Genomic DNA, 50,835 nt, shown 5'->3' with positions numbered 1-50,835 from the left:
TGTCTTTGGTGCCTCCATCCATCACATCTGGTGGGAGCGTAACTTTAGGAGATGGACTTCCAAATCTCAATCATTAGACCTGATTTGGAAAGCTATCTATTCAGATGTATCTTCTAGATTGCTATCTCTCCCCCACCCCCTGTTGCCGACAGGCTCAGAAATAGGTTAATTGTTAGTTTATGGGGCCTCAACTGTTCCTTCATCTCCCCTTGAGCTTGTGCTCCCTCCCCCCTCCCCTCCTTCTCAGCCCTTTTTTCTGGATTGTTCTCTTGTTGTTTGTTTGCTAGCTTTTAATATATTATTTATTTATCCAAAAAAAATAATAATAACATATTAAGATAATTTATACTTTATGCTAAATATACATATGAAAGAACCACAAATGTAAGTTTCCATCTCTTAGAAGTGTCTGATTCAAGTAGGGGTGTCAAAACCTAACCCGAACCGTTAAAACCGAACCGAACCGGACCGTTATAGCCCAAACCGGCCTGCACCGAAGCTTAATGGGCTGTATTTGAGCTGAACAACCTCAGCCCGCAATGGTTCGGGCTGGGCCGGGCTAGCCCGTGTGTGGCCCGCTAGCCCGAACCGTTTGGCCCGGCCCGAACTCGAACCAACCCATTAAACCCGTTATAAATAAATAAAATTAAATGTAAAAGACAAGAAAACCCCTAAGTTTCCATTTGTTTTCTTAATTGTTTAACTTTGAAATATGCAAACAACAAGTCTATCAAAGCCTTCACCATTTGGAAGATGAGCTTAGTAAATATTTAGCAAGTGTGTTTTCATTTGAAAATCTTTTAATGTTTTATTTTGATCTATTTTTACAAGCGTCAAGAAGGGAAAGGAGAATAAACAAATATAACCCACTAAAATTCATCAAGATGCTAGCTTTCTTTTGTATATTAGTTCTATAATTTTTACTTCTTTGTAGAAAAAAAAATTTGGTTTTGAACACCCAACACAAGAGATTTGAAGAGAACTTAATGCTTATATGCATTTACATGCTCTTGATAAATTCCACACATTAACAAGGTACTCAAAACATAGTGCTAGTAAACCTGAACCCAAACAGTTAGTAAACCAATTCTAAACCGTTAGCCCAAATCGTTAGTCAACCCGAACCCAAACCGCACCGGCCCGAAACCGTTATTTTCTTAATGGGCCGTGTTTGGGCTGAGTGCTTTTCAGCCCGAAACCGGCCCAACCCGAACCGTTGACACCCGTAGATTCAAGTGATTTTATCTTTCCTCGAGACTTAATAGAGCCCCCCCCCAAAAAAAAAAAAATAAAGCTTTTTGATAAATCCTAGATTGCTTGGATCTGATTTATGTTGAAGGAGCTATGTTCCAGTCAACCTTATTTGTTATGTGAATATTGTTGAAATCTCTCTAAGTGAAAATGTTTTTTAGATATCAATTTGAGTTTTTTGCGGAATTTTTTTAAGCAATGCTTTAACATATAAAGATTTATGGAGCTTTTTGGTTTGGGAAAAACCCCAGGCATTAGAAACTTGAAAGTTTCACCCACCACTTAAATCCAGTTTTTGTTCTTGAATTGGGCAGCTGACTTTATTCTTATGGGAATTGATTTTGTTAACTAGGGCTATGTCTATTTATGAATTATACATTTATACTTGAGATACTTAATTGATATTCGTGCACACACTCATGCAGCAGTCACCCAGGCCCCAATAGAACTGCCTGGATGCCAAGACGACACACTAAAGTACTTTTTCTTTGAAGAGTGAGTTTCTTGATTTCTCTATCAATGATCTGCTCTTTCTTGTCTCTTTTTGTTTTCTTCCGTTCGTTGCCCATTACAGCAAAATGCATTCTCTGTGCTGCATTATCTCATGATCTCCGCTTTACAAAAAGTGAATTAATAACTTACCTCTTATGTTACTCGCTTTACAAAAGCTTAAATCAAACTTCCTACTTTATTTCAGATTTTTTTTTTTTTTTGAGTAATTTTCATCTAGACCTCGTTTGGTCCAAGTCATTAATAACTTTGAATCTACCTCCCATATCCTAAGGGACCATATGGGTCATCCTATTTGGGCCATTTCAAATGTCGGCCCTTGTGGTTCAGCGCTAGAGGGTGAAGCTCAAGCCTTGCTATTGGGCCTTCTCGAGTTAAACAGGATTCAAGATGTCCAGATCACTATGGAATTGGACTGTGCGGAGTTGGTGGACTTAATCTCCAAGACTCATATTCCCCCTCCCCTCTTGACTTTCGTAGTGTTATTGAGGATGTGAGAACCATGTGGTCTATCTCAAATTTACAGATTCACCTTATTTCTAGAACAGCTAATTTTGTAGCTGATGCTCTAGCCCAGCGGGCCCTGCCTTTGGCAAGGAGGATAGTTTGGCCCTTAACTACTCAGTGGCTTCTTGATCTTTGTAATCTAGATGCTTCTTGGTTCTCTTGCCCTTTGGCTCAATAAATTAATTTTTAACCAAAAAAAAATATCGGACAAATTGTCATTTTCATGACTAAAATACTTTTACATTTATTCTACCATTAGATTTGAATAATGTCATAACGATCCAACAGTGAAAATTAAAAAAGCAAGTATATGTATAAATACATATATTCAAATTTAATAAATTATAATAGAATTCCTGAGTTTCCTCCTCCGGCCTCCACCAGCACAGCACTTCCCCTTTTGTTTGTTGGGCACAAAGACTCGATTAATCAAAACACCTGCTGCTGCTTCTGATTATGCAATTTGGCAAAGTGAGTTAAAGCACCTGGAACAACCAGCAAGACTTAAAAACCTAGATTGTTGCTCAAGCAATCCTCAAGGCGTTTCGCATTCTCACCTCCAAACAATTTCCCTTCTTGCAGCACCAAGAATGCTTCAGGGATTGAAGCCTTATACCACAATAGCAATAGACAAGATCGCAGGTCTCAGTTGGTCACAAAAGCTGGATTCCTTTCTCCTGCAATGCATTCTCCAGATTATTAACGCGAGTCTCGGAATATTGTCAAGTAGCGCAGGCATGTCATATGATTGGGCCGTGTTAGAACCAAGAGACCAGAGGCACAGTACAGACAGACCAATTACAGAATCAAGAAGAAACAAATATATAAAATATTCTTTACGAATCACTTACCCGAATGTAGGAGGGGGGGGGGAGGGAGGGGGGGCGGGGGGCGCGGTGCGGCCAAATAATCAAGAAGAAACAAATATATAAAATATTCTTTATATCAGAATCACTTACCCGAATGTAGTAGAATGAACGAAAGGAAAACAGCACGAACTTTCACAGGGTGAGTTGAGGTGTAGGAACTGTACTTTTCCTTAAGGTATTTGAACGCCCCCTTTATGCTGCTGGGTTTGACCTTGACGTTCTTACCTCCAAGATACAACAACTCTTAGATCCGAAGGCAGCACTCCAACGGAGTCTACTTGCAAAGGAGATCCGAAGGTAATACACAGCACCGAATGAAGAAAACAAAAGGAATTTTCTAACACTAGATTTTCGAAATTCTGTTTTTCACCAAAAACGGAATGGCCTCTTGTTCAGAGCTTAACTCTATTTACTAACTCGTATGGACACCTTCAGAGGGCTGCATATGTACGTAAGGTCATCTACAGAGAGTTGTGACTGTATGATCAGTCACCTCTCTCCTGCAAAACCCAAAGCCGCATGGGTCTATTATTTATATAATATTAAGGTGCCCCATGGCTTGGTTAGACTAGGGTCTACGGACCACTACCGCAACCACGCCCAACTTGGTCCAGCTCGTTGCATACGCGTGATCCACACATAGCTCTCTACCAGCATACACCCCACTTAGGAGCTATATACGATTATATAATCATATAATCATTAGCTCCATCCGATGTGGGACTAAACGCATATGGTAATCTAAATCACCTAATATACATGCAGAAGAGTCCTATAGAAACAAGAGTCCTAAAACAAAACTAGAGAGATAGAGTTTTAATGATTTTTAAACTTATCTAAATAGTATATTATATTATATTTTTTTTTTTTTTTTAAAACAAAATCCAACAGGCCGTGGCAAAGTAAGCCGAGTAAAGCCACGCGGCCAAGCTGGGCAGCAGCGATTCTGTTTCAACTCTGCTCTTGCATTTGTGTTATCGGCCTTGGAAGCGCTGCAAGCGAGGCTGATCAATTGGAAGAGCCGGCGAGGAAGATGAGTTCGGAAGTAATGGTCAGTGAGGTCAGACTACGGGTCTCATTGCCACCAGTGGAGTGGAGTGGAGCGGAAGGAAGAAATGAAGGGATTCTATCTTGTAAATTTATGAATTATTAAATCTTTAAATGTAAATTTAGAAATATGTATAGTAATTGATGCTTTTTTATAATTCAGGAGAGGTAAATGCGAAATTTGAATTTATTTGGATTAAAAGTGACTTGAACAATTTAGAGGTCCATATGAAAATTACCACAATCAGATTACACATACAAGCATTTCTCGGAATCCTTGCTCATGCAGTGCATTCCTTTCCCAATTTTTACATACCAAAAGAAGTTTAAAAAACTTAGCATCAATGCAAAGTCTGAGTATGACTCTCCTTATTGTTGCTTGATGTCCTCATGATCATTGTTGCATTTATTCCAATTTATTTTACTATTTCCATCTCTAATCTAAATGAGACATTCCCTATCCACACATTTAAAGAAGAGTTTATTCTTCTTCTTTTTTTTTTAATAAATTCGAGTCAGGTTTTTATAATTTATGGGTTAATTTTTTCCTTTTTGTGTGTAAACAACCTAAACCTATGTTTCTGAGGTCAGGATTAAGTCTAATATAATAACATCTCTTAAAACAATTTGACATGGATATCATTCTAGGAATCAATTTTGAGACTTTACGTTCATATGCATGACTTGGAAGGAAAACTTTGAGAGGAGGGAAAAATTCAGAACTTTAATTATAGGAGTTGAGTTGGCTAGAAATAAACAATTTAAGGTATATGATTGTTAGCCCCCGAAAATTGGTAGCTATGTGCTGAAATCGTGTCGAGGAATCTGCAAATACACTTGAACGCTTGTTCTCGCAATACTTCTTCAGAGCTGAAACATACCAGAGGTAATTTCTTTAATGTATTTGGACACCCAGATTTGTGCAATACGGGTTCTAAAAGTGTCTTCACCCTAAGATCAGTCAGCCCAAACATTTAAGGTCCACCCCATAAAGGTTACTTAAGTTGTAATCAGGTTATGTTCATTGCTTAACAGAATAACAGGGAGAGAGAGAGAGAGAGAGGAGGAGGAAATTCAGTGTCAAGAATGAACACGAAAATGGGTTTATATAGAGCCCCAAAGGCTGTGGGTGAAAGGGTAAGGACACCTCTCTTTGTAAGGGTACCTTTCAGCTCAACTCTCTTCAGGAAAGTACCTCCAGCTGACCTCCCTACAAGAGAGTGTCTCTCAAATGGCATCTCCACATTTTCACCCTACAATGGGCTTTCCGGAATAGGGCCCATGACAAAATGGGCCTTCCGGATCAAGGCCTATGACCCAAGTCCCAAGTCATATATATTTATTAATTATTAATATATATATCTATATAATCATGGCACGGTCACAATAGGGTTCAGGTTCGGTTCGTGTTGCACAAATTAATATTACATAGGACCTTATTATATATAAACTATATAATCAGCTCCCCTCAACCCGATGTGGGACTAAATAAAACCATGGATAAAAGACATGATTAAAACAAATATTTATATAAAATAATATTAATAAGTTTTAAACATATTTACAACACTATGATAAATCCGGTTCTATAATGAACCGGACTAGGGGCCAACCAAGTCAATGCTAGCCCAGGACACAAGCAGGTTTATCCAAGTCAAGACAAAAGGCCCAATCCAATCGCGTTGATTATCCGTAGTTTGTGGATTTTGAATTGTAAATGTTCTCATCTCTCCCAGACGATGGGAGATTATCCTAGGAGTAGTTATAGGAAGTTTCTATGGGTAGTTTACTCTCTCTGTCTATAAATAGCAGTGTAAATTAATTAGAAAGGGCAATCATTGACAACTTACACTTATCACTTTTATTTTAGTTATCATAGAGAAGATTTTGTTCTTCTATTTTTATAGCCTTAGGGTAGAATGGTAAAGGTTCGCCGAGAAGGAACCCCTTGAGTTTGAGTTGCCTTCTCTTAAAAGGCATCAAAGTCCTCAATACAACGGGGCAGGTAGAATCCACAACAGGCTAATAATCTCTCCTTCCCTTGGGTCAATTACAGACCCTAGCACGCCAAGGCAATCTAAGAAGAAATTGCACCAACATTTTTTTGGCACACTCGGTGGGACTCAGTCGTAACTCTAACCACATGAATGGCGAGAATTGCAAAAGAACAAAATCACAAGTTTTCTCTTGTAAGGAATGAATCAGGCGAAGAGAGTAATGTTGATTCAAGTCATTGCCCTAATGGCGTTTCTCTAGAAGACATGTTCAAAACACTATATCAAGGCTTGGCAGACTCACAATGTGACAACCAGCGGGCAATGCAATTGTTTGAGAACAAACTCCAGCAGATAGAGGAGTCTCTGCCACAATTGTGTCAAGTGGAAAGCTTCCGGCATTGAATAGAGTAGAAGCTTCCGGCATCGAGGCCTTCCCTTGGCCGGAGTTCCCCTCCACGTACAATAATCCAATGGCCCTCCTCGAGTGGCCTCGGGGGGAAATGTTGTGCCTTTAGGGGCAAGTCAAATTCCTGATGTGCAAAATGCAAGAAGCTATCACAACATTTATCCTTCTTTTAACCCATTTCAGAATAGGTGGCAAACCCACCAAGACTCCCAGAAAGAGCCCCCTTGCCAACAAATGTGGACCCTTTTCCTCATAGGAGAGTCGAGATAGTCCTAAGTTTCGGCTTCAATAGGGACAACAAGGTGGTCCTATTAACCAAGAGGGTGTCATTCGGTTGATACAAGATCAGATCAATCCTACATACTGGCCTATGATGTGGCATGTTTATAAGAAGCCTTACCTAGAAGAGTATGACCAATGACCAAATAGACTTGGGACAGAACATTAAAGTCTCTTAGTTTGCCAAGTTTTCTAGGGAGAACAATATATCTAGTAGAGCACGTTGCACAGATCCTCATGTAATGTGACCTTGCAAGTGGGGATGACATTGTTCCCTAACTCACTCATTTGGACCGGCCTTCACTTGGTATTATAACCTTCTTGCCAATTCGATCTTCAACTGCCAAGACATGGAGGATAAATTTCACACCCAATTCTATGTGGCAGAACCTCCGGTTCACATAACTAACTTGACTGACCTTCAACAAGCATTTGAAGGCCATGACGTGTAGGTGCACATTAGCGCTTCCAAAGAGTGAGTTTGTGGCAATCGCCTTGGATGGTATATAACCTTGGACCTTAGGAAGAGGTTCGCTAGCCAGAGGTTTACAAACTTGGGGCAATTATGTCCTAGTTTTTCTATGAGATATGAGTACCTATTAATGGAAGAGGAACAAAAGAAGGCCTTGTCATTAGGTACCTATTACCATAGCGAGAGGCCTAGTGACTTGTTGGGGTCCCAGGCTTAGAATCCCTTGTATTATGGTAACTACCACAACTAGTAGGTCAGTCTTACCAGCATTATGAGTAAAACACCCTTCACTTGCAAGTACTTGATGCCCACTGCAAACAAAGGAAACGATGCTGATACTGTTAAGGTTGCAGATCAACATTATTCCTTTGATACCTCCAAGATAGAGATGATCTTTGATTATTTATTGAAGGAGGGATAGATCAAGCTAAGTGTGGGGCATACGATTCCCCTAGCCCCTGAATTGAAGGAGAAACAGTACTACAAGTGGCATAATTCGTTTGTGCATATTACTAATCAGTCCTAGTAATTTCCATTAAGTTAAAGATTACATGTAGAGGCCAAAAAGTAGCTACAGGCTTGGGTAAGAGATTTGGTAATGCTGGATGAGTACTCCAAATTTCTCCTAGTTCTATCATTTGATCCTTTGCTGCTACAATTCCTGCTTGTAGACCAAACAGTGTTACCTCCAACTCATCTTCTGTTTTTAGCTTGCCAAAATTGATGAACCTTATATGTCCATCTACTGCGATCTCCATGCTCCATCCTACAACTTTCGTCCGCTTGTTAAAAATCCCTACACACATTAACACAATATTAATATTATATGGTATAAATGGACAAATATGCTCTTCTACACAAGTGGATAACATAGTATCATTATGTCTGGCATTTTGTAGTGTATAAGGGTCCTCATTCATATTTTCTTGTAGTTGCAGTGCTACAGTCCATCGGTTTACTCAAGAGAGTCCCATCAATGGGTTGGGCCTCTTTTGGGTTAATACCCGAGAGTTCCTTTCTTGCCATACGAAATAACAAGTGATTTTAAAAATTGAGAATAGCCAGGTAGCCTTTAACTTATCCATTTGAGAACGGAAGTTCTGATACATTCTCAGAAGAGAATGTATCATTCCAATTTTCCATCCGCAAGCCTAATGGTCCAGCAGCATGAATTATTTTTGTCCAATCACATGAGATAAAAATATGCCATATGGTTTCAATTCCCTTCCCACATAATACACATTCAGGTTGGATATTTGTCCAATCAGTGTTTTATGTTGCAGAATGCTTTGTAGAAAGATATTAAGGACGAAAAGTTGAAGTTTCCTGAAAAAGGAAAAGGATTCATGCTAGATGACGAAGACCCATTCACTGAAGTAAATACAATGAGCGCCCGCTACAGAAAGAGTGAGATCACAGAACCAAAACAGGTTGATGGCTTCGAAGCCAGCAGGGCCAAGTGAAGGAGGGTAGAATGAGAGGGACTACAGGGAAATCAAGAAAGGAGACTTCCGGGGTTTCAGTTTCATAACAGATGGGCACGAGTTGGGCGGGAAGTTGTGAAATATGTGAGAGGAGGTTTTCCACAAGAAGGAGGTTTCAATGGGGAGTTTGTTCAAATTATGAGCACGTGAATAAGGAGCTTCCGTTACTACTGTCCAAATTTTGTGCTTAGCAAAGGATGCAAAACAACCTTACATGGCAAGTAGCACAAGGGGGAAAGCAGGACCAAAAGACATTTGGTGAAAGGGCAAACTTTAAAAAAATCCTCCTGGAAGAAAAGCTCCTTGCCAAAAGACCAATTAGGAAAATGATGGAAGTTTTTGGCTACTCCTTGCCAAAAGACCACTTAGGGAAAGGATGGAATTTTCTAGTTTGGACGACAAGACCCCGAACTTTGACAATGGATGGATTGAGGCCCCGAAAAGAAACTGAGATCAATGTTTAAAGTATCTGCACTTATCGGTTTGTATCGGTCAATAAGTATTGGTATTATAGGTTTGGGATACAATACAAGCCGATACGTCTCTAGAAATTTATTATTTCTTATCGTTTCCCATGCCTCTCTATGTATCAGCCAATAGATGTAAAACTATACGAAATGGTAATATACGAACCGATACTATTGATACGAACTACCTCAAAAGGGGGGGAAATGGGTTTTTTCATGTCTCGTAATGAGTTGCATAAGTGGAAAGAAAGGGGTGCAGTATTGATATGTTGGCCTTTCTTCTTGGAGCAAAGAACTAATTTAATGAAATAGATTGTGAAGGAGTTTATGGAAGGGAAGAAGTCTAAGACCTTGCGATTGAAGCCATGGAGTGGAAAAGAAAAACTCATGAAACTACTAAACATCATATGCCTTGTGGGTGTTCGTGTATCAACTTTATCAAAGATTGATTCCAAAAGTTCTTCAAACTAGGACAAATCGACTTGGATAAATTGGATTTGTTTTGGATGTGGATAATTTCAATACAGACTCTAAACCGTTAAACTTTAGTTTTGCAGCCTTCTAGGACTTTAACACCCAAAAGAAAAAAGAGGGTTTCATTGAGATCAGTACACCAAAAATTTCAAACAAATGTAAAAATTAACCTCTGAAATTCTGAATTGATTTCACTAATGGGCCCAAACCCAGAAATTCCTTGATAAATGAAGCCTCCCACCCACCTTTAATATTAAGGCATATATATCCTTCTTCTGTATAAGGTATATTTTGTTAATTATAGAGTTAATTCACAGTACAAATTTCCTTCATGAATAAAATTCAATCTTAAGAGGTGTCATGTTTGGTGGTTATGAAGTACACATGTTTAAGCAGGTGTATAATATACGTGTTTTGATCATTTCTATTCAATTTTCTACCTATCGACATGTATTTACAATAAGATGCAATACGATACAATCCGAAATGTCTCTTAAAATCACTCAACCGATATACAATACTGTAAACCTCGACTGAGATAGAAAATGGCATATGGTAAAGCTTGATGTGCATGATTAGGATTGGCAACGATTGCATCATGAAAAGTTCCTCTATGATGGTGAAAAAATGACCAAAGCTAAGAAGTGAATGATGCGTAACAAGAAAAGGGTTACACATTTCAAGCTGAACAAGGAAAAAATGGTCATAGTCAACAATACAATGGGAGGCAAAAACCCATGACATGTGCTGAAGTAGCAAGGTCTCCCCCCCCCCCAACAGTGACCATTCAAGACCTCTAGAAGTCAAGAGGCCGAATGGTGATCTTGGGTAACAAACCTAAGGTCTCTTAGTCTAAGTCCAACAATACTCAACCTATGCATGACTCCAAAGCCGAGGCACGATGCGCAAGGATAATAGAGAACTTGAGGAGAATAGAGCATCACACATTGGGAATAAGCAGGATAATGTTTTCAGTATGGCTAACAGCAAAGCATTCAAGGATGGGGAATCCAAAGTTGGGGATACGGATTCAAGGTATAGACACAACAAGAATGAGCTAGCATCACCAGAAGGTTCACAAAGCCTAGGATTGTCCAACACTGAGTACAACAACAACTTCTATGAGTTCTTACAAGAGATTTTGGGACTCAAGGAAAGTGCTACAATCAATACAGTATACATCTTGCCCTCATATTTTCAGTCACAAATTGATTGGGAGGTAGAAATTAGCAATGTAGATGAAGAGTTCCAAGAGCCAACGATTTTGGGACCTTCACCCCTAAAGCAGTCAAAGGAAGAAAAGCAAATATTGGTAGTGGCCATTGTAAGTCAGGTGGTTGTGGCCTTTCCAACTCCCTCGAAGAAATGACTAGGCACCTACGACCTCTATACAATAAGGTTGGTTTAATGGGAAGCTTGTTGTATGGGTTCTTATTGACAATGGCATAATAGTTAACATCTTGCTAGCATGCATGCTCCCCAAGTTAGGTAAGAACTTAGAGGATCTAGTGCCAAGAAACGTGGAAGTTACAGACTTCCTAGGAAATTCTTCCACCCCTGGCGGTGTCCTTCCAGTAGATGTCAGCGATAGAGAGAGGAGAAGCATGACGGCCTTCTTTGTGATGACTGCCAATACGACCTACAACACTTTGCTAGGGAGAGATTGGATCCATGCCAACAAGTGTATTCCATCCACCTTGCATCAAAGACTAATCATGTGGATGGACGATGGGAAGGTTCAAGAGGGTAAGGCAAATTCGCATCATTTCCTCATGAATGCAAGCCACGTGGATGCACGTTTGTATGATAAGGATGTGGGACCAATTCTATTTGGGGATCTTGATCACTTTGGACAACCAACAACAATGGTGGCTGAGGCAACTATGCTAGCAGGTAGCAACACCTTTCCTCTAGTTGGACATTTAAATATGGGTGTGTCCAATGAAAATTCATAGGATGTTGAGTCATGAGACTGAATCGGTCAAGGGAAGCTCTAGAGAGTATCTTTAGAAGACTTTTCATTTCTCACATATAGAAGAAGTTGGCCCAAGCTACCATCTTACAGGTGGGAAAGACAAAGGACACACAAACCAAGATTTAGATAACGGATTTAGTGGCAGTGCTGCCCACGTTGGAAGATAGCCTAGCCAAAGTCCAAGACCCTTTGGTTGAGGTAAATCTAGGCACGCAAGACTAGTAAAAACTCATTTATGTCAGTGGACTTCTGGAAGAGACATTCAAAATAGACTCTTGTGTGTCCTAGAACAAAACAAGAACTGCTTCATGACCTGGGATTGCTCAGAGATGCACGGTCTCATCAGAAACATAGTCAAGCATCGCTTGCCCACTAAAGAGGGGTTCCGGCCTTACAAGCAACTATCACGACGAATATCTGTTAACATGATCTTGAAAGTCAAAGACGAAATTAAACATCTACAGATCTACTAGATGTTGGCTCCATCCAAATGTCACGGTAGGTGGGATGGTTATCCAATATTGTGTCTATCATAAAGAAGAATGGAAGTTCCATGTATGCATTGAGAGGAAAAGTTAGGTGCACTATGCACCCTGGTGCAAGGATCTAGATGCCCTTAGAGATGGGTCTCAAACTTCTATTAAAGGTACATGGAGATCTGTCCCACCTGTACCCATGTGAGTAACCGAACTGGACTTCATATTAGAGAGGATTTTGAGAAGAAACCTACATTCACACTTGCTAGCTAGGAGCTGACAATCTTCTAGGGCTGCAATGGTTGTTAAGGAAGACTAGTTTTTAAGATACAAGTCGACCATGTTCAAGAACTGCTTTGCTGCAGAAAGGGACTTGCTGACTGAAACTCGAGTGTAATCTTGTAGAGTGAAGGATTCAGTAGATGATAGCACTGATGCACATTAGTCAAGATATAGGGTGGAGTCACAGGTTGTCTCAAGATTAACGGTAGTTGAATTGGCGACAAATGCATGAGATGTGAAGAAGAAAAGTATGAGAATTAGGAGGAGAGAAAAGATGTAGAGAGAAGACAAGAACTTTGAAGCCATGGCTGTCAGAATGGCTTATGGATTGATTGGAAGGATCTGAAATAAGGGGAAAATTTTTCATATCTTCTACTTGATAACATATTTTGAAATTTTAGTTAAATGGATCTTTTTTTTTTTTAAATGATTACTAATTCCTAAATTTTTAGATAATTTTTTTTCCGTCCAACTAATATTTTACCATGAACTATTCAAATTACCCTTAAGTCCTACACCATCTTGGCATGATTGTTGCCACTTACTCCGACGTGGATTGGGCCCGATGCCTCGATGATCGTCATTCTTTGACTAGCTATTGTGTATTTTTTAGTCATCATCTCATTGTGTATTTCTATGAAGTGTATTTCTTAGTCATCATCTTATTGTCTGGACTTCACGTACATGGACCATCTCTTGTCTGCAGTAACCCGTCAAGATACAGATAAGGTTCCGATCGTCTTACCCCCATAAGTACAAATACAACCAAGGACATGCAGCTGGATGCACCAATAAAGAGAACCTTCACTTCATTATCATCACTAATCATGTTAATGAAATATGCGTAAGCGATAATCATTTTGATACTCTGATTCAATCAATGTTTGGAACATGGGTTGATGATTCAATAGTCAATTGATAAAAACCAATTGCTCAAATGTTCATCTGTATCATAATTTAGATTTTGTACACTTACAAAATTTAGATTAGCTAAACCATTTAAAGTAGCCTATGTAGGAAATTGCAATTGAACAGTGCAACAAAATTTACACCCATAACGGCAGCTCAATACAGCATCTTTGATGCAAGCTCTCTGAGAACAAGTCATACAGGTAAAAGAGAAGCAGTATAAGATCCATCACTATACTTGAGGCCACGTAACATGCCAGAGTGCAAACGAGGATCAATCACTGCTTCTGGGACACTGAAGGCATCGGTGCATTCTAGCAGGCCTTGACCTTCTGTTTGAGGATCTGATTTGCAGGAAACAGATTCAAGAGCAACATTTAAGCCAATTGAGAGAGGTTCAGTTGTAAAGCTGCACATTCACAAGAAGCAATATATAAGCCTCTGCAATTAAAGCAGGTGAGACACCAATATGAATGCATAGAGAAGCTTATCAGATTAAATTACATGTGGAGCCAACTGGAAAATTACATGTCAAAGCACCTCTCATCACACAATCCAACATACACGCAGCCATAAATATCATAGTTTCTGGCTATTAAAGTATGAACCCACTGGATTTCTGTAGTCTGGAAGCGATGAGGACTATGCATGCTTTCCAGTGATTATCCTAGAAAGAATTCAAACCTCCTTTCGCATAAATCTTTAAGGAATTTTCGTCCTTGTCGTATGACTACATACCAACTGAAGGAACTACCCAATTTCCAAATATTTATCTATCAAATCCTACAATACTAGTAGTTAAAGAATCTATGTACCTTGCCTCAAATCGTCTTCCTTCAGAACCCATAGCCGCACATACTCCACTGATAACCCATGGGGGAATGAATGAGTCTTTGATTTCAATACTATAGCAGATTCCAGCTGATGAATCTTGAGAGGATTTACCACCATCAGTATGGGAAGCTCTTTCAGGGAAAGTGACAGTATCAGCTCTCTTCGTCTCCCAGCATTTCACCTACAAGAAAATGGTAATGATAGGCTATCCAAGCAAGGATATATCAACGGAAATAAGAAGTAAAGAGTTCCCCATTCATAAATTTACAATTTGAACTATACTAAATCTCTAGCTAATTGCTCGGTCAGTGGCACAACTTCATGAACTAGGGGCACTTACAACTTTTTTCGCATGTGAATAAATAATTCATTACCAAAGAAGGGAAAAAAGGGGGGGGGGGGGCTCTTAAGGAGGGGAATCTACACCCAGAAAGCAAAGCTAGATCACCATGATGGATTGACCTGCGAATTGGGTAAAAGTTCCAACAGAGAACAGTAAACCTGTCCCTTCGGGTATCAAAACAGAAGAAAACAGAATTTGTCCCTAAAAACAAAAGTATGGTGTCCAAAATCTGCTACAAGGATCTAGAGGTGAGAAACTATTTAACGATATTTCAGTTCATCCAAATCAGATCAGAACTTTAAAATTAAATATACGTTAAGAAGGGAAGAAAAGAAATCAATGTTTTGTTCAGCCTGCAGCAATTTCTAACAAAAGTTTGTACTGCCATTTGCACAGCACTTTATTTGAAGGAACAAACAGGACAAAGGTAGAGTATCCATTGAGATTGAGTGTAAAAGAATGCCTAGACTATATATTGCCCTTTTGTATATTTCTGAAGCCTTGCAGTTTCTTGTTCTTATGATCTTTAAATCAGTTCCAACCTAGTAACACAACATTTCAGATGAATTAATAAGATCAATGAATAAACTTTTTCCGTTTATGGGTAAAAATAGATTAAATGATTCATCAAGGTTGGTCCAATACTTGCAACATCATTCAAACAACCAAGTAGGAACCCAAAAAATTGCGCAACTTTCGGCATACTGGAGGCTTCTACTTTTAGGGGGAAAAAAGGAAGAGGAAAACCAGTTCATCACTTTACTTTAGCCACATAAAAACATACTAACCTCTGGAGCACAAAGTGATGCATTTTGGAATGACACTGGTCCATACAGCTGGGGTACATCAATTCCAGTCAAAGAACTGACAGTAGACCTGATAACAGCCACAGGTTCAGTAGAGTGATATCAACTGGGCATATCAAAGGCATACACATCATGCTTGGATAAATGGCATTTTCTCTAGTCAATTATTGACAGTGGAACCAATAACTGAGGTCCATGTTGCTTTTATCAACTCTCATTACCTATAATTTAGAAGAAAGTCATATAGTTGATGTACATTCTCATTTCCCCTGAAAGCCAAAAGAGACTGAGGACTATTATCTACATCAGACACAGAAACCGAGCGACGTATCTGCATCAAATGATTGGAGAAAAAGTTAATGAATAGAGAAAATCATTAGAACGATTGGATGAATAATTCCCAATACATCCATCATTCAGATGAACAAACAAGCAAGGAGCAAGGAATTCCAAAATCAGGTTTGGAGCTTGACCCTGGCTATCCCAGAAATATGGCATGCATCTAAAGGTAGCAGAAAAATTGCGACGATGGAGAACCCAAAAGGGTTATTCTATGCGAAAATATTGGTAAAATCTTACTGAAACACCTTTATGCTTATCTTCCCACACCCCTCACCCCACCAACCCCCCCCCCCCAAATTCCCAATCTCAATGCACATTTGACCATGAACAGTTCCATGATTAGAATGAGCAAAATGGACAACCACTAGATGACAGGGCCTCCTAGTGGGAACAAGGATGACGGATACCAGGAAAATCTGGATACCCCACATATACAGGCATACAGCAGTCATGCGGGGAGGTTGGAACCATCCAGTAACACTGTCTTCGCATTATAAAATGTCAAATGAACTACATCGACATCTCATGCAACTCCCCTAGAGCCAATCAGAAACTTATGTAAGATTCAAGAGAAGAGTTAAACCTGGCCCAAGCTGTGTTTCCCAATCTCAGAAAGCTCAACTAGGTCTTCGGCATCAACTTGTTCCATTTCAGAATGCCACAGAGGCATGGTAAAACAAACATCCTGTTTTCATAATTAACATAAGAAAAGCGTCATTACAAAAAGGTGTAGAAAGAGAATAGAGCTACCAGACGTGATGCAGTAGAACAGAATATATCATCTTTAAGAAAGAAAAAGATTAATACTTGCAACAGTGTAAAGCAAGCCTATAATTATGGGAACTGCATGCACAAGAAATATTTAATCAACCCAATTCATATTTTTTTGAATTTTTTACTACTACAGAAACCTGTCTAAACATAAAAGAAGTAAGTCATTCAATAAATAAAACATGAGGATACTTGCCACATCATATCAAATGAATCAAGCCATAAGGAACATGGTGGGAGATCTCGCGAGATATCTCGTTTTTTCACCTTGGCGAGACGAGATGGAGGTCGAGATCTACGAGTTGGGATATCTCGCTCGAGATCTCGCCATATCTCGCCCTGGATCTTGCTGGAACTCTCAATTTTTGCCCATTTTTTTGTGGATTTTGGCTGAATTTTCACTTGCAACTACTCTTAGCACATCTACAACAAGGAAGATCAATCATTCTCTACTTGTCTTATGAATTTATGATTTAATGACTTATATAGAACTTCTAATGGTTGTATAATTAATTTTATTCTTGAAAATTGAGATTGTGATACTCATATGGATGGAATTTTGATAACATTTAAGTTAATTGATGCATTTGATATACTTGCTTTTCATTTATATGCTTTAAAGGTTCTATATTACATGTTGTTTAACATTGCATTCCCTAATCCTACTACATTTCGGTTTCACACAATGGGTAGACTTAGAAATCATACAGAGGGTTGTTTCGACAAATCCAAGGCCACCAACGTGTTCAAAAGGCCTTAAATAAGCTAAATACCAAGTTTCAACCCAATTGGGACCCTAAAACCCACCGAGATGGGCCACCGAGTTGACGCCAAAAAATTGTATATCTCGACCGAGATCTCACCGAGATGGTCGAGATCTCTCTTTTTCAAGGTGGCGAGATCTCTCTCGAAAGCGAGATCTTCTACCATGATAAGGAACATACTAGAAACTATTCATATATTATTATGATAGCAACCAATCTAAGAACCTAATCAAAGAACCTAACAAATCTACCTTCAATAATAAAGTAAATCTCCTACTATTATTGCCTTATAACACCAATAATGCCCAATTGTTTGAAATGCTACATCACCCATCCAGGCACAACTAGGTATGCGGGCAATTGATTTCATGGTAAATGCTTAGATAGATACAGACCAAGCCCTAACTGCTTTTACAATTTGAAGGTGTAGATATCAACATGATTGACAAAAACCACATCCTAGATGACAAGGATCCAGTTAGAGCCTCCATGGAGGACAATGATTATGGTATTGGTAATGGATCAATCGACTGAAGACCGCAAAATGAATGTACCTAATTCAATAGTCCAAAATTTCATTAGACAGATGGATGAAGATGAAACACAACCACCATCAAAAACACAAGTGCTAGACCTAAATGACATAGCACTGATGATGATGCTAGGAGGATGTGGTCTAGTGCTCAACATAGAGGAACCAAAGTGAACAGTGATAATTATAATGGACATTAATGGTGGTCACAATGATGATGACAGCAATGGTGGTGGTGGTGGTGGTGGTGGTGGTGGTGGTGCTACTGCTGGCTTTAATCTTATGTGGGGTATCAATTCACATGTAGGAAAGATAAGTTCATAAAGGCCAAAATGAGGACCATGATGCAGCTCAAAGCCACAGGCTTACATTCGTAATGAAAATGCAGCCTCTAACCACATGACAAGAATTTGTTTATTCAATGCATGAATTCAATGAACTTGAGTTCAGACCAATTGGTGTTTCTTCAGGTCATGGAGAGGATGCTGCTTCCTCCCATGGACATGGAGCTTCTATGAGGTACAAAAGTTACGGATATGGCAAGGCACAACAACCACAATTGAGTATTGCACTGATGGCCAATCCGGAGCAGTAAATGCAATTCTACCATGAGTGGAAGTCACATTACTATCACAATTTGACTGGGATCAGTATTGCAGGCTTGTTCAGTTTGTTCGTATCGTCTTACTTACTCCTTTACCTAGAAACACTTCCACCTCAGGAACTGAACTAGCATGACACACTACAGAATCAGACTACCGGTATAAAAAACCCTCATATATAATACATAATCAGGTGAATCCAATTATCTCATTGTACTCAGCCATCCTGTTAGTTTTATATACATGATATACTTTGTAAGTTGCTTATTTATATTGCTGTATGCTTTAAAAGAATATTTTACATGTGTCCTTAGCATTTTAGTGTATCTTCCACCGCATTAATATGAAACAATGTGTCTCCCAAAATCAGCCCTTCGATATGATACCTTATACCGATATCCAAAACCTTGTTATGGTCAATATAGCGGAAAAAGCACATGCAAAAGAAACATCCAACAAATACTACTTAAAACAGAACATAACCAGCTGCAATTAAAGTACAAGTACCAGATATGATGCTCTAAAGAAAGAGAAAGCATTATCTTACATGCTCTCTCAGTAATGACCGCAAGCCTGTTGTTGACTGGGAGACAAAAGCATTGCACAAGCGAGTTTTCTTTTGCAAACACTTCCCACCAATGAACACCACAATAAACTGTGAAGTACAAACTAGACAATTGACAAGGAAAACCAAATATGAGTGTTGCAGATAGTATATACAAATCATACAAGAATAAATGCAAGGAAAATTTTACAAATCCATGCTGCAGACCTAACCCCATTTGTTCCCTCATCCATTACAACCAGCAATTCAACAGAATATTTATTCATGCCATACAGTAGATTAATACCATACAGCACAAGAGCAACAATGTCATTATCTAATTGCAGACCCCTGAACCACCTTATGGTCCATTATTACTAACTGCATGACAAGGAATGGCCTATAACACCCTGAAAAAAGGTATAATATGTGAAGACACAGTTTTTGTGGGTCCAGAAATTAGACAGGAAAAACTATCATTAAGGCAGGAAGTTTCATAAACACATCAAATCAGCTTATCCTAATCAATACATAATACCTTGTTGCATAGGAAGCTGCATAGGGTTTTCAATTTGGTATTGTATCTGAGATAGGAGGGTTCTACTCTTTATCCTTATGCTGCACAGTTGCCCCAGCACCAAAAATTCAGTACCAGACAACAGTATAGCACAATTAAGAGAATCAATTTTTCCACACACCCCCCCCCCCCCCCCCCCAAAAAAAAAAAAAAAAAAGAAAACTAATCCCAGCCATCTTTTTTCTTTTTTTACCTTTATAAGAAGGCCTTAACTACTTCAACTAACAAGGCATCCTTTTTTTACAATGAAGAAACATTTTTCTGCTCAAAGCTCTGAACTTGATAGCCATAGTTCCAGGACCTTTAAACATACAGCTCTCTTGTCAGTTTCACCCTTCCTAGGTTAATGCCATTCCAATTAGTAATTACAATACATAAAGACCAAAACCCAAAGGTCACACATTGTTTTCCAAAAGTGTTTGTTATTTTAAGAGACTTCCTGACTAGAGATACAGGTCCTTATCTGTTTCTTCCTTATATCAATAAATTAAGAGAAATTCAAGCAACCAACAACAAATAAATGCAGCAGTAGTTTCCTAACTTGAGACACAAGTTTCCAGTCTTAACAATGGATTACAACCCAAATAGAAGCAGCAGTAACTGCGGCACACCATAAGCAACCATCCTAAAAATCATCAAGAGAGAGAGAGAGAGAGAAGGAGAAAAAAGGGGAAAATTCTGAGATCTACTGATTTTTAAAAAAAAAAATTACTAAATAAGATGTTCTTTATAAAAATTGGATTCTAATTTTGAAAGAATTACCAAATCTTTTATCCTTATTTTTTCCACCCAACCAATATTCCATTATGAACTACCCAAATTGCAGTCACAATAAAGTCATTTATATATATTTTAATTTAGTTAGTATTCTTTTTACCATTTTAGACAACTTCCTTTTTTCCTAATGTCCAAATTCAATTCCTGAAAAATAGTTACAATATCTCACGTTTAAGATTTTTTTAGTAACATACTTGTAAGGGTTAGTTACTAGCATTCAAAATTAATTTTTTAATAATAAACTCTTAAATAATCGTCTTTAATAATTTATCACTAACTCCTCTCTTTTTCTTTCTTTCTTTCTTTCTTTTTTGTTTGTTTGTTTGTTTTGGGGGAGGGGGGAGGTAATTCTCACAACTCTAAAAAAAAAAAAAAAATTGGGAGCTTCATATTAGGTGGGGATTCCTCTAGTTTCATTTTTTATTTAAAATAACAAAGAATATATGGTTTCCATCGATATAATATGATGTTGACAACAAAATATAATTTGATGTAATTGTTAATCAAATGAAAAATTAGGAAAATAGAAACATTAAAGATATTTAATTATTTTTCAGGAATTGAATTATAAAAATTAGGAAAAAAGAAAGTTGTCTAAAACAGTACAAAATACTAACTAAATTAAAATATATGTAAAAGACTTTAAGATGAGGGCAATTTGGGTAATTCATAGTAGAATATTGGTTGGGCGGGAAAAATTAGGACACAATTTGGGATTTGGTAATTCTTTTCAAAATTAGAACTCATTTGAATAAAACTTTTTTTTTTAAACATCTTATTAGGTAAAAAAATTTAAATCAGTAGATCTTGGAAATTTTCCCAAGAAAAAGGGTTCAGTGACTATTTAATGGTGTCGTGGTACCATGTGACAACAGATAATACAGTAATCCAGTGCCTTCATAGGAAGAAAAAGAAAGAAAAGAGAGGAGAGAAATGAACAAAAACAAATTAATTTATAGGGATAATTATTGTTTCCCCCCTGTATTATAGCTTTATTACTAAAAGAACCCTACTCTTTATGATATTACCGTTGCCCCCTTCATTTCTAACAATGTTAGACGACCGTTAAGGTTGAATGTTTAATGTCTTTTTTGACATTTTATAATTAAGAAGGCCAGAAGGCTAAAGATAATATTATCCTCATTTAGAAAAAAAAAATCATAAAACTCATAAAAATAATTCTACAATTGTATTTTTTTTATTTTGGAATAAAAAAATTAAAAAATAAAAACACCCTACTGTTAGTAGGAACTTCCTAAAATTGTTAATGTCAAATTAGATAATATATAAATAACAATCTATTAAAAGTACAAAATTCTTAAAATTGATAACATTAGGGATAATTACTGTTGCCCCCTTGTACTCTGATTTTATTACTACTTTATCCCCTTTACTTTTTAAAATTGCTAATCCAATCTTTAACTTTGTCTAAAATTACTAATGCCCCCTTCCGTTAAGTTCAATTAGTTTACTGATGATGTGGCATCTATATATTTTTTCAAAAACCCAAAAATAACCCTACAATTATCTCTTTACTTATTTGCTGTTTGCAAGTTATAATACTATCCTTAATTAACTATGGAAAAAATTAACTTTAAATTAATTTTTCTTTTCTAAAAAGAAACTACCGATTAAAGAAAAGACTTGATTTTTCTTCTCTAAAAAGAAATCGCCGAATAAAGGAAATATGTGATTAAATAAAACTTAAAATAGAAACTAAAATATTAGGAAATATCAAATGTAATTCAAAGTTGAAAATTTAAAATCTCCTAATATATGCTAACCATTGTACAAAGTGTGTGGTCCCACCAAAGCCAAAATTTATTATAAAATATAAGATTTTAAAGATATAATTGACATTCAATATAGTTTCTAAAAATGAGGGTAATGTTATATTTTTTAACTTCTTAATTTTAATGAAGGGCAAAATAGACATTACATATTTGATGTTAACAACCACTTAACACCGTTAGAAGTGAGGGGAGCAACAGTAATTTCATAAAGAAAAAGAGGTTTGATTAGTAATAAAACTAAAGTACAAGGGGGCAATAGTAATTATCCCATAATATTAAAGTGGAAAGTAAATAACAAAATTAAAAATAACACCAAAAATTAGGACTTACTATTTTTTTATAACCAAATTAAAAAGTACATACACAAATTTGAAATGAGTTTCCTTTTATTTTCTCTCTTTCTTTTGACTAGAAAAAATATTGTTTAATTAGGTTTAAGTTTCCTTAATTATGGAGGATAGTAATGTAATTTCATATAAAGTGTAGATAAGTAATATAAAACCGTAGGGTTAAGTTGGGTTTTTTAAATAAATAAAATATGTCATATCATCATTTAACTAAAGGAGTTTAACGGTAGGGGCAATAGAAATTACAAACAATGTTGAAGGTTGAATTAGTAATTTCAAAAAGTCTAGGGGATAAAGTAGTAATTAAGCTATAGTATAGGGGGGCAATAGTAATTATCCATATTTTATAACATAATAAATATCAAAAACTACAAGTATCCCATAGGCATATGAGTAAATAAATTATTACTCATAAACCTTAGTAAACATTGTTACAAAAGCTCATGGCAATTAATTAGCAATAATATTAACCCAAATAATGAGCTAACGCAATTCATAGAAAGACTTACATGCTTTAGAAAATACATTATATCCAGAAATCAAATATGAACTGAGAAAGCATGTGATCTAATATAAGCATGGAATAGATTATCATAATCAGTTGACATAAATGGTCCACTACTTTAATTGTTTTGTTTAAAAAAAATGCCAAGCATTAAGTAACGACAAGTACCGTAGAAAATATCACAAACATTCTTTCTGAGCATGTAATAAAGGTTCTGAAATGAAACCTCCCAAGCGAGCTGCCTTTTTAATAAGAAATCAGTATCTGCTTAAAAAGAAAGCGAGTCAGTAACATAATGTGTAACTGACTAGGAAAAATACATAATTCTGCACTATTATTGAGCAAGATATAAAACAAACCTCCCTGTGCAGCAGCCAAGGTCAATGCTGATATGACAGAAGGTGGCAGAGAAGACTGAGGATATACCCATGAACATAAGGCTTTTGCATACATGGCATCAAATGTGGAACTACAGCCTAACAGGTGAGAAACATTTTCAGCCCTGGAACCACGCACTTGTAAAGTGAATTGGGCCATAGTGCTGGGGGTACAACTCACAGCTAACCTATGACACCTAGAAATTGCAAATAATAAGTGATTAATTGTCTAATCCTATCAAAAAACCACATAACTAAAAAGAAAATAGAATTCAAACATTGAATCACAGCAGCTAACATAAAATACACCCAGGTTATGTGAAGGCCCAACTGCCATCATTACCGTTAAATAGTTATCACAATTCACAAGGCCATCAAAAGGGGATTTGGACGGAAAAAGAAATCTCCTAACCAATGACTTCATGGAGCTGCATTTCATCTACTGTTTTTCAAAAAAAAAAAAAAAAAAACAACAACAATTCTAATAAAATTTGGTTTTCTTGCAACAATGCTTCATGGAGCTGTAACTATATCCGTTAGTTCTTCTAGTTTCCTCTTTCTCTTCTTTGTTCCATTTCTCTTTTTTTCTTTCTTCTGCTCTACCTTCATCTGTCGCTACCTTCTGCAAGTGGTGACCAGTGCCAAAGCTGCTGCAATTTTTCCTTTTATGATTCAGATTTCTTTTTCCTTTTTTTTGTTTGTTTTCTTTTTTTTTTCTTTTCTTCTTATTAAGTACTCTAACCCAACTCAAACACTCAACTTAGCTACTAATCCCTTGCACTAATGGGAACAACAAGTACATGAACCAAGAGAAATAATAAGAGAGGTTCAGTTTTGTGGCAAAAGCTAATGGGAATGGTCACAAAGTATATACTTGATAGCTAAGGGTATCCATAACATAGAAGAAAATTCGATCGAAATTGTCAAAATTTCGGTGGCAATGTTTGCGTTTTTCAAAAACAAAACAAAATTCCAATTATTTCGGAAAAATGTCAAATTTCGATGGAAATTTTGGAAATTTTGACCATTTCAGAGGTTTTGACCGAAATTTCAACCATTTCAATGTTCCAACTTGTTTTTCCTTAGTTTTTGTTGATTTCTATCCTATTTTCACCTAATTTCCACTACTCATTTGCCTTCAAACACCTCTTTTGCTCATTTTTGCCTCCAAACACCTCCTAAGCCACAATAGCTACAAAGGAAACTCCGGCAACAATAGAATGTGAAGCATGAGCCATACCCAACAGTTCCAAACTTCCCCTTTTTCATTTTTGTTCTGTTCATGCCTTAAATGATCTTGTATTGCCTTGAAATTAATATATGTTTAGCCTAGGACTATGATCTATGATTGTGTTTTGTTAAACTTATCTTTTTATTATTTGCTACCATTTTTTCATTTTCTGATTTTAATAATTATTTTCTAAAAGTATGTATTTTTTTTATGTATATATGATATATAGGCTTCAAATTAATATATGTGAGACATCATCACTTGATCTAATCGGTCATGTTATTTTGTTGACTTGTTGTATATTTTAACCATTCTACCAAACAATTCATGTATGTTGATGATTCTATGCTTGTATGCAATACAGTTTGCACTTGTCGGAACCAGTCATTTGTTAGTATACTTGAATGATAAATTTTCACTGGTTTTTTTTGGCAAAATACTCATTCCATTGTGTTTATTATGCTTGAAATGGGTAGTATGCAAGAATCCAAATCATTTTGAGTCCATATGAGGCCCGAAATTGAAGTTTCAATTTCCAGGAAAAAAAAGTGACCACTTTCGATAGAAATTTCGACCGAAACATCCAAATTTCGGCCTTTTGCAAGGTCGAAATTCCTATTTCGGTCGAATTTTCTTCCTTGATCCATAGTAACACTTCTATTTATGAGGTATCTTCCTATCCCAAATTGACTTTTTGTTATTTTGTTTATTAGAACAACATCGTCTTGAATGTCTTTAGTTAATTCATTTATTATAAGTGCAAATAAATATGGGCTTAAAGCTAATTTGACGTATCCTAACTATATTTGGGAATTCACCACCTCCCCTACCGTTCTTACGATTATCACTGAACCATCACACATATCCTTAACTATGTTGACATATTTACTTACAACATTTCTTTTCTCTAATACTTACCAAATTAACACTCTAGGAACTCTAGCATAAGCTTTTTTCTAGGTTAATAAAGACCAATATATATATATATATATATATATATATATATATATATATATATATATATATATTTTCATACAATCTCTATACCTTTCCATAAGTCCCCTAATAAGGTAAATACCTTACATTGTAGATCTTTCAAATTGGTTCTCCGTAATTGTGGTTACTTGTATCAAACGGGTTTCAATTACTCTCTCCATAACTCCATAGTATGACTCATCATTTGGATGCCTCTATAGTTATTGCAGCTTTGGATATAACCTTTATTTTTGTTAATTGGAAACATGATGCTTCTCCTCCATTCATCGGGTGTTTTCCTCATGCTCATAATCTTATCAAACAGCTTGGTTAACCAAGCTAGCCCACCTTTTGTATTTTTGTTTCTAGGACAGATTTTTCTAGGCAAATAGAATGTGTACTGACACGTAATAAGTTACATTTCTAGGCCGGAAAAGAAACAAAATCATGTTCATCATGCATTACTATTTATGTATTTAGGACTTCTAAAAATTTTCAAAAAACCACTAGATACCCATACATTTGGTGAAAGTGGAAGTAGTGCAGGTGTTGTTGATATTGGTACTGGTGGCAGTGGTGGTGGTGGTGGTGGTGGTGGCAGTGGTTGCATTATAAGTGGTGGACATGGTGGCACCAAGGCAGTGTCGGACTGATGGTCTTGGTGTGAAGGTGGTGGTGGCGGTGATGGAGTTGCGATGGCAAAGAGTTGGTGGGGTTGTGGTGGTTATGGACCAATGGTAGTGGCAGCTACTACAATTGGAGGTAGTGGAGACGGAGGTAGTGGTGGTGGTTGAAAATGCATTGGAGTTGGTTTCTTATTGTGGAAATGAAATTAATGCTCTGCCTATCAAACTAACCATGCATCCATTAAAAAGTTATTCTCTTTTATGTTTTATTTCTAGGATAAATATGCTATGAATTGGATCTCCTTTTTCTATTTTCAATTTTCCAGCAACATTTCGTCCCAATTAATTTCCAAAACCAAAAAAATTAACCATATTAACAAAAAGATTCTTAATTTTTTTCTTCTAAGCAAGATACAAGTAAAAACAGAAGAATTATCATGCAGTAAACTATTATAGACATAAAAGAGTAGGCTATGTTTGTGCAACCAAAGGGCACTTCAACCATAGTTGTCAAGGCAATGCTCTGGCTCTTTTCTATGGCAAGGCAACCTAGCGTTGCCTTGGCACCTTGCTTGGTGTCACTTTGATTTTTGTTGTCACTCTATCGCCTCACCTCACTTTGTCGCCTTGACAACTATGACTCAAACCCTACAATGGTTAAACCAATAAAGGCTAAGGTTCTATTACAATTATAGCAGTCAAAGGTAAAATCATAAAAGGCACACATCTTTGTAGTGGGTAACAAGTGATGAGATGCTAGGAATGGACCTCATGCATAAGGAGCAAGGTTGACACCTATGGAGCTTGCCAAAATAAATTGTTATAGCTAGTAGTCTTTTCAACCTTTCAAGCAAAGAGAGCATTCTCAACCATGAAATATGAGAAACAGACTATACTAGAACTAGAAGTAATTCTTAAAGTTTGTGTTCAATACACTCACCGATTGACTGAGGAAGACGAGACCAACCGCATTGAAGTTTTCAATGTAAAATCAAGAGGTGCCTTCTGACCAGGAATGTGGAATTCAGAAACAAAAGTCCCAGATTGGATGGATGGAACGTCACCAAACTTTCTCTTAGAATCATCGGTTCGATGTGAAACAGCAGAGGTTTCACGAGAAACCAGTCCTTTAAATGCTTTATCCTACAAATAGCATTAAAATACCATTATCTTGCTGTACGCAGTGCACAATACAAGGCTCTCGCGTTAAGAAAGGCCTAGGGATTGATTCCAGAGAGGCTGTTTCCAAAACTTCAAACCGTAAACCAAGCATTCAACAAGTGGGCACTTGACTGAAACACAAAGGATGATCTTCTCAGAAAGCGCATACACACTACCCAGTCGCAAGGCTCCCACAACTCCAGTGGCTGGGGAGGTTCATAATGTACAAAGCCTCAGCCCCACTTTGGGGAAAGGCTGTTCCCAAAGAGACTCAAACCCACGAGTCACAATGGAGCAACCTTCCAAATTGCACCAAAGGTCCTCATACTAAAATGCTATAATCTAAGATTGAAATAGTAATTAATTGTTGACTGAAGTGAAGATATATATGTGTGTGTGTACGTTTTTTTTTTCTTTTTTTTTTTTTTTTTTTTGTGCGTGTGGGAGGGAGGGTGGAGAGGAGGGTAAAATACCATATCAACAGTAGCCATGCCTGATAAGCTTTCATTGCCAGAAGAGAGCTCTGCAACAGTGCGAAATGTGTTGTGTCTATACATTTCAGTTGTCTGATGGGCTTGAGTGCTGCTATCCTTGGCAGACACACCTGAACCTTCAAAACTGCTAGAGCTGTCATGGTTGATGAAGAAAAGAATCAGAAGTATAAACACCAGTCTAAAACTTATCACCACTTCAATCCTTTTGGATCACAAAAGAATACCATGTGAGTTGTGGTTTGCTAGAGGCAGCCACACTTGAAGGAAGCTTCTCCAAGCTGGTAGGCTTATCGCTTGAAAAGTTATCCTGCAGGCAGTGAGAAATACATATTTTCATTGACTCATTAATGATGGGACAATTCCAAACTGTGATAAAGGACCAGAAATGGAAAAACTGCAGTAAGATATTAGAAGAATAAGCAATACAAACATATGGGAGGGACCACAACTGACCTTAGGCTTTTCTTTTCCATAGGGAACTCTGAATCTGTCACTAGATTTTCTGACAGGAAATACATCATTAACACGTGTATCAATGTATCTTGGAATCTTTACAGAATCTGTTTTCCTGAGCCCACAAGCTGTTTTATCACTGTTCCTAAAAGCGCAGGTCAATAAAAAGTAAATTAACAACAAAAGCATGATAAAAGAGAAGGTTTACAGCTTACCTTTCATGCCCAAACAAAGGAACTGCAGATTCATCTACATGCTCTGAGGAATTTCTTCGATTCAACTGCTCACCCTGTTAGCGTATAAACACATGAAAGAACAATGAGGAAAGTCCCTTTGATGCATATTAGAAGTGAAACATGCTAAAACAACTCTCAGTTACAAAACAAAAACTTCCTCACTTCAACATTTTTTGTGCAAGAAAGAAACTGAGAAGAGTGACAAGAAAATTAACAGAAGAATGACCAGAAAATCCCTAATCTGATATCTGTTTAAATCAAAGCTTCTTGTAGATTTCAATCTAAAAAATTAGCACAGGAAAAACCAAAATTGTAGGAAAAAAAAATTTATATATATATATATAATTGACAACCTAGCAGTAGACTTCAGGACCCAACAAATTCACGCTAAACACAATTTTTTGACAGAGATGATAAAAAAAAAATTAACTGTCAAATAGATAAAACTCATCTGTTAATCACAAAATTCCTTCAGTAATTGCATTAGATTAGAATGGAAAATGGGCAGCTAGTGTGGAGACCGGAGGAGCCACCGACTGAGCTCCTAGACCAGATCCAGAAGAATGCAGACTCATATGTGTTTTACAGGGTGCAATTGGGTTCTTTTACCTGCTTGGGACAATGGTTAAGAGGGAATGACCTCCTAGTTTGGAGTTTCCACCCTCCTTGTGGGATTCTAGGGGGCTGCATGTAATTCTTCTCTTTCTAATACAAGCTTACTTATGAAAAAAATATGATCAAAACTTTAAATCAGTAGGCAAATTTTCAAATAGTAATTCACAGCTTCTACAATCAGGTCAACTGAAGCTGACAGGAATCCTTTGCAACTGCTAGTTCCCACCCCTCAGAAATATTACAAAAGCTGTACTTCCAGTTTGCAATATACCCATTAATATAAAGATATCCTGTTAGCAGTTATTTCAGCATACTGCCAGCATAGACGAGAAACTTTCAACTGAAAAACAACAGAGAAAATCTTGGGGCAAAACCATGATTATTTGAAATGAAGATTTAAATATATAACCAAAAATGCTTGTACACGGAGCATCAGTAATTGGGTGGCAAGTGTTCGCAAACATCACATAAGCATGCACCAATATATTAGCTTGATAATAAGAATGACAATTAACAGATTAGATGAGAAGAACCAGTGGTGGTAGCATAAAAGTAATTGCCAAGTACAATTTCAGGGTACAGTCCAACCATGACTACTACTTCTCTAAATCAAACTATTAAATGGACGAGCCATACTTGCAAGCTGCAGGAATGAACCAACTCCTGACCAGGTCACCAACAACCTCATCCACCCCCCTCCCCAAATTAAAGGGTAGAGCGGAGGGGAGAGAGAATCAAGAGCAAGAATTCCATCAAGAGATCAAATTGTCTACAGGTCCATCCTTCAAACAATAGGTAAGACAAGCCAAAGACCCGACACTCTCTAGAGAAAAATAAAGGCAGGAAAGAGAATATGGATTAGAAAATTACTCTTAATTCCAAGGGTGTCTTCCTTTTCATTGTGGTACCAGTTTGAAGCTTTGAAGCATCTCTTTCAAAAGATAGAGAATTAGATGACAAAGAACCAGGAACTGCAACCTTCGCCATACTTGTAATCTAAAACTGTATTCTACTTGTATGCACCATACTTGTAATCTAAAACTGCATTCTCCTTGTATGTTCAATCACTTTCCTGAAATCATTGGAAGCACAGTAATAATCCAATAAATTGGCGGTTCTACAAAAACCAGTAGTGACAAAACAGCTAGTTATTTATGGTACATCTGGGGAAAGATTTGATCCACATGAATGGTTCCATTTTGAAGAACCCGTCAAATTATTAATCAATTATGAATCATATCTGGAAGTGGTAAGTGGGGTTAAAACTCTACCCTGCTTAAAAAATATTAGCATCTATCATTTCTAACCATCTGAAACAAATTAAGCAACAAGTGAATTGAATTCGCTATGATGTTCACCTTCACTTTTTGTGAATTACCTTAAATTTCAAAATGAATACAAATCACCTTTGAGCCCCCTAACTAAACAAGTCCCCTCATTATTAATAAGGAATAGAAAGCAATTTTTCCTCAATTTCTCTTAGCTGTCCATTCCTCTTTCTAGTAGAAACCTTATAGTTAAATTATACTAATGCAACCCTTCAGTTCCCCTGCTTACTGAGTGGAGCCGAGCCTCATTCTCATCCAATGGTTAAGAGAGGAATGTAGGAATAACTCTTGCCACAGCGTAAAGAAGCCACCTTTTCAAAAATAATACCAAAAAGGAATGAATAAAGAATAAGCCAGTTGGGTACAAGCTAAGAAACATCAAAAGACTCGAACTAATAAGCTATAGAAGTATTGGAGGAAAATAAAAATGAAAGAGCAGAGACAGGGAGAAATTCAAAACAGCGTTAAGTAAACGTATGTATGTCAGAATGATTAAAACAATTCAGATTGAAAATCGACAGCTATGCACACAAACACGACAATGAAGAAAGTCTGATGTTCAAGTTCTATATTGATGTAAAAGTCACAAAAATGATGAATCCACAGTTACACATACTGGTCTTCAAGGAGAAAACAATGATGAACTTTTGGAATTGTAGGCTTAGACAGATTTTTTATTATCAGAATCATGTCCTGAAACCGTTTTCCCCTAATTTAGACCAAACACTGCCTGAAAAATTGAAGGCTTGCCGTTCACAATCCAGTCCTCACCTAGATGACATCTGAAGAACCCTAAAAAATTGATCCATATGTACAATGCAATAGACGGAGGGAGAGATAGGTGAAGGTTGCAGAGAGCGAGAGAAAGAGGGCGCAAAAGAACAAGATCGAGATCGGGATAGAGAGATATACGTTACCTAGAGTTGCAGCGATGTAGTCGCAGAGATCGATGGAAAGACCTTACGCATGGACGGAGGTTTCAGTCGTGAACGAGGGTTTTGCTTGAAAGAAAGAAATGTAATCTGGGTCTTGGTGCCAAATTATTTGAACGACAACATTTCCCTCCCATCTTTTTTCAGTCCCCAATTTAACGTTGGGTTTACCCCAAAAAAAAAAATTAACGTTGGGTTCGGCTCCTATTCGTGGAGGGCATCTCCTAGGGTGTGGCGTGAATAACCAGAATTTTACACGTGTTATATGCCAATCTAACGACTAGAGTGAAATATTCATTTTTCACCTAACTCAATTCCGTCCTATTCAGCCAATGATGGGTTAGTAAAGCGGTTAAAGGCCCAATCTCCCACGGGGAGGTCTTGGGTTCGCACTCATTCTGCGGCATTAATTATATAAAAGCTCCTTGAGGATGTAATCGTGGTGCGCGCAAGCTGGCGCAGATGAACCTCATATCCAAAACAAAAACAAAAAAATCCACCCTATTCCATGTGAAAGCCGAAGTTCAAACCCGACTGGAATTCCATCATTCCCCTTTCTTTCACATCTCCATCTATCTTCTTCTTCCTCATTGCAAAGACTGCCAGAAATTGAAGAAAACCATAATGCAGATTATAGCAAATCTGAAAATCGAAGTGCTCAATGTGAATTTGAAATAGAAACAACATCATCTTAAAGCAAGAATGGGTGGGTTGAACCTGAGGAAGTTCTAATGTAAATAGAGGGTGAGGCCACATTCAATTGAAAATCTCCCATAGATAAATTTCCTTAAATATCTATGAGACTAAAATGTTTACTCTTATTTACGAAGGGTTTATCGAGAAGGTCGACCAGCTGGATATAAATGGTGGAGTAGCCAGGTACACTGAAGATGATAGGTTCAAGAAGTTAAGACTTCACTGGTACCCTATAGCGTGCTTCATCAAGTCTAATGTAGATTCAAGTCTGAAAGACATCTACAAAGAAATGTCCTATTGTGTCTAATTTGTTCGCTACTGCTTAAGTCATCATTCTTTGTATTTGAAGTTTTAACAATTGTGGGGGATTGTTGAAAAATGTTTAAAACTTAGGTATATTATTTTAATTCAAATATATGTTTTATTGAATTGACAAGGTCAATTTGGATTAAACTCATCTATAGAATTAGAATCGGTCCAGAGCTTATTCTTGTATTATAAGCCCTTGCCCTTCTTCTTGCAACAGAGCATTCCATTCACAACCTTTATTTATGTCACTTTATATTATGATTTCTATAACGGGAACTGTAGTCCCACATCGGGCAAAAAAGAGCTAGTTACTTGGTTTATATATATATAGTACGAACTTATGTAATACAATCTTTGGGGTTAAGGATCGCACCCACGCAATACAATGTGAACCAATGTGCGACAAAAACCAAGCATGAACCATAGTGTGATCCAACCATGGTTATATTTTGGGGAGAGGTGGGTCGTGGGTCATAGGCCTTAATCCGAAAAGCTCATTGCTAAGTGAAAGTGTGAAGATGCTATTAGAGAGACTTTCTCTTAGGGAGGTAAATAGGTAGGAAGTTGAGATAAATAAGTACCCTCATAAAGAGAAGTGACATTAACCTTTCACCCACGACTTTTAGGGTTCTATATAAACTCACTTCGAGCTCATTTTTTACAATGAATTTTCTTCTCCTCCTCCTCCTCCTATCTCCTCCTATCTCCTCCTCTCTCCTTGTTGTATTTCTATTAAGCAACAAATGCAAAATTATTACACCTGAAGTAAACTTTATGGGGTGCAACCTTAAAGGTTTGGGCTAACTTATCTTGGGGGTGAAGATACATTTGGTATCCATGTTGCACAAATAGGGGTGTCTAAATACTTTAAAGAAAATATCTCTGGTACATTTTAGCTCTAACAAAATTTGTGATTACAACAACAATCTTACAAGTGTTTGTGCAGATTCGTCTAAAAATTCTCTAAACACTTTTTCCACTTTTGATGCCTCAACCATGAAAAATATCACCAATGGCAATAAAACCCAAGTTAACACTCACTATTAAAAAGAAAAATTAAAGAACTAAAGAAAAAATCCAGGTTAGAAGACAAAACTATAAGCACCGACTTTCAATAGACTGATAATTTTATTTTATGCATAATATTTTGAGTAATTAATTGGATATGTTTTCAAGAAGTCATGAAGAGTTAGTCGTCATTACACAACTGATGGTTTAAACCAAGATTCGGCCCCGACCATGCTATGGCCGTTGCTAACTGGGATCTGTGACTCGACTGTGGTTGAGCCGTATTCGACCGTAGTCGAAGATTGAACTGAAAGTAGACCCGGTTTGGTACAAATTTTCCTGATCGTGGTTCAACTGGGTTCAGTAATATTTTATCCATATCAACCATTAAAGAAAATACATTTCCAAGGAAACCCACATAGAGAAAGAGGCGATGGATAGAGAATTTTGTTTGAGGAAGCTGTGAAATCCCCCGGATTTCTACCCCTTTACCACGTGGTTTTAAGACCGAGAACCTGGGCCTCGAGTCGGTGACAACTAAGGGCCCTTCAATTCGAGCCTGAAGGATTGGAAATGGAACCAATATTGGTGGATGACCCTTGTGGTGACTCAACAACTCTCCTAGAGTTTAAGTGAAGAGAGCAGATTAATCACGATGGTGTAAAAAAGGTGATTTTGGAATGTCTATAGATCAGCGATGGAGAATTCAATTGACGCGAATAATGTATCAAATTGAAGATCATCGAAAAACCTTTCCAACGAGCCAAAAGTGACCAAAATCGGAGTCCGTTTGGGGGTCCAACCATGGGCTGAAGGTTGGCCCGGTTGGGTGAACCAATCCCCCACCTAGTTTTCTGTTTAGGGGCAAAAACGAAATTTCGGGTTTTTAAGCCCTATTTTATGTTTTAACTCATTCGTGACCGCATTTCTTTATGCAATAATGAGTTTGTGGCTGCGGGAAGAGGAGAAACTAAGGAGAAGAGTGGTTTCCATCCTTTCAAAGGTGCTCTACGACTCGGATCATTGCGGGAACGTTGAAGGAAGTGAGAATTCTTAAACCTTTCTCTTTAATTATAGTTGGTGGGAGTTTTATCTTCTTAAATTTCGTGGAGATCTTGAAAGGGAAGGTTGTTAGGTATCTTGGATGCTTTTGTTTTCTTGTATTAATGTGTCCCTTTCTAGTATAAAAATTATTGGTGGAATCCTTTGCTTTGATTGATGCATTTTGATTCTTCGGGTCACCCATGGGTGATTTAGGAGAGCCAAATTTGGGGATTTTTTATCTAGGTCAAATTGGATCAAATTGAAGGTACCCGAAGGATCCTTTTGTTGCCAATTAGACATTCCCAGAGTTTCATTTCGATTAGACTTCAATTGATGGCGAAATAGAGGCCACTCACAAGTAAAGTTGAGAACTACCCTTTTGTAAACTAGTGGTAAGGATTCGGTTTTCGTGGAAGATTTTGGGATATCCTTTGAAACAAAAAAAAATTAACTCCTATTTTTATTTGTTAATCCTCTTGCATGAATAGGTTTATATATCTTTAGTCACCAACTTGTGGGAATGAATTACTGAACTTTGGAGAAAGGAATGAGGAATATACTTAACCTTATATTACATGTATAATTATGTTAGTTAATTTTCATTGTTGATGCCTTGCATTGCTTTAGCATTATCTTGTGGTTATGTATGTGGTTGTTGAAAAGTAAAGAAATAAATTTGCTTCTAATTGTTAATATTTATTAAATGGTGATATGAGAATGTATGAGATGGATGAGATTGAATGGATTGAGTTTTTCTTTTACTTAAATTGTTGATATGAAAATATATAGATGATATTGAATTAAATTTATCCTTTTAATTTTATGTTGCAAACTAGGGTTGTAGGTTCACCCATTGCCCATTGCCCTAGTGACATTACGTGTTTGCCTAGATTGTGATTGGGGAATGGGGAATGCCCTTTTGGCGTTTCTGTCGTTGGACACCAGTAGATGTGGTATGTGACGCATTCCTATGGTGCCCTTGGCGCTTTCCCTGATTACTGATTGACATACCTAGGACATATCTAGAAGTGTTGGTTTATGTGATCTCATGAGTACTACTACTCTTTCAACAGGGGTATTGAAGCTGGTTAACCCGTGATGTTAGTGGGTGGGTCATGTGTGTCAAGTAGGCCCACTATCATCATAGAGAGATAGGGTTGCATATAATATATAATGGCTCATGGACGCTTAAGACTGGTAACCAACCCGTGAGAGGAAATGGAGAGCATCATGTCCATTATATGTGATGATTAATGGGTTAAGGAATGAGGTCCGACAGATGCCTTCGGTTGAGGATTCCATTCATAGGTGGGAAAGTATCAAACCAATAGGGTATTAGGTATGAGGGGAGATATTGGATACTGAACCGAGTTGGTTGGTGTCCATAGGGGAGGTATCTATTCCACATGTAGTACGAGACCATATGACTTTACATTGGGCCTAGGATTGTTCTTGACACGCGCCAGATCTTATACCAATAGTGATGTGAAAGAGTGGTGACCTAATCCCCAACCAAGGCTTGACAGGACTTTACCCAACAATTGCGGAGAACCCAACAGACGTGCTTGAGTGCCGTGAGGGAAGTGTGATGAGATCACCCAAAGAAGACTGATGTATGACTTAATGATAGAGTTAGGAGCATAATATCATAATCATTCATATATCATATTATTATCATTATTTACATTATCAATATTCATGTTATATGTGCGGTGTGGAATCTTGTTAATAAATGCATGATATGATGTTGAGTTGACCTCACTGAGTTTTGTTGAACTCATTCCTTTTATATGTCTTTTTCTATTAGAATATACTGCAGCTTATGATGACTCTTTCGAAATGGAGGATTCATTGCCGACATATATTCTTGAAAGAGTGACCGAAGAAGAAGTGGATGCACATGGAGCTTAATGTCAGTGTGGATTCCATTAAAGAATTAGTCTAGTTTATTTTTCGCTGAGAAGAAAACCATCCTTTTTTCTTTTCAAAACACTGATGTTATACATTTTTATTTGAAGTAATGGATAATTGTAACCTTTATTTCGGTTTTGATAATATATTACTTGAACTTGATTTATTCTTGTCCATTTAATTATGCTATATTATGTTTTTGTATGGATTTGTCATTGAACTTAGATCTTGTGGTGTATCACCCCCACGGGCATTCGGGTAATGACCGGATCTGGTTGGATGGGGTGTGACAAAAGAAGCATGGAACACAGAGCTGAGTAGCCCTGCTTCTCCTAAGACGTTCATTCATCATGTGATGATAACTACAATCATTCTCAACCTCTGTGTTTCCATTCTTCACTGTTGGATATTTGGTTGATGCAGCAACGTAGTTGGTGGTGGTTAAACAACGGAGTCGTAGAGGGAGAGGCAGAGGAGAGAGAAAATATTAGAGAAATGATATGGTTAAGAGAGGAAGAATATTAACATAGGATTAGAATATGACATGTATTTATCATCTGATGACACACTAGATGAAACTAGAGTTTGTATTAATCATCTGATGGCACAGGAGCTAATAAAAATCCAATTTGAACTTGGGTTTTCACACAGAGCTTATTTGAGTTAGGATAAAAATGAATACTTCACTTTAGTCATTGCATTAGTCATATTCTGATGATTCACTGGGCACTCCGTGGGAGATCTTCTCTACGAAAAGAAGCCGAACCCTTTAACGTTCATTTTCCAATGTAAACAAATTGGACAGTCTCCTTCCCTTTTAACTTAGTGAAATGATACTTACAACCTTCTTAATCTTAATTGGATAAATTATACCCTTCTTACTAGCCAAAGGTGACGATTTCCCCCTTTTACCTCCGTTAAGTTGTATGTTTAGTATCAATTAATTTTTAAAATCCAAAATACCCTTTACTATCAAAATACCCTTAATTAATAGATGTAGAAGAAACAATTTCTCTGTTCACCTATTATATATTTGACAATCTCTTCTGTGGAGATCGTAAGTCCAATGATATTTTAGTTTTGAATCTTCATCTTTCCACACCTTCAAGCCCCTCAATCCCTAGGCCTATGGGGCCCTAGTCTTTGTGACTATTTAATAATGAAAAAAGAAAAAGAAAAAGAAAAAATAATGGCACAACCCCTTCACCATTGACGACTTGAACCTTAATGGAGATGTCCTTCTCAAGGATTTGAACTTTTGCATCTCTTCCTAAGCATTGGATGTCTTTCAATGTTGCGTGGAGACGCATATCCGCTCTATCCTCAAATCTTGAATATCGAGTGCTAATCAAGTTAGGGCGATGGAGGTTGAACTTAAGGAAATTGGATTTTGTTGTATGACGAGGACTAAGTTGGTGTGCCCAATTGGAACTACCACCAGCGACGAGGGTGGTATGAACAACAGAAGGAGCATTTGCAAAGTGGAGAAACAAATGGGGAGTAATTATCATTATACAATTAAGAGGGGTCTAAGTGTCATCTCATCAGTTTAGAGGGAAAATAACTATCATTTATCCTAAAAAAGATTGTTAATTTTTTTTTTTGTGTGGAGAATAAGTGATTCTTTATATACTGAGGATAGGATAATGGTATTACATAATATACTATTAAGTAAAATCAACCCACAACCTCTTCACTAAAAATAATTGATATTATCAATTTACCTATGACTTTTATCATTTATTCTTTTTGGAATAAAACAGCTTTTTTTGTTAATAAAACTTAAAAAATAATCGAAAGTACATTCAATGGGTGTATCTCCCTTGGTGAGACTTTTTTTTTGGAAAGGTAGCTTGTTACTATGGGGTGACCGCCCCGAGTGGATGTGAACCTAGGACCTCCCCGTGGGAGGGCGGGTCTTAATCGCTTGACTAACCCATCATTGGCATAGCGTTGGTGAGACTTGGGAAGGTGCCATGTGTTAAGAGATCTAATAGTGTAAAACAGGAATGCGAGGTATGGGTATAAATATAATTTTTTTTTTCTTTTTTACTTTACATTTTGGATTAATATTTTTTAAATTTATATTATAGACCAAAGCTAAAATCAATCAATTGAGAAAGTGCAATCAGTTCTGGCATCGCATATGAGTAAAAAAAGAACTGCCACTAACCCTGCTTTACATCTCCAACGAGAAATTAGAACTGCAATTAAGAAGAACAAGGTGCAGTGCCTCTGAGGTGTTTTTTTTCCAAAGGGTTTTATGATTCTTCACTAGACATGTTTTGTATAACACGTATGTGTTATCTTTATTATACATTTTTTTTTTTTTTTTTTTTTTCTTTCTCTTATCTCTTTTTTTTGCTAGGGTTTCGAGAACGGAAAGCACGCAATGGTGAAAAGTGCATTCCGCCATTGCGAGAGAGTGGAGCGATGTCCGCCCCACGGGTGAACTGCAATGTCAGGAACGAGGCTATGAATACCTTCCATATTTCGTGTATACAAGCTGAAGGCTTGTATCTCCGATTTTGTTCCGCCGTCCGATCCTCCCGGTGCAAGTGTTGTTTTGATTCGGTCGTCCCAAACTCACTCAAATTGACAACAAGCCCCCTCCTCATGGAGCCTTCTTGTTGGTTCTCCCTTCACTTCCAAAATCGCCTTGAACTCCATAGTTCGAGTGTTCTGTCTCGTGGAATAAGAAGAAGAACCTTCGGTATTTAAAGGAGAACGCGTGGCCCTGTCTATCAAAGTCGCCCGACTTACATGGCGCTTGAACAGGGGACTGTCGCTAGGTGACTTCCGCCATGCCGAACCTTGGTTTTACCTACACAAAAACATGACATTTATGGAAGAAGGGCGGGGGGGAGGGGGGTAATTGGTCTAATCAACTTTCCCTCAATATGTACTGTGAGAGTTTTTGAAGAACAACCAGCTAGATTTTGTTTTAGGATTCCGTCTTCTTCCGGCGACCCTGTGGCTGGGCCCCCCCGCCGCCTTTGAGGTGGAGGCCCTCCACCTCCACCCCTCCCGGGTCCCTCCCTCCTCTCCCCCTCGTTTTTCTCGTTTTTCTTTATTTTTCCTCCGCTCGCTCCCTCCCTCCTCTCCCCTCGGCGCGTTCTCCATCTCCACCCCTCTTTCCGCCTCTCGTGCGCCTCCTCCACACCCTTCTCTCTGCCTCTCGGGAAGATCTCTTGTTGCTCCCTCTGGTTCTTTCTTCTTTTCTTCCCTCCGAGTCGCGTCCGCCCCCCCCTATTCTTTCCGCCTTCTTCTCCTCCTCTCGCAGTAGATGTGAGTTTTTGCTTCTTCTCATCTTTTGTTTCCTTCCTCGCCTCGCATACTTTTCCCCCCCCCCCCTTTCTCCTCTTTTCTCACACACTTCATTCGGAAAAAAAATAAAAATATAATAATCTCGGTTCGCGACCTTTGGTCCCCCTCTTCTATCTCTGGGTGCCTTCCTTTTCCCCTTTCTTCGGAAAAAAAAATTTTTTTGGGGGGCGTCGTTGGTGCCTCCGCGATAAACTCCAAATCGGGATACAGTTTTTGCGACAAGCGAACGCCCGGCGGGGGGCGGGTCTAATCCTTCTCCACACTTTTGTGTTACCCTACATCAACCAAATGCTTTGTGCCTCCCTGAGGGTGTTGTGTGTTTGTACCACCTGAGGGTTGGTTTGAGGAGCTAACAAGGGGATTGTTCCCCTATGTGGGTCAGCTGGGCACCTGTTGCCTTTTTCTCGGGTTTTTGGGCTTGGTCCCCAGATGACACGCATGTATGCACCTTTCCGCTCCTTGGTTCGGTGTCCTGTGTCGCGCTTCGTCTTTGTGGCTCTTTACCAAACCAAAAAAAAAAGCTTTTTTTACTTTTATGAAGCTCAAAAGTTCAATACAAAAGTAAAATTTGAGCAGTGTGAGCAAAGACTCTGAACACTTGAGGACGCTATAAAATTCGCCAGGTGCTTCCTTTCCAAAGATAAGATGATCAAAGAACAACTAAGCCCCACTTGACAAAAATTGTGGCAGCATCATTACGTTTCAGAAAATAAAATAGTCACTGTGTCTATAGGAAAACTAATTGCACAAACCAGCTACCAACTCATTTATATGTTATCAATTACTATTCATAAGCATCCCCACACACTTCCTCCAAGTTCTCTGGCATTCCATTTGTCTGAGACATAGGATCATCTGATCATAATCAACTGATCATACTCCCAAAAGAGCCATGTGGTTTTAAAGGAAATCTGGAGCAGAGTTTTTGGACACAAGGCTTGCTATAAGTTAACCATACCCAGTCTCCTCTGATGTATTCAATCAGGCATGATCATGGATTTTTCTTTCTGACAACTTCTGAATTTATGCATCAATCATAAGTGAAATCCAGGGCAAGAACAAGGACGTGACTGAAATATATTTTGTTCTATCCTCAATCAGATAGTAAGATGATGTTGGCTGTTACTGGACAGGTAACATATATACTTTGAGGAGCATTCTCAGCCGTGTGATTGCCCCTCCTGTTCAAATTTGACAACTCTGCTGCATTGGTAAAATTTGTTTCATAACAGATCCTGCAACAACATTTTCAAATAAGGGAAGCAGGTTACCACTGTGAAGCTGACCTGTAACCATGGAATAACCACCTAAACCATAATTTGCAATTGCTGAATTTGGGCCATCAACATTCTGATAGTGAGAAGGAGAACCTCCTGCACCATTATGCATGGGTATAGAGGGACCTTTTGGTTTGTATAAGTTACCAGAGGATACATCAGGTTTATAGATTTCAGCTTGGGGATCAACTATCATCAAAGATTAGTTCAGGTGCATCCCAGCCCCATTATTTTTACCCAAATTAGACTTACCATTCAATACATCACCCAATTCAATGGTCAAAAAAAAGAAACACATTTAAACCTCTCAGAGGAAACTAATACACAATAACTTATCAAAAGAAGAAAATAATTAGCCTTCCATTTGATAACCATGAGACTTCAGTAGATGTATTTGAAGCAAGACCCGCAAAATATAGTACAATATAAATAAACATAAAGCTTTAGTCGAAGTATTTAAGGCCCAGTGGATACAAACCACCATATTCTGGGTTTTTTCAGGTACTGTACCAGTTTGAGCAAAGGACTCAACCTGCCAAAAAAAATTAACTGTCAATTCCTCTCGTTTCAGCATCAGTTCAAAGGGGTCAATTTTTTTTTTGAGAAATAACATCCACAATTTCACATTCAGTTAAAATTATGATAATCAACATATAGAGAAAATCAGAAGCACTACTTCAAAACATATAAACATCTAATTAGGTCATCAGGACATATAAACATCTAATTAGGTCATCAGGTGCAAGAAGCACAAAGACCCTTGTAGTTATCAAAAACAAAAATACTGTTTTCAATTAGGATTACGATAACCAATGCAAAATCCAGAATAAAGCACAAATCTAATTAATATGTTCTTTGAGCAGCTGCTAATATGCATTGAGAATGATATCAATAGCAACAGGCATCACTCAGAAGTTATCTGCATATAAGCAACAAATAAAGAAATATCAGAATTACTACTTCACATTTAGAATTACAATAAACAAATTGGCAATTGTTAGACACATTCATGTACCTGCAGCAGAGAAACAGTGTCCGCTACTCCCCTGGTTAGTAGGCTGAGAGCAAAAAACATTGACCAACAAAAAGTGATGGATCAGATATTGGGCCATTCATGTCATTCGATACAATCACACTTTTAATAATGTATACCTGAGATGCGGAGGCTTGAGAGGATTGGATGGTTGGCATGAAAGAATAAGGTGTCCCATGTGCCTATAATATGACAAAATATTAAAAGAAAAAGAAAAACACGAATTCTTAGAGTCAAATGCAACCAACCACTTGAAATTTTATAATTTACCATAACAAGACCCTTTGGATGGTTGACCAAATTTGAGGGAGTATGGCTCGATGGGCCTTGGTTCTTCCTCTTTCTCTTTTCCAACTCACTTATAGTTTTTCTATTGACTTTGCTATTAGACTCCTCATTCTTCTTCCTTATTTTTTCTTTAAGGCGTTTACCAACATTCAAATCAGAATTCTCATTTGAGTGGTCATCTTCATTTGGATTAGGGGTAGATAGAACAAGATTGTCCAAATGTTGACACATATCATAAGCTACTCTCTTCACATATTCAAACCCCTCTACTGATCTGGATGCTTGTGATGCAATCTTTATCAGGGTATGACAAAGAAAAGTATAACACTTTGACTGATCCAAGGTCATGTCTTCTTCAACTTGGTTTTTTTTGTCATATTCTTGTGACATACTTCTTGCAGTACGTGTCCATCGACTCAAAATGTATGCTTCAGGAATCAACTTAATGTCCAATATATCTAACACCTTCAACACATGACAACATAGGATGCCCATTGATTCAAACTTTCTACAACTACATTCAACAGTAAAAATATGTGGATTACACTTAACTTGGTATTCCTTCTCGGACTTCCATATACCAATAACATATTCACGCACTTCCATATATTCATTTCGATGCTTTATATGGCACATAGGCATCCAGTCATACTCATCTTGAAAGAGATCAAAGATTTTAGGAGTGTACAACATTGCTGCCTGACACATAATAGGAGCATGATTATGCTTATTGTTTGGTCTCTCACTTTGTGCATCAAATTCAGCCTTTAATTCATTTTCACGCTTTGACTCAACTATTCTTGCAAAATGCTTTAGAAAGCATACAATGTGCGTAGTATGCTTAATGTGATCCTTCATTTCAGCATTTAAGCTTTCACTCAACTGTGTATTCTGCATTCCTCCTATGAATGTACATTTCATATAACTCCTCGCCCACTTATCTTTTATTTTATAAGCACAATCCAACCATGAATTATCTCCAACCACATAGTACGAGCTAAAGGAATTTCTCCATTCAGCCTCAAAATCTACTTCCTCCTCGTACTCATACATACACTTCTGCAATATTGATAGAAAACTTGTTTCCTCCTTCCTTAAGTTCCGCAAATACTTGATTGCATGTTGCATTAATTGCCAAGAACATAAGTAGTGATTTGTTCCAATAAAAACCTCAGAGACTGCCAACGACAGGGCAACATCTTGATCAGTGAAAATTGTTTTAGGCTTTTTCTGTCCATGAGTTTCCAAAAAGGTTTTGAATAACCATTTATATGATTCTACTGTCTCATCATACAAAAGTGCTGCTCCAAATACAACTACTCCTTTGTGATGATTAAAACCATAGAAGATACCAAAAGGCCTATTTTCCTTATTAGTGCAAAATGTTGTATCAAATGTAACAACATCACCAAAAAGTGCATAATCAATTATCATCTTTGCATCAGCCCAAAATATATTTGTAACCAACTCATCGACATCCAATTGCACTGCATAAGTAAATAATGGATTACGCCTAACTTGATCTTCAAAATATTGAAGCATGCTCCCAACTTCACCATAACATAATCCCCCTTTACGTCGTCTAGTTTGTAGGTAATTGCAATTATCTACACCAACATTATGACTTCCACCAACCTGTGCACCCATGTATTGAATGTCCTTGGTTTCATCACCCAATTCAATCTCAAATGCTTGTGTGTTCGAGATTTTACGTAGTGAACGCATCATGTGAGTAGTGGATGGGGTGTGCAACTCATGATTATGAGCATCAAAAAAATCAGCGCACTCGTATTTTCCATTTTCCATAAGCTTGATTCTCATGCGAGCTTCACAATTAGTCCTTGTCTCCTTTCTTGGATACTTAACTGTAGGTCTATCACGCCTATCTTTCACCTTGAAACCTTGTTTGGAACATGAAAACATCCTAGATGTTATCATTGAGACATCTTGCCTACTCTTGTGAGCATATTGTTTCCTAATACTAAACCCCATCATACATCCATAACAATTGTAGAATTGATATGCATCTTCTTCAGAATTGAATTGCATGCCAATCTTAGGCTTGATTTCATCATTTCTATCCATTTTGGTGTTCAACATTCTTCACTCATCTTCTCTTTTTCCCAAGTGTTCCAAATGATAATCTATCATCACAAATAAACATAAACAACAAAGTCAATTTTCAAGTTCAAATAATCAAAATGAATCATATTCCATGAACATAATGAATGATTAACATCTCATAAATCTAGCATCTTTCAATAAATGAAAAATTTTTCATCATAAAACATCTGAAGCATTTATTGTATCCAAATGAGAATATCAAAGTGGGATCATAATAGCCTATATGATACACAATCAACATTAAAATGTATAAAGACTATAAGTGAAGATGATGGAAGAAGAAACAAGAGTCCTGCTGAAATTAGAAGCTTGGGATAAGAAGAGAAGTATCCAAAAGAATTGCTATTTATTACATGTGGCAGCATAAACTGGAACGAATATTCTAGTGAGGTAATCTGCATCTATGGATTATTTGGGGAATAACCCCAAAACCAGTCTACTTGAAGTGCATTTATCTTTCGGATTATTAGTTGGGGAAGATGTGCCAAAAAAGCAATCCACAACAAACAAGATCACAAGTCAGTCATCTATAATGGTAAAGCTGAGAACTATAAGTTTGTTGTATTTCACTTCTATTTACTAATCACTATTAGTACCTGCAGAAGCTTGGTCATTCAAATAAAAATCTTCTTCTATAATGCAGTTTCCCGTTCTGCATGCACTTTCTAAAGGCTCAAGGTTTGATTCTTTCTTCTTATGAATGTACTCCTTGGTTAATCTACACAAACCCTACAAATGGTGAAACTAAATTCACATATCAATCAATTCTTGTATGGTCTAATATGAGGAAAGAGATCTAGTAATAAGAACAAGACTTAATTCATCTTAGGTCCAAGAAGTTATTTAGGCCCTTGATCCTTTAGGTTAGAATCATAAAAGCTAAAATCTTCAGAAAAGAAGATAGAAATGAAGTAAATTCTTTGTCATTTGTCAAAGCTTCTCCGGAGAGATGGCCAAAAGAATGTGTCTGTTTACAATTATTTGTAAGCTAAACACATCTATTACTCAAATAACATGAAAAAACCCACTTATTTGCTATAAGCACAATCTGAAACAAATAAGCTTACTTTTACCTGCTACTGGAGTATTTATTTTTCTGGCTACTTACTGTGCTGCTGATTATTAGTACCATCCTAACATCCAAGTCTGGACTTTGCTTTTAAGCCTCAATCCAATATTTTATCTGGAAGGCATGTTTCTAATTTACAGAGAGAATCAGAGAACCTTTTCCAACCCTTTTCTTATCAGATAAAAAGAAAGGATTCATAACTTTTAATATAAAAAAAGAGGAGATTTGGTGGGAACCAACAGTTGACTCGATATTCTACAAGGAATTGGAGAGATATGTCAAGTTCATAAAGATTCAGAAGACATCTTTTATGATGAGCAGTTGGGGTAATCAATATACGACAGCCAGGAGTTTTTCAAGCTATGGTCTTGAAGCCTTGGTTCCCCAAGTGAAAGCTGCTCTACATTTACTAAAGTTATACTGACCCTAAGAGGTATCACAACCGTTCCAAATGAAAAATTTCCATTATTTTACTGTTTCTCACTAATAAACCTCAAATTCTCTGAGAGAAATGAGTGATCCACCACCTTCCCCTCCTCCTCCCCTGCCTCCAGACAGCCCCTCCAATCCGGTTGCCCCTCCCTCTAGGTCCTCCCTCTTCTCCCCAACTGCCTCCCCTGCAAACACTGACCTCTCCCTTCATTTCATCCAACCCTCCACTAATGGCTCCACCATGTTCGCTCTTTGTCCCAACTCTTCTCTAGCTCCTGGTATTGCAAAATGGAAGGCCTGCCTTGTTGGCAACTTCGTCGGCCTCCATCCTTCCCTGAATGTTACTCACGCCTCCCTCTCTAAGCAATGGAAAGCTGAAGACTCTCTCCACTCATATTTGCTTATCAATGGTGTCTTCATTTTCCGCTTCTTAAATGAAGAAGCTAAGCTACGGGCAATTGAAGGTGTCCATTGGAAAGTAGGAAACAAGAGGATTTACCTTAGGCAGTAGAGCCCCAAATGAATCTAGAAAAAATGGATTTGAATGCCATCCCACTTTGGGTATCCCTACCTGGCCTTCCTTTGCAATTCAGAAACTCAGACAGCCTATGTTGTATTGCTTCTCTCATTGGCAAACCCATTCATATGGATGCTACCACCCTTCAAACACGAACGACTATTTTTCACCAGAAATGTGTCGAAGACTCTGCTTCCTCCCTGCTGCCCACCTCAGTTCTGGTCAAAGACGAAAATAGATTGAGCTTTGATCAGGTTCTCCATTTTGAAAACCTTCATCCCTGCTGCCCACCTCCTTCTCCCTCTCTTGCTTGGGAGCTGCCTCCCTGCTTACCTGATAAGTTTCCCTAGTGGACTCCCATGAGTCTGCAACCGATGGCTCTTCTGAGTCAGAGACTCCATCTCCTCCTCTATATAGTCGCTGGAGTTGTAGCCAATCTACCAGAGGCTGCCATGTTTCAGCGAAGACTTTATTGTTAATTTCAAGTCTTTTGGAAAGCGAAAGAGTAAGAAAAAATAGCTTCCCGTATCTCCTTGGTTGCTCTATTTTCTTAGTTTGAGGTTTTTTGTTTCTTGTATTTGGTTGCTTTGCTTTGGGCCTTGACTTCCTGTGGGTTCAGCCTTGTGCCCCTCTGGTAACCCCCCCCCCCCCCCCCCCACTTTTCTCCCCTTTGGTTAATGAATTATTTCATTCATCAAAAAAAAAAAAAAAACCCTCAAATTCTTTCCTCCACTGTCTTCAAAAGCCACCTCAACTTCTCCTTCTTACATTCCAAGGGGAGATGGGTTACTGACTTAGTGGTAGCTTCAATCTCACCAGCAACTTCACGCTTTTCTCTGAAGAAGGCGCCATGATTTCAGGCTCTTATGTAATTTGAAGAATTAGAAAACTTCCTTCTTCCCCTTCCCTGTTCTTCTAATTTTTTGAATATTTGCATCACAATGTGTTAACTTTGATTAGTGGTTATACCATGGGTGATAGATTGATACCTTTCTAGTTTTTGTTGGATCTAAGTCAAATTAATTGAAATAAAAATGCTGATCAATGTGAAACACACACGCAATAGAGACTATTGAAATCTACTACAGTTTTTTTCTTTGAGATAGGAGAACTGTACATGAATCCAACTTTAATTAATTTAAGTTCCAACTGCTACAGTTCTTCAGTTCGTGAATCTTTCACTAAAATTTGCGAAATATGAAAGCAAACACCATCTTCTAGTGGTGCAAATAAAATCCTCAAAGAACTCAACACGATCAAAAAGCTGAAAAACTTAATCCTCCTCTTTCATCTTACCTAGAATGGAAGACATTCACGTTCAGTAACTTTTTTTTTATTTTTTCAGTCACAACATACGCATCACATCTCGGAACTATAGAAACCTAAAATTCAAAAACAATATCCCAAGATCGAGAATCTCAATAAAATTAAAAAACTTCTGTTCTCATAAATTCATCAAAACTCATAAAAAACAATTAGGGATGTCAGGGTTAAGGGGTCGCAAATTCACTGGAACGGACGCATTTTTCGCTTAAAGAAAGAACGAGGGAGGAAGAGAAGACAAATTTATGGCAATAAAACATACCTTTACTATGATTGATGTTGCAGAAATTGCATTTGACAAAGAGAGGAAGCAAAATAATGCAGGACGAGAAGGAGCAAGGAGCTTGGAAGAAAGAGAAAGAGAGCGATAGAGATGGGTACCTGAAGGTGGATAAATCCTCACGTTTTTTCAGTGGAATCGAAGAAATCGTTGGACTTGCTGCTGGAATTGTAGAAGCTGGGTCAAGAGAGAACTGTGCGTCAAAAACTGAAGAGTGAAGGCTGTTTTCTCCCTGGTCTCAGACGTTCTGCAGGACACGTTCTCACGAACCATTTTTCATCCGGTTCATTCATTCAGAATAGAGAACGAATAATTTTATCAAGCACGATTGACCCGCATTTTTATTTTTGTTGCTAGACCCGTTTTTCAAATTTTGTTTTTTGTGTGGCTAATTACCCGTTTTTCAATTCTCGCATTGGGATAAACAACGAGAGAAAAATTAAACCAGCGTGTCCCAAACTCCCAATGGGAGGCGGTCAGGTTGAGAACGTTGGATCATTTTCCTCGTTCGAAAATCTACTCCCTTCTTCTATGATCCCCTTTTTCTATTGTGTTTCGAAGACTAATTAGGACCAATTCAATCACGTTGTCATAATTCCAATTGATTTTTTTATTAATATTTTTGATTATTCTCAAAGAAGAAGATTATTATTTTTACCAAACCTATGTGGCTCCAATCACCATCTTATAATAAGAACAAGAGATATTTCTCGACCAATCCCATTTTCTAGTTTGAATTTGTTTCATTTGAAACTTGGGTTCTTCTTTCTTTTTTCTTTTCTTTTATTTTTTTTTTCTATATTCATTCGCTCTCTTTTTCTTTTTATTTTATTCCCATCCATCATTCCTTAAGTCCCATAGGTTTGATCTGATCATGTAGAATCTGACCCCATTTTCTCATCGAACGAAGGGTACGGAATAAATTAGATTGATTTTTCGATCAAAAGTACTATATGAAAAATTAGACTTTTATGATTACATGGACAATAATCCAACAAAAGGGGGATTATTCAGAGCGGGCTCAATGGACAACGGGGATGAAATAGCTGTTGGATGGTTAGGACATCCCGTCTCTAGAGATAAAGAAGGACGTGAGGTTTTAGTACGCCATATGCCTACTTTATTTGAAACATTTTCCATAGTTTTGGTAGACGGAGATGGAATTATGAGAGCCGATGTTTCTTTTTAGAAGGGTAGAATCGAAGTATAGTGTCGAACAAGTAGGTGTAACTGTTGAGTTCTATGGTGGCGAATTCAATGAAGTCATTTATAGTGATCTTGCTACTGGGAAAAAAAAATACCCTAGACGCGCTCAATTGGGTGAAAATTTTGAATTAAATCGTGCTACTTTGAAATCCGATGGTGATTTTTGCAGCAGTCCAAGGGGTTGGTTTACTTTTTCGGACACATTTGGCATGGTGCTAGAACCTTGTTCAAAGACGTTTTTGTCGGGCTTGACCTAGATTTGGATGCTCAAGTAGAATTTGAAGCATTCCAAAAATTTGGAGATCTAACTACAAGGAGACAAGATATCTAATATGACATTGCTCTGGTTCTCAGCAACAGGGTCGGGGGTCGGGCTTTTGCAATCCCAAGCGCAACCTATATATTCTAATCTAAGCCTATTCCCTCCCTAACTCTAATTCAGGGCCAATGATTATTGTCCCTAACCCTAAACCTTATAGGACCAAGCCAAACCCATTCCCCCCCGCCCATGGTCTTAGTCAAGGCCAAAATATTTAGGCCCTAACCTGCCCTTCAGGCAAAAATCTTCAACCTTAAGCCCTTTCAAGGTCAGGGCTGTCAGGGCCAGACTTGCACCCCTAGACAACAGTGGCCCAATGAATCTTGGCGAAGGGCTTAGAGTAGCCAAAGCTACGTATGGTGAGGATGGAACGAACGGTCGAGGTTGAAATCTTGACCACTCGTTTCATATATATATATATATAAACTTTATCAACCCTACCTACCTATAACAAAAAAAAAAAAAAAAAAAAAAAAAAAAAAGAAAAAGAAGAAGAAGAAGAAGAAGAAAAAGAAAAAAGAAAAAGAAAAGGAAAAAAAAAGAAAGAAAGAAAGAAAGAAAAGAAAAGAAAAGAAAAGAAAAGAAAAGAAAGAAGAAGCAAAATGAGTGGTCGAGATTTCGACCTCGATGATTCATTTGATCTTGGCTACCTGCAACACTGAAATTGAACCTAAAACTGGGAGGGGCAATCCACCTCCTATTCCTTAATAAATGAAATTACTAGCTTGCTCAACCCTTTCAAATTAGCAAAGAACAAGGGGACCTCAGAGACAAACCCCACAATGACCATGCACCAAGAGGGGAGGAGAGTCTAGATCCTCTCCATCACTCCACCTGTTCACCCAACTTTTTCTTCTTACAGCCCAGACACAGGCCATATAGACTTGAGTGGTTTGTTTCAGGAGAGCTGTGAGAAGAAAAATTGAATGAACCGTGAGAATAGGTAGAGAGGATTTGTATTAGAGGAGATGGTCCCTTTACATGGGATGTATAGTGAAAACTCTGAACCTACCAAGGGGACCAACTAAGACAGGTTCATAAAAAACATTATTGTTATTTTTTTAGAGCAAATTTCACTGGCACCCCACTTTATGTTTGAAAAACATAGACACCCATTCATTAAACACACCAGTCCATTTGTAAGTGAAACCATTAACCCATTGTTTATTTTTCTTTAATTCTAAACATGCCCTTACCAAAATCTGAAGAGAAAAAAGGGCCACTAGATAGTTGACATGTATTTTATTCTAATCCTATGCTAATTATTCTACCAACCGTCCTTTCATCCCCAATCTATTCCCT

General features: G+C 37.6%; 2 protein-coding genes across 9 annotated transcripts; both read right to left on the bottom strand.

The window, feature by feature from the left end:
* Positions 1–13,385: 13,385 nt before the first annotated feature.
* LOC149024530 (downstream neighbor of Son) lies at positions 13,386–31,489 on the bottom strand. Of its 6 annotated transcripts, none has more exons than XM_089144757.1 (15): positions 31,356–31,489; positions 29,981–30,182; positions 28,475–28,548; positions 28,260–28,404; positions 28,031–28,113; positions 27,786–27,939; positions 27,092–27,294; positions 23,302–23,516; positions 23,111–23,206; positions 18,947–19,068; positions 16,314–16,415; positions 15,610–15,719; positions 15,371–15,458; positions 14,221–14,420; positions 13,386–13,814 (listed from the first exon to the last, which is right to left on the bottom strand). In XM_089144757.1, the coding sequence occupies exons 2-15, from the start codon at positions 30,095–30,097 to the stop codon at positions 13,601–13,603; spliced, it is 1,923 nt and encodes a 640-aa protein (XP_089000883.1). In that variant the 5' UTR covers positions 30,098–30,182; positions 31,356–31,489; the 3' UTR covers positions 13,386–13,600. The 6 variants fall into 6 exon arrangements, with proteins under 6 accessions (XP_089000883.1, XP_089000887.1, XP_089000886.1 ...); XM_089144761.1 differs by having other exon boundaries at positions 27,786–27,930; XM_089144760.1 differs by having other exon boundaries at positions 28,260–28,398.
* An 8,767-nt stretch (positions 31,490–40,256) lies between these two features.
* On the bottom strand, positions 40,257–48,304 carry LOC149024529 (protein FAR1-RELATED SEQUENCE 5-like). Of its 3 annotated transcripts, none has more exons than XM_089144754.1 (5): positions 48,110–48,304; positions 42,246–44,407; positions 42,095–42,157; positions 41,958–42,000; positions 40,257–41,861 (listed from the first exon to the last, which is right to left on the bottom strand). In XM_089144754.1, exons 2-5 carry the CDS (start codon positions 44,361–44,363, stop codon positions 41,851–41,853), a joined length of 2,235 nt encoding a protein of 744 aa, XP_089000880.1. In that variant the 5' UTR covers positions 44,364–44,407; positions 48,110–48,304; the 3' UTR covers positions 40,257–41,850. The 3 variants fall into 3 exon arrangements, with proteins under 3 accessions (XP_089000880.1, XP_089000882.1, XP_089000881.1); XM_089144756.1 differs by having other exon boundaries at positions 40,257–41,474; XM_089144755.1 differs by lacking the exon at positions 48,110–48,304 and adding an exon at positions 47,991–48,103.
* Between the last annotated feature and the right edge of the window lie 2,531 nt (positions 48,305–50,835).

Source organism: Hakea prostrata, chromosome 2 (genome assembly GCF_041222555.1).
Source record: "Hakea prostrata isolate BN-2017 chromosome 2, UWA_Hpros_2, whole genome shotgun sequence".
In the NCBI taxonomy this organism is placed as follows: Eukaryota; Viridiplantae; Streptophyta; class Magnoliopsida; order Proteales; family Proteaceae; genus Hakea; species Hakea prostrata.
The sequence above is the reverse complement of the archived record's forward strand: the minus strand, read 5'-3'. Positions and strand labels throughout refer to the sequence as shown.

Excerpts from the sequence above, each read along its gene's own strand:
- LOC149024529 (XM_089144754.1), bottom strand. The coding sequence starts at position 44,363 with ATGTTGAACACCAAAATGGATAGAAATGATGAAATCAAGCCTAAGATT. Across the intron at positions 42,158-42,245 it reads ATCCAAAGGGTCTTGTTATG|GCACATGGGACACCTTATTC; the intron begins GTAAATTATAAA and ends GTCATATTATAG. Across the intron at positions 42,001-42,094 it reads CTCAAGCCTCCGCATCTCAG|CCTACTAACCAGGGGAGTAG; the intron begins GTATACATTATT and ends TTTTGCTCTCAG.
- LOC149024530 (XM_089144757.1), bottom strand. The coding sequence starts at position 30,097 with ATGGCGAAGGTTGCAGTTCCTGGTTCTTTGTCATCTAATTCTCTATCT. Across the intron at positions 28,549-29,980 it reads AGACACCCTTGGAATTAAGA|GGTGAGCAGTTGAATCGAAG; the intron begins GTAATTTTCTAA and ends ATACGCTAACAG. Across the intron at positions 14,421-15,370 it reads CATCACTTTGTGCTCCAGAG|GTGAAATGCTGGGAGACGAA; the intron begins GTTAGTATGTTT and ends ATTTTCTTGTAG.